We start from the raw sequence: 70,493 nt of genomic DNA on the forward strand, positions 1-70,493 counted from the left end.
TGATGAAGTTAGTTAGTATACTGGAACATTCCTGTAGATTTCTATAAGTTCAGGAAAAACTGTAGAAAATTATACTCCCTAGTAATTTCCAGGGCTAAAGTCTGAGCTCACTTCCAGTAGTGCAGCTGCTGTAAATTTATACTAATTAGCAGTAGTCTGAGTAATTTGGGGAGTAGTTAATGTTTTGGCATTTGTATGCTTATTTGTTTTTCTCTTTGGAGGATTAGGGGGAAATATATCTGTACTGCACATTGGATCTGGTAGCAGGGAGGGCGTGTTTCTGTTGCCAGTTTTGGACCAGATTTCCCAGCTGTGCAGAGTGTGTTTGTAGAAGTGGAGCTCAGGACATGGCCAACGACTTGAGCACACAGACCCCCTTGATCCCAAGCAACCCCTATGGCTTAGTACCAGCAATTCTGTCCATTGGGTATTTAGTGTTTCTGGAGGCGATCTTGAAGCTGTCTGTGCGCCCTTGAGGTGGGGAAGCGTAGGGGTCTAAAGGAGCATGATGTGCTTTAAACAAAATTGTTGCTGTCTAGGAGAGACGGATGAAACATGAGTAGCAGAACAACTCAGATCAGGCAGGTATGGGCTTCAGGATGATGCCTCATCCATAAAGTATTCCTGATCCACAAGCATCATTTTTGCCTAGGCTGAAATTTAGCACTTTAGGACTGAGTTGCTATGCAGGATATCTTTTATTTCTGTTACCTTCCACTCTTGGAAATGACCAGGGCAACAGCGGCATCTGTCTTACTCTGTCTGCATGGAGACATTAATAATATAACCAGGGATCAAACATGTACCCAAACATGTACCCCTGTGTCACAGAGTGGGAGGCATCGTGCTGTACCACTTCTTGCCCTGTTTGGTTTCAAAGGTCTTGTACTTAACACGGATGGAGCTGTCCTGGTCACCTGTTCTGTAGGAGTGCTGGTGAACCAGCCAAGGTCAGACTCACAGCGCTAAGCTCATCACATGTATTCATCAGGGCCAAGAGATCTAAAAAGTAGATAGCTGGTTGTTTAGGCTCTCTTTGTTATGGGTGGATGGGTAGGGGCAAGTCAACACTACCGTTGCAGGGAGATATCTTAGGACTAGATAAAACACCTTTCTTCTGACTTCAGAGAGAGCTTGAGGTACCCAGCGTGGTCTAAATGCCTAATCGAGGTGGTGCGAAGGAGCGAAGGGTCCCACGCAATCAGTTAGTAGCAAGACAGGAGCAGAGCCCAGGTTTCATAATTTCCCAGTCCCAGGACTTCCACCTCGTTTATTATCCTAAAATCCCCTATCACCTTGGTTTATAAGCATCACACTTCAAATAAGAGAAAGGGGAGATGTCACACGTGACTACGCTGGGCGTGTAATTGCCTAGTAGTTGGATGTCAGAGCCCTGCTACTGGAAGATAAGGGAGGGGTGACAGAGCATGAGGAGGGACCACCTGCCTCATCAAGTACAGGCGCTCACAATTACAGGTGACCATGTAATAGCCGCTTAATCCAGAGGGGTCCCCAGAACATCCACCGCATACGCTGCAGGCCATAAAACACTTTCCAACACCCTATAACAAATTTAAGACCGTTAGTACAAAAGACCAAAAGCCACAGAAACTCGAACATGCAGGAGAGATCAAGGGCATTGCCAGTGTCCCGGGTCCCGGCAGTAGCAGGGAAATTGTTAGGTGAAAATGTCCAGATGATCTTAGGAAGTGGACCATGGCCCACCCTACAGAGGAAAGCAAGAAAACCTTACCAGTCCCTGCCAAATCTGACCCGAGGGGAAATTCTTTCCTGAATACAGGCCAAAACCCAAAGTAATTGCACATGTACTCCTTAAAAATGGATTTTATTTAGGAGAAACACATTGTCATCATCATCCCGTAAACTGCGCCAAATGTGTGCTAAGGACTTCCCGTAGAAGGAGAAATGGAAAGGCTATAGTTTGTTGCAGAAATGCTGCAATGAGTGAGGTACCTCCACCCCACCACAACCTGACTGGTGCTAGGTGGAGGACCCTCTCTAGATACCCCAGGTTTCTTGGGGAAAGAGGCATTACTTAGCTGGAGCTGCTTTTTTTTCTTGCCAGAGTCCTCAGGCAGCTCTGGTATATTGGATTTATGGCTTATAATCAATCTCAGTCTTTTGAAAGCAAGACGAAGCTTTTTACTCAAGGTCCTGGCTGGAGGAACCTTGCTCAGGGTTGGTACATCCATCGTGGCTGATTTAGCATAATGCAGCTACTCTCTGCCTCCGATGAAATTCTCCCTGATGCACAGCGCTTGTAAAAGTCCTAAGTACCACTTAAATCCAACTAACGGATACTGAAGGACTTGTTCTCAAGGCAAATTTGCTTCTGTTTCCTGCGGTCCCAACCTAGTTTCTCTCTTTTCCATCTCTGTTCCCTTTGATTTGGCTTTCTGTTCTTGGTTATGGCAGCAATTGCAGTGAGAGCTATCTAGGCTGCAGTTTAACTGTGTCTGCAGAAGCAGATGGATTTTAGAGCGTTTGCCAGTAAGACTTACCCAAATTAGAGGGCTGCTGAGTTTCCAGCCTTACTGATGCAGCCAGCTCTATGCGCTGGATAGAATTAAGAGTAGGACTGGGAGGGAATGAATAGACGCTCACTTGTTCTCTTACATCCTTTTGCAAAGTTGTGTGATGCTGAAGCCCCCCATTTCCATGGTGGACGAGACCACCATGGAATCTCAAAGTACTTGTCCTACCCAAGACCTTAGTACCGACATCATGAAAGACATCAGACTACTCCACCATTTTACAGATAGGTCCGCAATGGTTCAAAAAATGGTTCAAAATTGCACAGAGGTCTTGCACTTTCCATGCTCCTTCCCAGTGTCTGAAATCCAGAGATGTTGGCTTTACGGGGGGGGGGGAGGGGGTCAAGGCTGACATGACCGGTCTCCCCAGGGTGCTGCTCTGGGTCCATCTGCGACCATGGGACGTGCTGCTGGCCCTGAGACCGTACGGTGTAATAAGGACACTCATGCACTAGGGACTGCACAGACACCACCGAACCAGCCCAGAAGCTACCAACCAGGATGAGCAAGAGCTCTTAAGTCCCAGGGTTTCAGAAAGCTGTCAGAAATGTAGGTATTTGCATCCTGCTGAAATTGAGGTGGACACCTAAGTCTCTTGATCTCGTCCCATGATTGTGTCATGACAACGGTGATGCACGCAAGGAACTAATATTTCCAGCTCCATGGGTGCTGCAGAGCACTCCCAGGTGCAGCCATGGGAGAACAAGTTGGGGCAGGGAGGACCCCAGCTGGGGACTTCCTTAGGGTGAGGTCTTAGCCCTGCAGCTGTGGTGTTTGCCATGGGTGGGTCTGTCCTCCCTGCTCCGTCCCCGGTGACCTTGTCTCTGTTCTGGCTGTGCTGAGGAGCCTCTCTGGCCCCAGGAGGGTGGCTCGCAGGCAGCCTGGGCAGTGGCTGTTTGTAATCCAGCAGCGTGCTGTTCCTCTGAAATCTGGTGGCAGAAAACCTTTGGCAGAGGGAGTGCTGTAAGCAGCAGCGGTGTTTCCAGCATGCCTGGCTGACCAGCAGTGATGATCCAAGATAGGGCAGCTGGTTCAAGCAGCTGCAACTTCACGCTTCTTCCTGGCCCTGAATCTGCTCTGGGTGGACATCTCAGGGCCAGCCGCCCTCTGAATTCACTCTCAGGAAGCTCAGGCTGATTTCTGAACATGTTGAGCTTTCTGGCAGCTTGGGTTTGACAGGAGCCTTGCTGCAGGCTCCCTTCTCACGCCTGGAGAAAGCCAGGAGGAGTGTCGTCCATGCTCAGAGCTGGGTGCCAGCCCTCCCACCCACCAGACCCCTGCCCAGCTCCCACTGGCATTTCCCACACAAGCCCTCGCTCATCCAGTTGTCATTACAAAAAATAAAACGAGATTTAATGACAGCTGACCTGTTAAAGTTGAAGAGCCAAGTGTTGCTGAAAGAGCATTGGCATCTATTTTTTTAAATAGGATTTTATTTATATATATTTGGAAGGAGCAGGTTAAAAGCAAAAGTCAATGTTAAGTTAAGGCGTGCATGAAAGAAATAAAAATGGCCCAGGGTGGACTAGGTAGGGAGAAGAGGAGGTTGCACTATTTCCATTAAAAATTACATTTAAATGGAGGGTGAGCTTGAAACTTTGACAGGACTGTGTACATCACCTTTGGAGACTGCTCCTGCAGAGCCAAGGTGGCATGGCTTTCCCTCCCGATGATCACTTGTTAATTCGTGTGTCCCTTTTGGGTGTGCGAAAATTCACTGAAAAGAGGGATCATGGGACATTTTCTGAAATACTCGTATCAAAATCAGCTCCTACAGACAAAATGCTCTCCTGCTGGAGATTTGATTTGGGAACTAACTGACGTGCTCCTCTTTGTTCCTCTCTATGAGGAAAAAAAGTATTAAAGGATGTGCTCAGGTGCCACTCCTGTTTCTGAAGATGCCATGGGGCGTTTGTCTGGACTTTAATAAAGCTCAGTTCCTCCATGCTTCAGCACCTGCTGAGCCTCAAGGCCAGGTCTGGGGCACATGTGCTCGGATGTGGGTCCCAAATCACTGCATGGCAGGGCTGGGACTTCGTCTCTTCCCATGGAGCTTGGCCTTGCCCCGTGCTCCTGACTGCAGAGGGTCCGATGGGATGTGAGCAGCTGCTTCTCGTTCCAAGACCACCCAAGGCATATCATACCAACAAAATCACGGAAAGGCAAAAGACATGAGCACAAGGGAAAAAAAAACCCAAAACAACAAAACCCGAACCCCCCAAAAAACCTCCAAAACCCCACCTCCCTTCTTCTTCTCCATGATTTTGAGTGGATGGTTTAAAGCGGTGAGACCTGTTTTCACTCAACCGAGCAGGAGCATCCTGCTGGTGTTGCCGCAGCGGGGCAGAGCCTGGTCCATCCCCACGGGCCCCACACCCCGGGGCGGCTGAGGTGGCTGTAACCCCAACCTGACAGGCTTGGCTGGGCCGGGCAGAGCCCTCGGCAGGCATTAATAACCTGGGGGAAGGTTCATGCTGCTCTGGCCAGAACAGGCCTCGCTGCGCACCGAGCCCCGAGCCAGTCATAGGGGTCAAGCTAATGCTGACACTGGGGCCTTTGATTGTGTTTGATTCATGTGCGTACACCACTGGTAGGTCAGATGGGCCGTTAATCCCTGAGTCCCTTCCCCCTTCCCCAGGGGAAAAAAAAAAAAGAAAAAAAGGAAAATGAGAAATAAGTTTAGCGGGTGACTTCCCGGCTCACTTCAAGGCTTGCGATGTGAGCTGGCTGCAAGGTCTGGGTCCCCAGAAATGTGTTTCCTCTGTGCTTTGGTGGGGTTTTTTTGGTAGCCTGGTGACTAAAATGCATTGGAGGGAAAAAAATCTCAACTGATGCATGGAGCAGAGCCGGGGCTGGCAGCAAGATGGTCGTAGCGAGTTTCAGGGGGACCCGGGCTCCCTGGGAAGCTGTGGGACAAAGGGGGTGACCCCGCTCTGCTGTTTGTATTTAATCCCGGGGATTAAATTTCCATTTAATCTCAGCACCCGGTGGGCTGGAGGAGGCAGGGTCGGTGCAAAACTGTGTGCATCTCCACCCATTACCCGTCCGTAGCAGAGAGCTTTCGCCCTGCTTGAAGGCGTATTTGTACGTGATAGGGAGGTTTTTTCCAGCTGATAAAACGTATTTGGTGTTGCAAAAAGACCTAATAAGTCTTTAAGTTTATAAGATTTATAATAAGTATATAGGTACATAAGACTTATAAGACTTATAAAGCACCCTAATAAGTTTGTGGGTGCTCTCGGCCAAGACACGGAGGGTGGTCAGCAGGACCGGGCTGCGGGGACAAGCCCTCCTCGGCGGGCAATCCCGAGGGAGTGATTCCTGCGGGGGAGATGGGGCTGGGAAACTCTTCCCGGAGCCCGAGCCACCCGGCAGCTGCCCCGGAGGGTCCCCCCGGGGGGTGCGGGGGCCGTGGCAGGGCCGAGCCGGCAGCTCTGCCCTTGCCCGGGGATGCGGGGCTTCCCCGTCTGCCCCAGCCTCAGCGTGTGCGGGTGGGTGGAATGAGGAGAAGCCATCTCGGAGGATTCGGGAAGGCAACAGCCTGGGGAGCAGCGGTCGAGCGGGGGCCCGGGGGCGCGACACCCCCTTTGGAGGCTGAAAATAGCGTCTGCCGGGCCCCGGGCTGGGGAGGCTGCTGTGGGCAAATGACCAATTAGGGAATCTTTGTCAGATTTGGGAAAGCCGAGATAAGTCTCTTTTATCAGCCTATAAAAATACCACTTTCACTTATCTGGAGCTACCTACGCCGCCCAGCTGCGGGAGCCGGGAGGGGGGAGCGGGGCCGCTCCCCAGACAGAGGAGGAGTTACGGATGTGCTTGACAGCGAGGGGTTTTTGGAAAACCATTTTCTGCTGGAGAACGAGCCCTCTCCCCTCTTCCCCCCGCAGCACAGCCGCTCCCCTTGCCGCAGCCTGCCCGGGCCGGGGGGGGCCTCCGCCCGTAGGGCCCCGCTCCTTCCCCAAATCTTGCCTTTCCCTCTTATTTTCCACCCTTTTCCCTGGCATCGTGCCGAGGGGGACTCGGCCAGGCGGCAGGGAAGCAGATGAGTTATTAGGGTAATGCCGATGGCCTGAGCGGGGAAGGAGCACCCACGGGCACGGGTGGGTGCTGTGTCCACGCGTCTGTTAGCACGAAGCCACGGGGTGCAGACGAACACAGCGATGCGAGTGGGCAGAAGTTGGCTCTATGCCTATTTGTGCACGTATCTTCCCGTGTTTATATCGAAATACTCAGATCCACGCAGCCGTCCTCACCTGTAGCTGCACCCTAAGGCAGTGGGATCCCACGTCCGTGGGTCCGGGTGTTTTCTGAAGACCCAAATGCATTCTGCATCTGTGCAGGATCCGCCCTGAACGCATCTCCGTATGGATACCCACACGCAAACAGAGGATCAAGACGTGGAGAGAGTGCTAACATGCAGTCCTACTGTGGGAAAACATGCTGCACTTTGATTATTTTCTCTGTGGTTTCCAGTCTGTTTGGGCTGTAGGAAAACGATCAGATAGAGCGTGGAGGGGAAAAAAAAAACCCATCAGGCAACCCAAATCAAATCAGTGCTTTCCAGGTTTTTGGGGGGGAGCTGGTGGAGAGAAAAATGCGGGGGAAAAGGCGGTTTTCGTTAAAATATCCCAAGCAGGTTTGCTCAGGTGGGGCCTCGGGGTGGGAGGAGGGCGGAAAGGCGGCGGCTCTCCCTCGCCCCTCGTCCCCCGGGGTCGGGCCCCACAGGACACCCCCCCTGCTATTTATTTTTAAGGCAGAACAAGCAAATCTGGCTGGTGGAGACGAAGTTAGGGCCACTCCACGAAGCCTTAACCCAGGGGGGGGGGGGGAAGGGTAAACCTTGACTATCGTGGGTGGGGGTAGACGGGGGTGAAGTGCCTTTCTTCGGGCTTGGGCACGCAAAGTTTTGCACCAGAGTTTTTCTTGCGTCGTTTCTCTTTCGAGGAATAAACACGCGGGTGGGGAGCAGGATGCTGCCACCGGGGCGGCCCCGGAGCGTGGGGCGGCTCTCGAGGGGGCGGGGGGGGTCAGGGGAAGGGGCAGCCCCCGGGGCAGCCTCTCCCATCGGGCCGGTACCTTTCGCACAGATTTGCTGGAAGGGTTTCCAAATTCTTTTCCAAATATAGCCCCGGGGCGGCCGCCTGCCTCCCGCCTCCCCCGTGTGCCCTTCACGGCTCTGAGCCACAGCCGAGGGACAATCGCGACACCCACCCCCCCCCCGAGCCGTGCCCGGCAGCCGGGAGGAAACCCGGCGGGGGGAGGGGTACTCCCACGCAAAACACGCGTGGAAGCTGCGGGTCGGAGCCCAGGTGCCTCCCGCGGCTGCGCGGGGCCGATCCCCGCCGCCCTCCGCTTTCCCTGGGTTTCAAGCAGGCTTTTTGGGGAGGGAAAGGGATGTTTCGGTCCCTTCTCCTCCGGACCCTTCCCGGAGGAGGGGACCTTCCCCGCTGCTCTGTCACGGAGACGACGGGAAGGGCCGAGGATTTCTGCTCCTACCCACGCGGCCTAACCCAAACCTGGGCATTCCCACCCAAAACACCTTGGAGGAAGGGGGGGGCACTGCTGGCGGGTCGGGAAGTGCCCAAAGGAAAGGCTCAGCTCCCGTGGGGACACACGCACACCCCTTTTGGGACAGACATCCCCCCCAGCATTCCCGTCCCCGAGTGGAACCTGGGCTGCGGGAAGGAGACAGAGGCCGGGGGGCTGGATACCCCGACCGGCATCTGGGGTGGGGGGACCCCTTCCCAACGAGCCCTTACGCTGGGAGCCTGCAAAGATCATTTTAACAGCGATAAATGTGATTCCCCCCCCCTTCCATTATGAAAGGCTCCGCCTGGGATATTTCTCCCCCATCACGTTTTTATAGCGAGATCAAGGACAAACTTGTTGCGTTGCGGTGGCGGGTCCTTGTTTGGTTTTTTTTGTTGTTTTGCTTTTTCTTTCTTTCTTTTTTCTCTTTGTTTAAATTCTTTTTTTTTTCTTTCCAAATGCTCTTCGGGGTAAAGCTCGGGGAAGTTTGCAGTTCTCTCGCTGCAATTAAGAGGGAGAGAGAGCGAGATCTTGATTGCTTGTGCTCGTTCTGATCGCTTCGGAGGTGGGGAAAGGGGGGGGCGACGGGCGGGAATTGATTTTAGATTTCTCTTTTATGTCGGGTCTGGTTTCTGGTGATTAAATTTCTCTCTTATGTGGACTGAACCTAGGGATAACTGATTAATAACATGCCACTTGGCGCCAACACGGGGTCTCGAGGCCTTTAATCGGCAAGATGCACAAGAGAACAGAGAGAAACACAGAGCAGGACAAAACTCCACCGACTATTTCAGCCTGCTGGTCTTTGCCTCGGCGGATTTTTTTTTTTTTTCTTCATCTTTTCAGTATTTCCTGCTAAACTCGTAAACTTTATTTGATTTACAGCTATTTCATGAACCTGCTTAAACTAACATGTGTTCCGTCTTGTCCAACTGAATCATAAAAAACAATCTTGGATTCAAACGAGATTTTTTTCTTTTTTTTTTTTAAAAAGAAACGAGTTATTAATGACAGAAAATAGGCATTGTCTTGAACGGCGGCTGCTCCGGCCCCCGGAGCGGGGAGGTTGGCGGCTCCTGCGCCCGGCAGCCGGGGGGGGAACCGGGCTCGGCCCCGCAGATACCGCCCGGGCTCCGGGCTCCGCCGAGGGAGGGTTTGGCGCGGAGATTTGAGCGCTTTTTTCCCCCCCTAAATAAAATAATTCGTTGGAAATGAACGATTTCCAAGCGTACAGTACCCAAAATATGCTCGCAAAGGCACTAACCCCCCGCCCCTGTGCTGGCAGCCTGCAAACACGCACCCCAGCAGGTAAACCCGGACGGCTGTCTCCAAAAAAAACCCACCAGTCAGCCACGAAATGAGCTCTTAATATTTTCTCAAATGCGTGAAAGCACGGGTTTTTGTACCCACAACCGCTTCTCCACCCAGATCAAACCAGACAAGCACGTATCCAGCACGAACGCTTAATATACGTGGAAGAGGTATAAATCTACAGCGATGTATAGAGATGGAGGCGCACATTGAAAATCGGGGTCACCAAGCCGAGCGCCAACACCAGCATCTATTCGCCCCCAAATACTCAGCCCTGTTCCCCACCCTCTGTTTGCGTGGAAAAACACTCCGGGAAAGCTACCTGCAACCCGCAGAATTAGAGCCCCTACGCTGCGGGCAGCGGGATACGGCCGAGGCCCCACCGCTCGCAAATATCGCTGGTACTTCCCCGCACACTCGTGGGTCTCTGCCCGTCGGAAAGCGATTTCTCATCCGCGGAGCCATCCGCGGTAGCGCACAGGGCCCTGAGGTTTACAGCCTGCGGTCTCATCCAGCCTTGGCACGTCCCTATAGGGGGGAAAATACTCTTTTACTCTTTTTTTTCCCTTTTTTTCTTCCTCCTGTGATATTTTTTGCCCTTAAGAATTTCTGAAGACAACAAAAAAACTTCTCAGGACCTGTTGGGGTGATTCACATAACCTGTATTTCCCCCCCGATGGTTTTTAGGATGCCCGCGACACCCGCACGAACGCGAATTAACGCGGTCCCCATCCGCGGAGCGGGGCTGGGGGGGGCCGCAGCCGCCCCCCCGCCTCCCTGGGAGCGTGTGCGGCTCCCAAAATTTGTGGCTATCCTGTGAATATAAAGGAGAATATGGTCATAACAGATCGGCCGGGCTCGGCTGCCCTTTCGCTCTGCGTTATTTAGGGGAAAGCAAGCGAACGGGGAGGGAATGGGGGAAAACGGAAAAAAGGAAGAAAAAGAGCTAAATGGATTGGGAAGGACGAAGGAGAGAAAGAAAAATGAGTGGGAAAGAAAGGGAGGAAGAAAGCTTACGGGGATGAGGGAGCTGTTTGGGTGCCCCGGCTGCCCCCTCCCCGCTAAGGGCTCGTCTCTCCGGGGGAGCCGGGCCGCAAGCGGGGCCGCGGGCCCGGGGCGGGGGGAGGCTGGGAGAAGTTACAGGTGTCGCTTGTGCGGGCTTTTTTCAGCGACTGATGGCAAGGCTTTCGGTTTGGGCTTCTCTCCCCAGCCCCCCGCCCCATCCCGCCCCCCAGCTCCCCCTTCAAGGTCATTGCAAGATCACTTTCAGGGAAAGGCTGAAGACTTTCCCCCTCTTGCCCCCCATTAGCTTTCTTCCCAGGGCGAGAGCGAAGGCCTTATCTGCTTTTATTTTCTCTTTCGGGCCGAGATAACGCCCTGATTGACACCCTGTTTGGCAAGAGCAGATTAGCCTTTCCATTCTGGCATCGATACGGCGGCCCTCTCCATCGGGAGCATCGGGCATTGATCGGGGCGGGGAGGGGGATCCGATGGGCACCCTGTGCCAAAAAATCACCCGGCCTGGCTCCCTCAGAGAGGGGGACAGAGAAATGCAGCCCAATTCCCTCTTGCCAGCACCGCGCCCGCGGGAAAATCTGGGGAGGGGGCCGAGCCCCAGCTCCCCCGGGCTGCAGTTAATGGTGGGGAGAGGCCTTTTTGGCGGCAGAGAGGGGAGAGAGAATAGATCCCTTTTGCTCCAGGGACGCTCCTAGCTTGACTTTGGGACCCTCTCGCCCCCTCCCCTTGCTATCTGGGAGAAAAAGGGACCTCCGCCCCACGGGCACGCGTGGGAGGCTCCGAAGGACAGCGCTGTGCCCGCACCGCCCGGGGCTCCGCAGCTTAGTTTTCATTTTCGTCACAGTTTTAAAGCCTGGAGCTCGTCTGGGAAATGAATGGGCTGGAGGGAACGGGGAACGGTTTTTAATTGCAAACTTTTTGGGTATGGTGTTTTTTGGTTTTTTTTTTTTTTTTGAAGTAGCCAGAAGGGCGGGAAAAAAATGACCCAAACCCACAAACTTTAAAAGAAAAATGCTGTTCACCTGTAATTACAAAAAAATAAGAAAATAAAAAGCTCGACCTAGGTATCTACCCCCGAAGGCTCGTCTAAGCATACAAATTCTAGACCATTAAATGCAGGGTTTTGTAATGGAAATACTGACAGGAAGAGAACTGTATTTGCGTTACTTTGACACAAACATCTTGCTGATAAACCTCCAAATCAATGCAGCCAGTCACTGCTCCAGCAATTTAGGGGAAAAAAGAAATAAAAAAAGGCAAGTGAATGGACCAGAATGCTTCCAGAGAGGATGATTATTTTAAATACTTGTTTTCTCCCAGGTGCGTATTTCGCCAAAGCGGGTACGCGGCCAACAAAAAGGAGTTAGAAATAAAAGAAGAGAGAACCGGTCGGAGAGGGGAAGTAAATTACCTACAAATGGAAAAGGGGGGCGGAAATATCCGTGCTATGGGGGAGCTAAATCTCTGGGAAAAAGAAAAAAAAAAAAAGAGAGTTAGAAAGCCAAAAATGCCGAGGTATACGTGTGTTAGAAGCTGGGGCGGCCAGCTGCGCGCTGCCCCGTCCGGGCGGGCTGGCTGCCGAGGAGCCGCCGGCCGCGGGCGGAACGCGAAAGGCTTCTCGGTCTGGTTAAGCCGCCCCAAGAAGTGATTTTAAAGGGTGTGCGGGGGGGGGGGGGGGGAGTGAGTTCAGGCTCGGCATTATTTCTTACTGCTGACACCTCGACCCCACTGCAAGCCAGCACTCCGGCCATCCCCCCCCTCCCTCCACCTCTCCGGGGTAAAATCCCGAAAGGAGAAACCTCCAGGGCGAGTGACACCCGCCAAAGGTAGCAAGAGGGCAGAGGGGCTGCGCGGGGCTCCGGCCATGAGGCCCCCAAAAACGGGGGCTCCCCGCGGGCTGAGGTCCCCGGGACGGGCGGTGGGGCCCGGGCTGCGAGGGCCTGATCCTGTGCTCCTGCCTGCGGCGAGGAGCTGAGCAGCAGGGATCGAGCCCGGGGGGGGCTGCAGAGGGCTCGGGGGCCCCCCCCTGCCCAGCCACGCACCCCCACACCTACATAGGTAAGTGCCCGCGGTGTGGGTGTTTGGGTCCGTGGCCGCTGAAGGACGGTCCGGCATTTCTATGCATGCGGGAGCTATTTTATATATATATATATTTATATTTATATTTATATTTATATATATATATATTTATATATATGGAGTACGGTGTATAGGCGCTGTGCACACATTTACCCGCTCGCCCGGGTTTTGGGTGTGCGCAGATTCGCACACACTCGCACTGAGCTGTGCGGAGGGTGGGGGCAGATCGACGCTTGTGCGCACCCAAAACCCGCGTGTAAGCCATAGGTGAAACGTAAATGTTCACCCGTGTGTCTGACGGATGGAGCTCGGGTGGCTTTGCACTTGCACAGATGCGGTTGTGCGGGTGTGCAGAACGACCTCCTTACCCGCAGATCCACGCACGTACGATTTTGTGATGTGTGTGTGTGCCTGTGTATGTATATATATATAAACAGACACGTATATTCCCGCTTATCTATATCTCTCTGCACTCGTGCGTTTATGTTGCACGTTCGGTCTAAAGATTTAAAAGTTTGCTTAAACACTTGAGCAAGGAGAAGGCATCGTGTGTGCGTGTGCAAACTGTGTGTGTGTCCAGACTCGTATACGCGTACACACCTAGACTTATACATATACCTCCATCTGTGCACATACGTGTGCTAGCTTTCCTGCTGCTCCTCTTGCCCCGTACCGGGCGGTGTTCGGGGTCCGGCCGCAGCAGGACCCCGGCGGTTCCGGGCTCGGAGGCAGAGCGAGCGGTTCCCGGGCCGGATCCGGAGCGGGGCCGGCGGGGGGAAGCGCTTCCCGGTGGCCCGGCTGCAGCCGCCTCGGGGGGGGACCTCGGGGGACAATGCGGGGGGTGTCGGGTGCGGGGAGAGGTTTTTATTTCTGATTTGGGGTGAGCCTTCAGCAGGAAGGTCCTATCCTGCTCTGGCAGCGCCAGCACCTCTGGGCAGCCAGCGCCAGCCTGGCTCCCCGCAGGAGAAGGCGTTGCAAAGTGCACGATCATCCTCCGTGGAGTTTTTCCCCCCATCCCGGTTATCTGGGGGGACCCCGAGCTGAGGAGCGCGGCCGGATCCAGCGCTGCACTGGGGCAAATCGGAGCAAGGGGGGGGGGGGGGCTTTTCCTCGCCGACCCCCCTCCCCCTTCTTTTTTTTCCCCCCATCCTTGCTGCTGCTTTTTGCTACGGGCCTGGCTTCCCCTGGGTGTCTGCAGAGCTTGGTGGTGCTGGGGAGAGCTCAGCCTGGGGAAAGCGGGTAAATCCAGGCAGGATTTTGCCGGCCGGGAGGGGAATGCTGCCTGCAGCCCCCTCGGCCGGAGCAGGGCTGGGGGTCCCCGCCTGGGAACACTCACCCTCCGCAGAGTCCAGCTCCTGCAGGAACTCCTCGCTCTTCCTTAGGTGTTCCTCTTTATTTTCTCTCTCCCTATTTCTCCTCCTCCTCTTCCTCCTCCTCTCTTTTTCTGTTGGAGGAAACAACGTTTTAGCATCGTTTTGTTGGGAAATCTTTCTGAGCGGCCGTGAGTGCATCCCCAAATCCCTCCGGGGTCAGGGAGCGCTGGGAGAGAGGGGGGAAAGGCGCTGGGACGCGGGGAAGCGCTTGGAAGGGTTTTGGGGGGGTTTGGGTGTTGGGGTTTTTTTGTTGGTTTTTGCCTTTTTTTTTTCCCCTTGTCAATCTCATTTGGCAAATAATCGCCTCGATTTACTACTTTCTTTTTTTTTTTTTTTTAATCAGAGCAAATAATTGGTTCCCGAAGCACACTTGAATCTGTGCAAATAACCAGGTTATCATTTACTATATATAGCCCGGCGTGCTTGCTTCCAGAGGCGCCGGAACATTCATTTGACAAGTTTCTTGCTCACTCTAATAACATTATTTAAAAAAAAAAAAAGCTGAATAATGCTAATACCGTTGGATTCACTGAGCTGCTCCTGGTGAAGCGGGAGCTTTGCTACTGGTTTCCCCCTTTTCATTTCCAAGAAAGAGTGGGTTTTCCTGGAGTTTCCAGCGACTCGGTGCCTGCTTGGGTGATACCCGCTCATATGATATATACCCCCTCACACCCGCATGTATACGTATGCGTTGTGTGTCTCGGCGTGCGAATGTACATATTTATGTGTATGTATACGCTCAGGCATCTATATGTAGAGGTTGCACACACACAGCCTCGCTGTATTTTGGGTTGCACCGAGTGGATTTCTTTCGGGGGGGGGGGGGGGGGAAGCAGGAATCTCACTGATAGGGCTTTAAAAAGAGGAGAATAATACAAATTAACCTTCCATTACTGCTGCAGTCAACCATGACAGAATAGGCCAGTTGCGTGGTTGGTGACGTCTCCGTGTCCTATAGGAGCAAAGCTCGTGAGATAGCAGCTATCGCCTTGAACTCTCTTTATTTTATTGGAGTATGGCTGGTAATAAACAGTAATATTTAATTTGTCTGAGACCACAAATCGGCTTCTAGCTGGAAGGCTCCTTCGCCTTGACATTACAGTCCTAGAGAGCCTGGACTTGCCGTCCTTTTCCCAGCTGCTTTCCCCCCCCCCCCTCCATCTTCATCCCCCCCCCCAACCTGCAGACGGAAATAAATTCGATTTATTCGCATCGTTTTCAACTTGTCTTCAAGGTGTTTGAGAGCTAGTTTGGCATTGGAGAGGTGAGTGCTTTCCCAGGCAGCGGCCGTGCTCGGGTTCGCTCTTACAAACTTCAGAGATTTTCACTTTTGCCTTTCTTTCCGGCGAGGGGAGGGAAGCTCGTGTTCTCCCTCGCTAGCAGCTGCGAGAAAGCTTTCTCCTCGCTGCTTGCATTTATTTTTTTTGAAGAGAAAACCTCTTCATTCGGGCGAGCTGACGGCCTTGGGGGATGCTCCGCAGCACCCGGGGCGGTGCGGGGCGGCTGCTCCCCACGCACGGCGGTCCTTCCCCGGCTTTCCCGCAGCGCCCAGCACCACGCTGATGGCCTGCTTGATTCCCCCCCCCCGGTTCGCACCTTTCGGAGCAGCCCATGCCACGGGAGGGCTCTGCCGGAGCCGCGGGCTGCCCGCTCGCCCCGGGGCCGGAGCCGGGGCCGCTCCCGCCGCCACCCGCCTTCCCCGCGGGGGAAGAGCCGCCCGGTTCGCTCGCTGGTTTGTTTGTGTTTGGAAAGGCTCCACGGCTCCTTTCCCCTCTAAAAATAATGAAATATGGGACAAGCTTTGTTCTGTTTGTTTAAGTAGCGTTCTCTGGCTTATTCTCTGCGGCTACAAGTGCAGTTATTTTATGATTCTTATTTGCAACCGTTTACTGTTGGCTGTTTCTTCTCAAGCGGCGGTTTGAACTGGCGTGCACATGGAGAGGGTTTGGGAGATGCCAAACTACACCCCCACACGCACCCCCTCCCCAATAGCCGCTCACCCCCAGACTTTTCGCTTCCTCACCTCAAACTTTCAGAGGGCTCCGGTCTTATCGCGCCCTGCGAGAGCTGGGAGCACGGGTGGATTTGCTGAAAACTTCCGCGAAATGCAAAAGAAATGACCGAGAGGCAGAAAGGAGCCTCTCTTTTGCGGGGGGGGACGGACGGACGGACGGGACACCGACGAGAAGAGGGTGGGGGCAGGAGAAGGAGGAGGAGGAGGAGGGTGGGCAGAGCAGATCTAAACCATGCCATTTATTCCGAGTCTTATCAAAAATCCGCCTCGCCAATCTGGTTCTCTTCAGCCTGCAGAATGCGACAGGGAGGCTGTTTACCCTGCGCTGACCTATTCAACTTTACCCTCCAAATAATACATTAAAAAAAAGGGAGCGAGAGGGAGCGAAGGAAGATGCAGATAAACCCACATCCCCGCTCCTCGCTGACGGTTTGATTATTTGAGCACGGCAAAGAGCTCCGGGGGGCTGCGGCCCTCGGCCGCGGCGGCGGGGCCGTGGGGCAGCCGAGCCGCCGGCCGGGCAGCGCTGCGAGGGGTGAGGGAGAGGATGGGGAAGGGCAGGGGAAGGATCCCGGAGGCCTCCAGAAGCGGGGAGAAGGGCCACAACCCCACGCACACACCCCGGGGTCCACCTTCCCTGGGTTTCAGTCCCACTCCGCCGCGTTTCATGGCCTTTTTTTTTTTTTTCCCCAGATTGTACCGTTTAGGCGAGTCCGGGTTATACCCAAATGGACTTGGGGGGGGGATTCCCCCCCACCCCCCCAATAAAAGGCCTCTGTGAGCACTAGCAAATATAGAGCTGGGTTTAAATCCACACCTCTAGGCTGCCTTTGAGGGCAGGGGGGGCCGGGGGTGGTGCGAGGTTAGCGGAGCCAGCGATTTATTTAAAGGGGTGAGCGGGGGGAAGGGGGGGGATATTCCCAGGCGCTGAATTTTCTCTTTGGTTGGGAGAGATGGATGGAGGAGGGAGGGAGGGAGCGGGGAAGGAGGTAAGGGAGAGGGGGAGGGTTGCTGGGGAGTTTGATGATTGTCTTTGTGCCTTGTTCTTGTTTGCCGGCCAGAAAAATAGGCTGGAAAAGGAGGTTTGGGGGGGGAGGGGGCGGGAGGGAGGGCTGGATGAGAGTGAGTCTCTCCGGAGCAGGATCCCAGCTGGTTGGGCAGTGGGTCCCGGCACTTGGCGAACGGAGCTGGACGAGCCCACGTCACCTCCGCGCTCCGCGCCCGGCTCCGCGCAGCCACGGCGGCAGCGCCGCGAACCTGCCCGGAGTAGCGGCGATTGCCAGCCCGCCCGAAACTTTTTTTTTTCTTCTTTTTTTTTCCAAGGGGGTGCTGTTTTCTTTTTCCTCTCTTTCGTCCTCTCCCTCTTTTTTAATTGCTATTTTTATTTTTTAAAATTATTTTTTAGGTGGGGAGTAGAAAGAGTGGGGTGGGGAAAACTGTATCTTCCAGATCAGGCTGAGAAAGGGGTGGGGGCGGGGGCTTTATCTTGGTCTCAGGATCCTTTCTAGTGCGTCTGACAACCTGGAAGTGTTTGGAGAGAGCAGGAGAGAGAGAGAGAGAAAGAGAGAAGCAGGCAAGCAGGCTTGCATTGGATAGATTTTTTTCTTCCAGGCTGGGTTTTCACATGCTGATCCGCAAATAAATAAATAAAAGGAAATATGCACACGAGAAGCCTGATCCCATTGTAATTTCCATTGCAAAGGGGGAAAATATACACATACACTATATATATGGAGATGCATTGATTGCATGGAATTCAACGAGCAAGGTAACAGCTCTTCCATTGCCATGTATGTCCGTCGGTGTCTGTAATCTGTGCGTGTGTGTGACCGAGGGAGAGCGAAAGTGGCTGGCTGGGGGCATTGTTAGACACAAATTGTCTTTGCCGAGGAGCTGCGAGGCCTCGGGAGACGTGGGGTGCAGGGGCGGGGGGGGGCTGCTCTCCCCAGGGCTCCCGCGGCGGCGTGTGGGGCTGGGGGGGCCGGGGCGAAGCTGGAACAAAAGCAGAGGGTGGGTGGTTTGGTTCTTTTTTTTCTTCTTTCCCCCCCTTTTTTTTTTCCCTCCCGCAAACCCACTTGGTGCTACTTTAGCAAGGCAAGATGCATTTTTCATACAGCCACCGCGGCCTGGTTCTGTCAAGCTCCATTTCTTCTCAGAAGCTCTTTAAAGGGGAAAAAAAAATTAGAAGCCACGGATCGCCAGTTGCTCTTAGTTGTTGGCTTATTTTTTTGCCGTCACCCCCCTCCTTTGTTATTATTATTATTTTTATATCTGCTTAATTATGTCTCGACGCGGAGAGCGCCGGGGAGGCTCGCTGGAGCCGGGCTGCCCTGCGCTGCCATAGCTGGCTCCCTCTTTGTTTTAATAAACGTGCTTTATTTAATTTTTTTTTTTTTCCCCTCGCCCTCCCCCCTAACTTTGCCAGCTCAGGGGGAATAATAGCTCCAAGCTGGAGGGAAATCGATTAAAAAATGGATAACCGGCACTTCCCAAGCTGCAGCGAGAAAAAAAAAAAAAACCACAACAGCCCAGGGAAAAAAAAAAAAAAAAAGAGGAGGAGGGGAAGAGAAAAGCCTTAAATGGTCCCTGGAGCTGCGGCTCTGCCCCGCGGGCTGTGCCCGGGCCCGGGCAGCGGCTCCCGCGGAGCCCCTCGGCCCCGCTCCCCTCCGCGCACTTTCCGCGCTCGCAGCGGTTTTGCTTCGCCCTTCAGGCAGCTGCTGCCCGGCTGGTGCGCGGTGGGAAAGGAGCGTCTGGGCAGGGGGGCACGGCCGTTCTGTACAGGACCTTCAGCTCCAGAGGTGCGGACCGGGGGTCCCTTCGCTTTCTGTCCTTTTAAATTATATATATGTAGATGTATATATTACCCACCACTAGCAGGGAAGATAATTTTCTCCCCCCCTCCTTTCCACTCCCAATTTTCCTCTGCGTTTAAAGGAGAATTGCCGTTTTTTCCTCTTTTTTTTTTTTTTTTTTAAAAAAAAGGGCTTTTAAATATTGTTGCAGGGAGAAGGAGAACTCATTTCAAAACATTCTCATGTCCTTAAAAACAATATTGCCTCCATATGGCTGGCCTTTCAAAAATGAATCCCCTTCTTTGAAACATGCAAGAGATGGTTTTTTTAAAGCTACTAAAACTCTAAACTCCTTAAGAACAAAAAACTAACAGATAATTCAATTGCTTTTATCTTTTTTTTTTTTTGTGCTGCTTTGAAACTTTTACCATTCCTGATAGAGCCGTTAATGCTACGCCAAAATACTGCTTTTAAAACTCACTGTGGTTACTCGCATCAGATGTAACCCGTGTATTTTTTTAAGCTCTTTTTCTCATTTAGAGTTTTACTCTAAATGTTACGGCTTAGTTCACTTCAGCCCCAATTCCACCCCCCGTTCACCAGCCCGAGTGCACGTTACCTTGCACAGTGTCTCGACTGATTGATTTATTTGCACTTTTATATTTTAATTACCTCGTCCATCCTTTGCTTTACTTGCAACTGTCTGGGGTGGGGGGGAGAAAAGGCCGCTTCCTTTTTTTTTTTTTTTAATTTTTCTTTCTCCGTAGGGGTGCGAGAAGTTGCATTTTCTTTGAAAATGGGGTTGTATAAGGGGCCTCGCGTGTCGGTGGCGTTTGCCTGGTCGAAACGGGAGTGGGGTGAAAGCTCCCACTTCCCTGGGAGGAAAGCGGGGCCTTTCCGCCCCCTCGGCCTCAATGAGCCCGGGGGAATTGGAGGTGTTCAAGGCTCGGAGGAGGCTCTGCCCCCCCCACCTCGGCCCCCCGACCTCCAGAGTCATTGGTGTGATGAGTTGGCTGGTCCACGGCCCCCTGGTGCCTTGCTCCCCATGTCCTGCCAGGCAGACCTAAAATACGCTGTTTACCTTTTCCAAAAGATGCATTTAATAATACCGCCTCCCCTTTCCCCTCCCTCCCTCCTCCCCCCCCCCCCCCAAATCCTATCATCCCTTGCGGGCTGCGATAATAAATAAAAGTCTTTATTTCTCCCTCTCCCAAAGTTAAAGGGCCTTGTTCCCTCCCCGGGCAGCTGGAAGTGAGTTGCGGGCAGCACGGGTTTGTCGGGCAGCCCTGCCTAGCGCTCCAGCTCCCTCCCCATTGCATATGTGTATATATATATATATTTTATTAAACGTCAGCATTGACTTATGCGTCTCTTATCTCTGCTCTCTCCCCGATGTGTGCCTGCAGTGGGGGATTCAGCGAAGGAAGCTCGTAACATGGCGGATAGCGAGGAAGGCTTTGGGCTCCCGACCACGCCGGCTGACTCGGAGGCCAAAGAGCTCCAGGCTGAAGCCAAGCAGGACACTCAGCTGGGGGCCACCAGCAAGTCCCCCACCTCGCCCCAGGCAGCCTTCACCCAGCAGGTAAGGACCCACACTCCTCTTTCTCTCCCCCTCGCTCTTTTTTTTTTCCCTCCCCACCTTTTCTCTGCCTTTTTCCCCCCAAATATCAGCTCAGCTGGGTGGTTGCTGCTGCTCTGGGCGGTGATGAGTCGTTTTAGGCCCCACAGGAGCGAAAAGTCTCACCTGACTGTGGGCCTCATCCTGCTTTAGTGTTATTTGGGGTCGTGTCCAAGCGCTAAACCTGCGGGGAAGTGCACACGTTAATATTGGCGTGCATGGAGGGGCACGCACGGAAAAGCACCCAAAATACTGGAGAGAGACACCCGCTCGTGCAGCGGCAGGCGCACACCCACAGGCGTCCACGCGTGAGTGTACAAATGCACACGCGAACACACACGTAGACAGCTGCGCGCGCGTGTATATATTTGCTGTGCCCGTGCGTATTTGTGTAAGATATAAACATATATATACGTGCACCCCTTGTACAGCCGGGCGTACGCATGCACACGCGGATACAGCCACGCGTGTGCACACGCAGCTCTGCCTGCACCCACGCAATGGGCCCTGAGGGCAGGCAGGGGGTGTCACGCGTGGGCAGCCCCTTAGCGACCTGGGGGCCAGGCATGCCCTGGGGTCCCCCTCACACCCTCCATCAGCCCTCGCCCCCCGGGCGCCGCGTGTTACTGGGACACGCGTGGGCTCCCACGCGGGACCCGCCGGCCGCAGCTCCCGGCGGACCTCCGCGCTGCCGAGGAGAGCAGGCCGAGGCGGCAGCGGGCCAGGCCACCCCTCGTCTTCCCCTTCCCCGCCGCCGGGGCCTTCCCCGCCCGGGCCGGGCGGTGCTGGAAGCCGGCGCCCAGCGCTCGGCCCCAGCCGGCTCCGGACAGCCCGGGGAGGGGGGGGGAGGCGGGGAGAGGGGCTTTTCCACCGAGATCGCCTGGCCTTCAGCGGCTGCGGAGCCCCTCCGGAGAGCCCCGCTCGTCCCCCGGCAGGTAAATCCTCGGGGGGAAACCTCCGCCCGCTGCGGCTGCCGCCCACGGGGCCGCGGGCAGGAGGCACGGCGGGGCCGGTGCGGGCACGGGTACCGGTACCGGGCTTGTCCTGCCGGTCCTGGGGCTCGGGGCCACCGTGAGCCTTTGGAAACCGCCCCCCGATGCGTTTGGCGGGGTGCTTCGGCTCCATTTTCAGTGGGGGGAATATGTGCTTGGCTTGGGGGGGGGGGGGTCCACCGTGCCTCCCAGCCCACGGTGGGGGGATGTGTTTTCCCCGCGATGGCATCTCGCGGTGCCAAGCGTGGGGCTCGCAGGGCCCCGCTGCCCGCAGCCCTTGTGGGGTGTGAATAAAAGGAGCGGGCGAGGGGAGCAGATATGACTCCCCGGCGGGTGTAAATCACTCATCGGAGGGGTGTAAACCTCCTCCGGCTGGCTCTCGGGAGCAGCCGGGCCGAAGCTCTGGGCTATTGCTCCCAGGGCGGCCGGGCTGAGAGGATGCGGGCCGGAGCCGGCCCCGGGCGCTCCCTGCTCTTCCCTCCCCGCCCCGGGAGCGCCGAGGCCGGCAGGATCCTGCCCCAGGGCCCCCTTGCCCAGCACCACCTGGCTCCGGCCTGAAATCCCATTCTCGCCTCCTTTGCAAACACACAAGCGGCCGGATTTTCCCGGGAATGCCCCGAGCTCCGGCCCCCATCGCCCGGCCTTTTCCCTCCGAGCTTCCCGCCGGGGCCGAGCGGGGCCCCGCCGCCCCCTCCCCGGCTGCCCCCGGCGGGGTCTCCCCCACCCCTCGGGGCTGACGGTTTGTGCCTTCCTCCCTCGCAGGGCATGGAGGGGATCAAAGTGTTTTTGCACGAACGGGAGCTGTGGCTGAAATTTCACGAAGTGGGGACGGAGATGATCATAACAAAGGCCGGGAGGTAAGGGGGTGGGGGGGGGCGCGTCCCCCCGCGTGTCATCCCGCGTGTCCCCCCTCGTTTGTGCGTGTTTGCTGGGGGGAATTGCCTACGGCGGGGGGGGGACACGACACGCGTGTCCGCACAGCCGCGTGGGTGGGGGTGCGTGGCCGCAGCCCTGCTCTCCCTGACATTGGTACGGTCACGTCTCTCGTGTGCGAGACACCCCCCCCCCGTGTGCGTGGGTGTGTGTCACGGCCCCGGGAGCGCCCGCAGAGCCCTGCCCGGCGATGGCCCGGCGGGGCCGGGCGTGCGGAGAGCCCTCCCTGCGAGGATATATTCAGCAGAAATTGTTTCTTCTGGCTTCTTTCTCAACCAGAACAGTTGGATCGTTAATCCCAACTTCAGGCCTTTGGAAGCTTTCCAGGCGAACGCGAGTTGCAACTACTTGGCCAAAAGCTAACCTTGTTTAGAGCAGCTCGCTGGGCGATTTCGTTATTATTATTATTTTTAATTAAAGGAGCAGCTCGGCCCTTCTGCGATTTTGCAATGCCTTACGCCGTTTACAGAAGTTCCTTATTTATTTTGCGCACACTGAGGCGAATATACCCAGAACACCCACGCCACCCTATTTAAAAGTATATATGGTCTTAAGCTACTGTTTATATACTGATAGCAAAGCTGTTTAGATGCACGGATAGACGTGTCCGCAAATAAATAGCATGCGGATCTAACTGCGTCCAGACACACGCTTCTGTACGCGTGTTTGTCTGCGTGGGTGTGTAGAAAAATATACAGCCTTGCAAATCCAGCTTTATTGGGACTGCGCCTAATCGATTCCATGACCGGCTTAGTAAACCTGATCCATAGATATTTCTACGGGTACGCCTGTGTGTTTGAGTGCGTTTGAGGCGATTTAACATTGTCTTTAATATTAATGTGTTGGAGGAGTGTTAAATTGAAGAGCGCGTAAGCCAGCGAGACCCAGTAAAATAGTCTCCCCAGTGGCATCGGCAAACTGGGGGCAGCCCGAGAGAGGCTCTTTTCGTTGTGATTTTAAATTAAAAACCTCGGAGGAAGGGGGGGGAAAAACTCCCTCCACGGGTAGAAATAGGAGTAGCTTTGGATTGCAAGGGCACAATAAACGATGTGGAGTCAAACTTTCAGTTTGCTCTGTTATCTGGCATTTGTTGTGGGCTTCTAAAATGTGCCTGAAGAGGGAGGAAAAAAAAGAATAATATCGAGCTGGTTGTATAAAGTTTTAGCGAATAGATCTGCCTGACGGCTCGCCTTCCCCTTGAAGCTCGCTGCTGCTGGAAAAAGCGGTTTTAAAGAAGGGTCTTGTGTCCAAGGGAACGTGGTATAAAGAAAGGGGGGGACTGTCCGGAGGGAGGGAAGCTGCTGGGGGTCGGGGTCCTGCCGACCCCCGCAGCCCGGGGCTGGGGGAGCGGAGGGACCTCCCGAAAAACCCGAGTTCACAGGGGAAAGGAAAAAAAGAAAAAAAAAAAAAAGAGGCAGCGTACGGAGGGAGACATAAACCACCTTGCAGAAATTTCAAACAAATATCGCAGTGGACAGAAATCTCATCTGGAGAGCAATAAAATAGACATTTCCAGCGCAGGGGCTTTAGGGGGGATAGGGGCTACGTTTCCTTATTTATATAATTCCCCACGTTTCTTGTTGGAGAAGTCCGTGTTCTTGCTGGTCAGGTGTTTTCCATGGAGTTACAGATCGTTCTTCAGGTGGAATTTGGTTTCTTCTCCCTTAAAATGTTGAAGTTAAATCCCCGCTTTCTTCGCTGGTAGGTTTCCCCCTCCCTCCAGCTTTTTACAAGTGAATTAAACCCAGCCTAGATGCCCTATGGCAGAGATAAGAGCCCGAGCCTCGGAGAAGAGCGCCGTATTTTTAGAGGTGTGGGCTTTTTGTTCAGGCTTATTTGAAGTCCAGGGATACATTTTCATCTGCTTTATTTTTAAATATTTGGAAAGCTTAAACTAAAATAACATCGGTGTTTGAAGTCCCTGCCTTGCAGTAATGGAAAATATTTCGAAAAGCCCCTGTCCTCAGTGTGTACCCGAGTGTTTCCAAGGATTTGTCAGGTGCGTTGGCTGGGGTCTCTGTACCCGCAGGTTTGGTGTCACACCTGAGTCCGTGTAGGGCTTCGCCCCCCCCATCTGCACACAGAACCGTTGATACACAGGGGGGTGATTGAAATATATGTATTTAAAATATATATCTTTCGAGAAATATAGATATTTTTACTTTTTTTTTCTTTTTTTTTTGGCAAATCTCCCCTCCTGTTCCAGAGGTTTACGTATAGAGGGAAGTAACTTGCTTCCAAAAGTTCTCACGACCAGATATGTTCAAAGAAGGGAAAGTCGGAGTTTTGGTGAAACAAATAATAATAAAAAGACGAATAGACGAGCAGGCACACGAGTAGGTGAATAAACAACCCCGCCAGCCTCGTAATTACGAGTCTACCTCGATAAATCGCCTGGTTCGGCTCAGCTGGGACCCGGAGGGGCACCCAGCGGCACCCAAACATCGCCCGCACCCCGGGGGAAGGATGCACCCCTCCTCTGCCCGAGCCTTTCGGGAAGGGCCATTGAGAGTGTGGTCTTGCCCTTTTCTTAAATGACCCCCCCGCCCCCTCCTCCTCGCAAACACACGCGAAACCACCTTGGAAAACTTTCCTTTCTCCGCTTTTATATTTATGTACTTATTTTATATATAATTTTTTTTTTATAGGCGTATGTTCCCCAGTTACAAAGTGAAGGTCACTGGACTCAACCCAAAGACTAAGTACATACTGTTGATGGATATTGTACCAGCGGATGACCACAGATACAAATTTGCAGATAATAAATGGTATGCACGCGTGGGAGAAAGGAGAGGGAGGGGAGCTCTGCGTCGGGCTTTCTGGGCTGGCCAAACCTGGGCAGCACACGTTGGGGGATACCCTCGAATCAGCGGCTCACCCTTCTTGTTCCCCTGCAAAGGAGAGATGTTGGACTGCAGGGGCTTCACCTGAGCCTCTCGGGATGCTCCTTGGGAGAAAAACGCACCAAAAAAAGGAGAAAAGTCTGTCGCAGTTAGCTAGCGATAGATAACTGTAATCCTGTTTGACGATGAGATTATTGGCTGTTGTGCAGCCGATGGTTTAATTATATCAAGGAAGGGAATATCTCCGGGCAGGAAAATCTTTAAGGACTGGTACACGGTCCGTCCTTTGCTCGGGTGACGGTAACTGGGGGGGGAGGCGAAGGATGGGGTTACGCGGGGAAACAGCGAGAGCCATCTCCGACGGAAAAGGTGCTTCGGCTCAATTAATTTCGGCTCAATTAATTCTCCGAGCAGTGTTTGTAAATGCCTTTTCTCCCCAAGCACGGCGTGACCGGCCGGCACCGCGCTGCCTCCGCGTACCTGAGTGGGAGTGACCCCACCGGAGGGGATGGATGGGGGAGCAGGAGCCCACGGGGGGGAGCCCACCGGAGGGGATGGATGGGGGAGCAGGAGCCCACGGGAGGGGATGGAAGCGGTGCAGGAGCCCAGGGGAGGGCCCCCCGCCCCCGTCCCGGAGCTCAGTGCCTGTGTCCCCACGCAGGTCAGTGACGGGGAAGGCAGAGCCGGCCATGCCCGGGCGGCTGTACGTGCACCCCGACTCCCCGGCCACCGGCGCCCACTGGATGAGGCAGCTGGTTTCCTTCCAGAAGCTCAAGCTCACCAACAACCACCTCGACCCCTTCGGACATGTAAGTACCGGAGGCGGGAGAAAGGCACCGCGCCCGCGGAGGGCTACCGGGGCCCCCACGCGTGCTCACGGCCCTCTCCCACGGCGTGTCCCTCACCCACGCGTGGCCTCCCCCACCACTGCCAGCACCACCAAGGTCATGGCAGTGTCACCCATCCCCAAATCCGTTGTGTTGGTGGGGTGTTATTTTCTTCTCTGAGACGGTGGGATGAACCCCAATGAAGGAACCCCCCAAAAATGGAAGCATAAACCATTAAAAATGGGCTATTTCGCAGCACTGCGTGGGAATTGACTACAGACCCGCGGGGCCTGGAGTCCGCGAGTGGGTGAAACGCGCCCGGCTTCATTGAATATTTAGCTACCTGGTTTTAACCTTACGGAGTCTTGGAGCGTTAAAAATCTGCTTGTTGCCTCCGTGAATTTGGCTAACAGGTAAAATCAGTCAGGTATAATTATTCGAGGAAATAGGGCCTAAAACCATGTGGATCCCCCGATCAAAAAAAAAGCCACAATAATTAAAGACAATTTAAAAAAAAATTGAAATCCCGCTAGAGCTTCTTGGGTATAAAAAGGTCTTTGCTAGACTCGGGGGGCCGTGAAAGCTTGTGTGAATTCTGCAGCCAGAAACAGCCCTCCTTCGAAGGTCTCCAAGGATGCGTGTTCCTCTGAGCAAATATATATGTGCATGTATGAATAATATATATATCTATAAAAATATATATATAATTACTTAAGCGGGTATGTGAATCCAGATCCCGCCATCCCTTTCCAAGAGTGTATTTTTCTCCAGTCTCATTTCAACACTTCAGTTTCATTTTTTTCCCAAGTTCCTTTTTTCCCCCCCCTTCGCTTTTTAATGATAAGTCTTGTGCTATTAAATCCCTGCCCACGTGGTAGCTAAGGGGGGGGGGGGGGGGCTGCAAGGCAGAGCGGCCAGACGACCCCCCAGCCCACCCCAATGCTGAGCAACTTTTTCCGAGCTCTCCTTTCCCCCTCCAGTTGGGGGGGGTTTGCTTTTTTTTTTTTCTTTTTATAATTTTTATTTTATTTTAATTTTGCCTTGAGCTGGGGGCAAAGCGGTTGGCAAGCGCTGCTTTCTAGGGATCAGGACCTTCCCCACTCCCCCGGGCAAGGGGAGGGGAGAGCGGGGACTCCGCAGCAGCGCAGCCGGGGCACCTCTCCCACCCCCGGGGTGGTTTTGGGGAGCAGTCCCGGGGCGGGGGGGGGAGCCAGGCATCCCCCGCTGCGAACAGGCGGCTCTGGGGAAAAGTCCCTCTAAACAGACCGAAGGCGCTGAGGGGACAATAAGGGACTTCAGAGGAGGAGCTGCACCGGGACTCTCTCAATTAGAGTCGCTGTAATGAAATTAAAAACCATTAGATCGTTCACCGTTGATGTCTACGACTTTCCTGGATGTCAAAGCAATTTGCTTAAACCCCCGGGACGGGGGAGGCGGCGGCGGGGCGCGCTGCGTCTCGCTGTCGCCAGGGTCCGGCAGTCATTATCGTGACCGAGCGGCCCCCCGCCGCCTTTCCCCCCCCCCGCCCCCGCCCCCTTCCCCCGAGATTAACCTGGTACCGAGCAGGGACCGCTTTTTATCTTGAACACAGCGCGTCCCCCCACCCCCGCCACCCTCCTCTCCCATCCCCTGCGGGTGGCTGGCGGGGGGACACACTAAATCCCTCCAGCCCTCTGCTGCCATCCCCCCTTCTTGCCCCTTTGCCGTTCTGGGGGGGGGGGCTTGAGATACCCGGGCCATCGTGGTGGTGAGGTGGGAGGTTTTGGGGGCCCTGAAGGGGCTGGAAAGGCGGAGAGCCCCCTCCAGCAGGTTCAGGATGCCAACGTGTGTTGGGGAGCAGCTCCGGCCCGCCCGGGGGGTGTGGGGGGGAACAGCAGCACAGCCCAGAGCTGGCGGGGGGGGCAGCGGGTAAGCAGCCACCTTTCACAGCATCGCCGTGCCCTGATGGGCTCCTTGGTTGGGGGCGTGGGGGGGTTTCTTGAGAGATATGTCCCCCCAGCCCAGCACCTAAATCAGCCCTTCTGGGGGAGCCCTGAAGGGGGCGAAGGTTTTGGGGAAGGGGATGCGAGGCCCTGCGGGCCCCTCTCTTCCTCCTCTCCCCATCCCCGGGCAGCGGGGGGGTGCGCCGCGCTGTGCCCCCTCCATTCCCACGGGATGTCGTCTCCTTCTCCCCTTGCCCAGATCATCCTGAACTCCATGCACAAATACCAGCCCCGGCTCCACATCGTGAAAGCGGACGAGAACAACGGCTTCGGCTCCAAGAACACCGCCTTCTGCACCCACGTCTTCCCGGAGACCGCCTTCATCGCCGTCACCTCCTACCAAAACCACAAGGTGAGGGGCCGGGCCGGCCCTCGCCCCGGCACACCGCCTCCCTCCTCCCGCTGCTCCCCAGGGCCTCGGCTCCCCTTTCCCCATCTTCCCCCCCTTCGTCTTTTCTTTGCCCCCCTCTTTTCTCCTCTTCTTTTTTCCTCCTCCTCCCCCCTTCTTTTTTTTTTCTACTTTTTTCTCCCCCTTCTTTTTTCTCCCCCTTCTTCTTTTTCTCCTCTTTTCTCCTCTTTGTCTTTTCCCTTCTTCTTTTTCTCCTCTTTTTTCCCCCTTCTTCTTTTCCCTTCTTCTTTCTCCTCTTTTCTTTCCCTTCTCCTTTCCCCCTTCTCCTTTCCCCCTTCTCCTTTCCCCCTTCTCCTTTCCCCCTTCTCCTTTTCCCTTCTCCTTTTCCCTTCTCCTTTTCCCTTCTCCTTTTCCCTTCTCCTTTTCCCTTTCTCCTTTTCCCTTCTCCTTTTCTCTTCTCCTTTTCTCTTCTCCTTTTCCCTTCTCCTTTTCCCTTCTCCTTTTCCCTTTCTCCTTTTCCCTTTCTCCTTTCCCCCTTCTTTCCCCCTTCTTTTCCCTTCTTCTTTTTCTCCTCTTTCCCTTCTTTTCCCTTCTTCTTCCCCCTTTTTCTTTCCCCCTTCTTCTTTTTCTCCTCGTTTCTCCCCTTCTTCTTTCTCCCCCTTCTTCTTTTCCCTTCTTCCCCTTTCCTCTCACCACACACCCGTCCCATGCCCTCTGTTATTCCTGGCGACACAGACAAAGCATCTAAAGACAGGGCTTAGGGCGAGCTGAGGAGGAATTAGCTCAACAGGATGGTTTGCTCAGAGAGGAGACGACCAACCGAGGAAGTTGGCTTTATCTTCTTTCCCCCGCATCGGTCAAAGCCTTGTAATCTGGAGAAGGGAGCCCGGCGCTCCCCTCCGTGGCTGGGGTGCTGATAACCCGGGCTGGCCGCGCTCCGGCCCTTTGTTTGGGGAAGGGCTCCTTCCTCGGGTGGCCCTGCGGGGAGGTCGGCGGGGGGCTGTGGGGTTGGCAGCGAGGAGGCCCTGGAAGGAAAGGGAGGCTCTGCGCCTGAAATCAGCTCCCCGCCTGCCCAAGCAAAACAAAGCAAAAAAAATAATACGGATCAAATAAGGTTTTCTTGGGGTACCGCCGGGCAGACACACGTGGGTTCCTGCTGCAGCCCCCCTCTGCCTGCCCACCCGGGGGGACCCCGCTGCGGGGCTGCTGTCCCCTCTCCTTCCCCTGCTCGGCTTTTGGGCTTCCCCATCCAGCGAGGAAGGAGGCGGAGGAAGGCTCAGGGCTGGGGTAGTTCTCAGCAGATGTATTTAGCAATGCCTTTCACTGACTGCCCCTCACTGCTTGCCCGCAGACCCTGATAGCCCCTCTCTAGGGCAAAACCCCATGAAAAGCTAATTTTCCTTTGGGAAAAAAAGCAAATTCCTCCCCAAATTGCATAGAAAGCGATTACTACAAGCTTTTACTGGTACTTACGGGTGGGTAGGATAGCTCCTTTGCGCTTGACAGAGTGAAAATCATGCGCTTGTTTTTTCAAACGGAGAAAGGTCATTTAACACCCCGGATAAATCCTGGATGCTTTCCTGGAGATGTAAGTAGGAAGCTCCTAAACCCGTGCAAAATGATTGCGTTTCCTCCGTCCATCAGTTGGCAAGGGAGACGCAGAGAGCAGAGGTAGGCTGGAGAAGAAAGAGTGTTTCACCGTAACTAGGGAGAAAAGAAAATACTTCCCTGCCCTTTAAAATAGGAGCTGTTGGCACAACCAGGACAAGCAAACTGAATCCAAATTGAGTCCTCGCCAAATTATGCCTTAAATTATAACTCCGCTGTGGATGCTATAAAATCAAGTTTAACTTCTGCTTGATGGATTCGGGGAAAGAATATAATATTAATAGAACTGGGAGTTAATAAAACAGGACACACTGCTCGCTTTAAAGGCATTTCCCTATGAGAAAACAGACCTGAATTTAACTGCTTTCCTTTGAAGAAAAATAGGACTGTTTTATAGAAAAAAAAATTATCATGCAAATAAAACAAAAGCAAAGCAGAAACATGTAAGTACAGTAGTTTGGGAAAACTGCCATATTAGGAGGAGCAGGAATATTTGATTGTAAATCAACAACATCTGGTTGATAAGAAATGACATCTGCGTATCCGTCTCTGTCAAAACATACGCAGTGACAAACGCATGAATCCCTACAGACACACACGCGCTCGCATCCCAGCAGACGCATGCACACGCACACAGACACCACTACATGTTTTACACACCCCCCTACACATCCTTCCCCCCGACACACGCATTCCTCTCCTTGCTGCACTGAATCGTTGGGGGAACAAATAAAGAGTCACTGTAGCCCCAAGATAAAGACCCGACTGAGAAAGATAGAGCCATAAAAATAAACCAGGGAATGATCTACCCTAAATGGCATCTCCCTTCAGGGAAAGGAATAAAATTTGTAGTTTGCCCCAGTGCAGATGGAGAATAATAGCGGGGCTGAGGCGGCGCGCAGCTGATGCTGTTGCAGATGCTGGCTGTGCGGAAGGGGTAACACCCTTCAGCTGAGTTGAGTGGCAAGTGGGGTCTTTTCCACAGGCAGAAACCCGAGTTCAGCTTTCACAGCTGAGATGTTGCTTGGCAAAACATATTTTCATGTTGCAATGCAGAGTGCGTTTCCCATTGCCAGAAATGATCGCGGTCCCACCGGTCTGTGTCTGTCTGCATCGAGCTCCCCAAGGAGAGTCTGCCTGTCCATCCCCATGTCTGTCTGTTTTGTGCTACCTATTTTTTTCCCATTTACAGCCATCTTTCTCTTCCACCCATCACCTGCAGCACATCCTTCATGCAAAGTTTCCTATCCGCACAATTACGCACAGTTTGCATACACCAACATATTTTACACACAGTTTTTATACACCCATGTATTTTACATACACACACACGTATATACACAAATTTATATGTGCATGTGGTTTAGGTTCCAAGAGCGGTGTTATAGGTGAATTATATTACAGTATTAATTGTATGACTTGCCCATAAATGCATTTTAGTCTATGCTTACACAGCTTACAGAAATACCTGCTTGATTTCAGATCCGTCAATTTATTTCAATAGCACAGCTGCAATCCCAATGTAGGGCTTGTGCTTATTTCCCCTGATATTTTAGACAGCCTGAAAAGATATTTAAGCACACTGGGATCTCCCCCTCCCCAGCCCTACTCCCCAAAAGGAGGCTTAAGCTACGAAGAAAGTTTCGGTAAAGTTTTCAGTGCGGTTGTCAGCAGCTCGGTCGACCACCTCCCCCCTCTCTGCAACCCTGAAAAAATACCCCAGAAATATTGAGGTGTTAAAATAGGTCACATGCACATTTCATTTCCTTGCCATTTACACAATGGGTGCTTGCAATCAGGTTGATTCCCAAATATTAACTTCCCCTGCAGTTAAGTACCATTTTGCTGTAGCTTAAATCATTGTGCTACTAGCTCATATTTATTAGGTACTAGCTCTCTGCTTAGGACCAGGAAATGAACCCTAATAGACAGAAATAATTAAGGTTCTGCCCTCATGAGGGTTCTTTCAAAAGCAAGAATTCACAACAATTATTCTCATTAATTTTTACAACCTGCTTTCCCCGTTAGCTGGACTTGGGCTTTATATTGGTTTTCCCCCCTCAGGATATCCAGTTTTATGCTGATTTTTTTTCTAAGTTATTTAACATTTTGGTAGCCCAAATTCTTTTAAGGAAACATTAGCCCCAGCTGGGATGCTGTAGGCACCCAGAAATGGTACGTGCACCATAGCAATGTGGAGAACCAGGGAAGGGCCTGGCTGAGGACTGATCTGATGCACTCCCAGGTAGCCAGTGGGCATAGAGAAACATGCTGGTGGGCTTTCTGAATATACAGGTTCATCCCACCCCCAGAAAGACCCCTGTACTAAAAGAGCGCTGTTACGTTGGCCAAGTCAACTGGTGCTCCATCCTGCCAAATTTTGGAGAGCTGCCTGTGTAGCCCTTGTCCAAACCCGTGCCCATTTGCTGCTCTGTTGAGGTATCTTGCAGGGCTGTGTAAGTGTAGCTGCTGCCGGAGGTGGGCACGTCCTTGGGCTCGGGATGTTTTGCCCTGAGAGCTCAGTTCTCCTTGTCTTTGGTTGTAGGTAGCCACCTCCATCACTTCAGTAGAGGCCACCAATGTGGTGGCCTGGCTGGCATCCCATGGAGTGCCTCCATGCAGAGGCTGGACCTGGTCCAGCCCCCTGAAGCAGCCCTGCAGGGCTGTGTCCCCCAGACTCTCCCTGCCCAGCCTGGGGCCATTGGCCCCATGTCTTCCCCCCTCCATAGCAAGAAGAGGCAGCCTCTCTCCTTACTCAGGGCTGGCTCCTCTCCGGACGGGGGGTTCCCCAAGCACTGAGAGAGGCAAGGCTCCCTGGGGTTAAGCAAAGTGAGACCATGCATCTCCTCTCCGTTGCCAGGACTGGTGGCTTTTGTGCAGCCCTCGGTTGCTTGGGGACTGCTGTGAGCCTTTCTCCTCTCACTGACCCTCTCTGGGGTTCCTCACATCTCTACTCGCAAATGCTTAGTCCTGTTCCAGGCTTTAGTAGGAGAGTACTTCCTTCAAGAGATCTGGTGTCCTTCACAACCTGTGTCTGAACCAGTTCTGTCTCCTTCTGCCCCTTTGTCCTCAGTCTTGTCCCGGTCTCCCTGCCAGTCCCAGGACAGGGTGCTCAGCCAGCCCCGAGGCCCCGGCCCCTTTCAGTCCTCAATCCAGACCCCCTCCCCAAGCTCTGCAAAGACATCCTATCTCTCTCCAGCCTCACCCCCACCTCCTGACCCACCTCCTTCCCCCCCCGCAACACTGTGCAAGGTCTGTCTCTTCTCATCCTCCGTTCTTGTCTCCCAGTTCAGCCAACAGCCTCCTCAATGAGCCCCTCTGTCTCGCACCAGTACCTCCGACCAGCCACTGGCTCTCGGTTCCTCTCATTTCCTTCACTGGCTTCTGGGTTCAGCATCTTTTCCCCCCTGCCAGCACGCCCCCTTCCCCTGGCCTTTACCTTGGGCTCTGAGTCCCAGCTCCCCATCCAGCTCCTCTGTTTGGCCCAGCCAGATGTACGTAGTCTCAGCAGGCACCTTGTCTTCATCTATTTCTTTCCTTCCCACTGCTCTGTTTTGGCTTCCTCCGCCATGCTGACTTGGTTTCCACCTGGGGTATGTGAGAGTGCAAAAGAAAAAGGCTCTGTGCTGAAAGCCTGAAGCCCAGCCTCCCAGTTGCTCCCAGCACAGCTGGCTGCAGCAGTGGCAGGGATGGTGCTGGCCTGTCTCTGCCAAGCTGAGCAGGACCACGGTCACCTGCAGGGCAGGGACAGCACGTATCCCCACAGCATGGGGAGGTCCACGCGTGCTCAGTTCAAGGGTAATCAACCTGACCTCTTCATCACTAAATGGGGTGACCTGAATGGTGATTTTTTCCCTGCTCAGGCTTTTAAGTTGTCCAAGTGGGGCAGATTTTCACAAGAAGAGAGCTCAGAAACTAAGGATCCCCCCTTGCAGAATGTGAAGTCCCTTTTCCAAAATGCCCAGCCTTTAGGACAGTTTCAGAAAAGCCCAAGAGGGTCAGGGTGGTGTGTTTTCCCTCAGCTGAAGTGCTCAAAAAAAGTGGGACTGGTTGATGGTAAAAATAAATAAATAAAAAGGAGCCCAGGGCATATACCTGGTGTGGAATATTTCAGCCCCAACAAAGTTTTCTAAAGTTAGAAGCAATTGAGAAAAATCTTATTATAGCAAGTGTTTGACAAAAAATAATAGTAAGTGGTAGTTTTGATCCTGGCCGTACAATATTAATGAGCCTGTAGACACACGTACCCATATAAAATACATGGCTGTGCCTGACCCAAAAAAATAAGTGGTAGTTTTGACCCTGGCCATAACAACGTTCATGAGCCTGTAGACACATGTACCCATATAAATACATGGCTGTGCAAAAAAAAAAAGTAAAGCATCTTTCCTCGACCTAACTAGATGCAAAGCTAAATTCTATCATGCTGGAGCTAAAGATGCCATTGGAAATATCTCAGCAGAAGTGCTTTGTGGTCAGTTAGCCCAGAGAAAGGAGTGCAGAGGAGCGGCGCTGAGATTTCTTTGGGAACTGTCGCTTCCCGTTAAAGTAAAGATGAACCCATAGGTCAGACAAGCCCTGAAAAGTGTAAATCTGGGAGGCTTCACCCTGGAAAGCTCTCGTCTCAGAAAGGTCTGCAGCAGCTTTAGAAATCAGTGGTCAGAAGCAAATTTTGCCATCAATTTATTTCAGTAACAAATACATAAACAAAGCCCTACGGTTTTATTGAACCTGTGCTATATAATTTAGCCCTGGGCACTCTGTCTTAATGACCTTGCAGGACGTTGTATTTTTTTATTTTTCATGATGTAATTGTCATTTGACTTTCTGACAGCTTTTTCTTCCCCTCGCCCCCACCCCCCGCCCCCCGCAAAGGGTTACAGTCAATTAAACAGAGTTTTGCTATGGCAAAGTTGATCCAGAAGGAGGTTATTTCCACCCATTTGTTTGCTTTTCCACCTCTGAAATAGTTTGTAAGTCAGACAAAAACTGGCCAAACAAAATATCTTCCACAGGCTGTTTTCTAAAGCAGGGATTCACTAACTTTTTCTCTATTTTCTGTTTTGTTGTGTACAGTTTTGTTAAATCTGGCTTGGACTCTCCTGGCTTAGTGCTAGGGCTGATGCCATGAGTTATCATCTAGTGAAACTTTGTTCCGAAAGCTCCTGCTGAAATCCACCTGAAATACACCAAAGAGCTGAGACCTAATTTAAAACCTTCTGTAGTCCCTGGTTTCTAGATGCCTTCGATCTAGCAGATCTCTAATTTTAAGGAGGCTGAAGTTAGCTGTGCTTCACTTGAGGCTTTCTGCTACCAACACGTATGTTAATACCTTTGCTTGTAAGAGTCTTCCTGATGAGGGTTAAGGGACTTCTCTACTCATAAAGCAATGTATTTGCAAGACCGAGGTTTCATATGATATTTTGTCTGATATTTTGTGGGTGATTAAAGGCTTGATTCATCAAACAGGGCATTCATCTGAGGCCCTTAAATTAGGGGCTAGTGTGTTGATGGCTCCTTCTCTGGTGAAGGGAGAGCGTCGGGGACCTGTGAAGGCAATGCTACCCACCTCAGAGCCCCCGTGCCCTCTGGCAGTCCCCATCTCCCTCCATTGATTCCAGCAGGAACGCCAGGAGACGAGGTTCCCAGTGCAGGCGCCTTGGTTAAAATGCCTTCGGTTATGTTGGGATGAATCTGGCCCTTTGTACATTTGTGTGCCGGTGCCAATACTGTAAATCCTTGCTCAGTGAAGGACTTCGCTTATGCAAGCAAATATTGCCATTGGTTTCGGCAAGTGAGGACAACTCGTACATTTAGTGTGCTTCAGAATGCAAATTGCATAGAAACATTCAAAAAATTGAATAATGCCTATTATGCATTATAGTAGGGCCACCACCTCTCTGGTGGAAACTGGTAGTTTCTTTGCAAAATACACAGCTGGTTGTCTAATTATTCAGGGCTTTTAATTATAAAATGCACCCATGTTTTACTGCTAGAGAAGGGCTCAAATGCCAAATTGGACCAAATAGATTGTTCACTCTTCTCTTGGAAATCTGAAATGTGTGACAAAAAAAGCGCAATGCTCTGTTTATGTACTAAATTAGGTCCTGATTTAATGGGAATGCTCATGGGCACAAGCGTAGGGGTGATGGGGTCTTTGTGTGAGATTTGGGGCTGAATTAGGCAAAAATGGCAAATAAACAAGCGGTCTTTGGAAAAAAAAATGCTATAAGATGAGAAAATAGCAAAATAATGTGGTTGTGCAGACACCTGGCGGGATTTGCTATTGACACTAGCTGAGCCAGATTTTTCTCTTTGAATTTTGGCAAAGAAGTGGGTCCAGTTATGTGTGCTTGACTTGGTGAACATGAACCTCTCTCTGTTCTCCCGCCATTAATCTCAAGCTCTTTCCTTCCCGTTGGCCAACTTTCAATAGGAAGGAAGGACAGTGTTTCCATAAAATGTGGTGAGCGCATGAAGTTCCTCCAATGGCAAACACAGGGTTGTCTCTCCTCCTAGGCAAGTGCAAGTGGCTCTCCCGACTCCTGGCTGAGGGCTCGGACTACCAGGCAGCGATGGAGAAAAAGAAGGGGAACTGTTGCCTCTTCTGCCTGAATATTAGGGCATTGCAGCTAGATCACACGTGATCCAGACTCAGTCCTGCTCTGCAAAGACACCAAAGCGTTTGCACCAGATTTGGTATGGCAGAGTGGGTTTGTACAAGATCAGCAGGGCATTTGAGAGTGTTGCTGGTCCACAGTTAATATTTGCTTAAATGACAACCCCTGGCTTGAGAAAACCTACTCACCTAAGCCCTCAGGAGAGGCGTGTGAAGGAGAGGATTGCACCTCTTTGAGCAACACAGTTGCTTTGGATAAGGGTACATTCTGTACAGCGGCTGCTTTAAATGTTTAACTTAGATGTTGTAAGAGGACCAAAGTTAGGAGTCTGAGGGGGATTCATCCCAGCAAACTTTAGATACTGAAGGTAGCCAACTAAGTGAGCAAACTAGTCCCTCTTAATTCCTTCTAGAATTAATGGGGAGACAAACATTCCTCCAGGGCATGATGGGTAGAGGTGAAGTTGCCCTCCAAGTACCTTAGGTAGTTAGTCCATGCAGTGCTTACAGGTGTGGGGCTGGTTGGGGAAGGATGTCAGATGCAGAGCACCTGGAGTACATTTAGCTGGTCTCAAATACAGAAAGGGTGAGCCTTACCAGTCTGAGTGGGAGGATCCAGGGTCTGAGAGGTCAGGTTTTGGTCATGGCTGCACATTGATGAGAAAATACATTGAATTTTGGTGTCAGTGGGATTTGTTCAGGCAGTATGACTTTCATTCTGGGTCCTCTGGTCGGTGCAGCCCTTTCTGTCTCAACAGCAAAAAGAAAGTAAGTAACTCTAAGAAAGCAGATTTCCTCCAGAGAGAAATTTGTGTGTGTGTGCAGTCCCATGTGTTAGTTATGGGACGAGGCTGAGCGAAGTGAGAGGTTGTTGACAGGAGATATTTTTCCAGTGGAGAGATCTAGAGGAAAGCCCATCTGGAGTGGTCAATGCCTGACCTGAAGGATGACTTGAGTTCCTGAAAGCTGTGTTTTTCCCCCACATCCCTATTGGCTTGGGTTTAATAAACAATATCCCCTCTCTCCCAGGCCATGTCTTGGACTTGCGATGAACCCATTGCATTTCCTCCCTTTCAGATCACCCAGTTAAAGATTGAGAACAACCCCTTTGCGAAAGGTTTCCGCGGCAGCGACGACATGGAGCTCCACAGGATGTCCAGGATGCAGAGGTAACGCGTGCCTCCGTCATGGGGACCCGCTCAGGGCCGTGAGAGCCGCCTGGGCTTTGCTTTGTGTGCCACTTGTGGCTTGAGCTAAGCCAGGGCTTAGGGACAGTCCCTTCTATGGCATCTGCTTGTGCATTTTACATCAAGCTGTTGAAATACCATCAGGACGTGGGCCAAAATCCAGGACTTCCCACTCCGAGGTGAATGCCTTAACTGCTGGGTTATAGAGGCAGGATCTCACTTGTGGGTTGTCCTCTTGGCCGCAGGGACCTTGTATTTCTTTCGGACATGTCCCCATCCACAACAACCTCTATCTTTGTGCTAAACAGGTGTCTCTGTGGCTGCATGTGGGCTTAAATGTGTTTAAAGCAACAAGAGACTTGGACTAGCTCCGAGAAGCTCTGGTCATCAGGCTACTGCAGAAGAGCTGTTGGGTATTTTTTTCCCCAGGTGGCAGTGCTTTAAGGACAAAGCTCTCAGCCCTGTTCTGGGAGCAGGTTTGTTAGGGAAGCTCCAGATGCCTCTGGAGACCTTGGTGTGGAGACCTGCATTGTGCTGGTTTCTGACTTTTGGAGGGTCTTTAGCAGGAGGGGAGTGTTTGCCTGGCTGGTTCTGGATGTGCAGAGCAGGAGCGTAGGTGTGGTGGTTTCAGGTTGAAGAAGGAAGGTATTGGGAAATGTTGGGACCTCCAGGCCCGGGTGGCTGAAGAGGTCTTTCTGAATCTCAGTTTTGGATGTAAGTACTTAGCTGAAAATCAAGCCTAAATTCTGTTTAAAGTCCTTTTCTAAATGTCAGGTCCTGCTGGTAATTAACTTCATGCCTTTCACTTCACTTGGAACTTTGTCTATGTGTCAAGTTGTTTCCTGGTGCAAATGTTTTGCAGGAACCCTGCCGTACCCATGACTATACCTAAGACAGATGTAGATGCTCAATATAGCATTTTCCATCCAGGAGGGCAGGAGTGAGGCAGATCCCTTATTCTCCGGGACCAGCAGAGCTAGCTCTCAGTGGAGGGCTGTAGGGACCTGCGTTGTGACCTTCTGCTGGGAGGGCTCTCCACCGCCCGGCGGCTGGCTGTAGGTGGTCGCTGCAGGCTGGAGCGCAGATGCTGGTACAGATGCAGGAGTCTTTTCGTTGCCGTAGTTGGTGACCTGAGCATGGTCTCCGTAGCTGTGCAAATTGTGCCGGTGGGCAACAAATAATGCCTGTAATCCTGCAAACGCTTACACCCGTAACCCTTCTCAAATGGGCAAATGTACTCCTGTGTACAAACATTTTCAGGCTCAGACCCAGAAAAGCCTATATATATATGTATATAAAAAAAAAGTGTATATATAACACTTACTCAGTCTAAATCATCTCTGTGGTCTTCTGAATGTGCCCTGTGTTCCCTGCCTGCCCTTTCCAACGACAGCACAGATCCTGGCATAATATGTCAATATTTATTTATTTATGGGTGCACTACCATGGGAAATAGCTTCGCCCCCACCCCCTTCCCGTGCCAGCCTCCCAGCCTCTACTGGAACTTGAGTAACGATGTCCCCCGCATATTTTTGCTGCTAAACTACCCTTTCATTACGGTCAGTGGAAAGATTTGAAGGTTTACCTTCATCGTGGGGTGTTTTGGAGCAGGAGGGAGGAGGTAGAACAGTGAAGACTATTAGAAGGGCTTCATGCCATATGAAGAGCATGGCATCTAGCCATGCTGAGCTTGTGCTAAAAATTGCTTGGCATTTTTATGCGGATCTGCGGTCATAGTCGATGATACAGTGAACAGAAACACTTGGAATATATAAATACACCAGCTCAGACTTGGTAGGGTTGAAAGGGTTAAAATCCACAGCATTGGCTTTACAGGATAATTTCTGATGCTCGCTTCCTTAATAACTTATCCTTTGTACCAATAGCATAGAAATGACTGTGTACAGTCATTTACAAAGATGTCATTTTTTTTTAAGGGAGAGCAGGATAAGATTATTATAGTAAAATAAAGACCCATTCAAGGTTGAAAATATTAGACAAATATGTGCCCACCTTTGTGGTTTTTTATGTATATCTGAATACATACAAAATTATATATAAATATATGAAAACATATATAAAATAAATTATATATATAAAAAATAAATTGCATATATAAGATAAAGAACCATTCAGGATTGAGTATGTTAGAGAAGTATGACTTACCTTTGTGGGTTTATATAGGTTTAACATATAAAGATATATTAAAATATAATTAAATATATTAAAAAATATATATTTTAATATGTAACTATATGTGTGTGTGTGCATACGTAGTGAAGTTGTTTCCCAGCGATGGACCCACTCCCTAGCTGGCAGGTATACATAAGTCCATCTTGGCTTTAGCGGAGTGATGTCTAGTTACACCCTTGGAGAACATGGTGGGATGTATTTTTAGTGCTATTCCTTCATTATAGAAAAAAAGTAGCTGGAAAAAATGCACATTTTTTAAAACAGTGCACAGCCTTTTGTACTGGAAACTGGTGACCTGACATTCATCAGGTCACTGATCATCTCATTAAGGGGTATAGCCAAGGAGGGAATGAATTTTTCATGCTGAGGAAAGCCTTGGCACCTCTGTATCTTCTTTATTCAAATCTCAAATGTTTCTTAATTCCCTGCATAGGGCTATTGCAGAGGGGCATCTCCTAGCTGAGAGCAGCCCTGGGAGAAGCAAACCCCAGCAGACGAGGCTGAGAGGCAGCGCTGACCCAGCTGGGTGTGTGAGCTGGCTTGTGGCATCCCATTTTTGGGGAAGGCTGGCCCCAGCTATGGCCAAAGCATGTCCCTCTGCTCACCCCCATATGCTCGCACGCCCTGCAGCAGCCTTGCAGGCCTGAGCCCTGGTGAAGACATGCTTCCAGCGCTAAACCTTCGGGTCCTAATGTGTCGCGTGGGCCTTGGATCAGATGGGAGTAGGTGTGTGGTGGTTGAAGATGCCGTCTGGAAGCAGCATCCCCAGGCTGGGCTGGTGTCTAGGCTCCCTCTGTGCAAAGCAGAGTGTGATGGGCACGTAGGGAGAGCAGAGATGCTTTCCTTTGAGAGCTCACCCCATGGATGGCAGGGTGGGTGAGGAGCCCTCCCTCTGCCTGTCTCACCTGCAGAGTTTGAATGATTTGCTTAGAGGAGTAGATGCCTGCCTTTTAAATAGCTAAAATTACATGAGATAAAGTCCATCCTAATAGAAAGAATCGCCGTCTGGCCAGCTCTGGTGGTTTCCTTGCACCTTTGCTGTCAGAGGATGGGAGGGAGACCAATTTGCTGGGTCCAAAATAATTTCACTCGCCTCGGAGCAGGTCTTGCAGTGGGCTGAAGCAGAAGTAGGTCTGGATGCTGGTGGAGACTTGGCCTGACGATTCATACATTGAACACCTACCCTTGGCAAATGGTAGGGACTGAGAGGAAGGAAGACGAAGCAGGGAAGAAAGACAACCTCCAGTGCCAAGAGTGAGCTCAGAGCGAGGTCTCGGGTGCCTCGTCAAGGACTCTCCCTCCATCTCTGCTTGCGTCCGTGTGCTCTGGCCAAGCAAGAGCGATGCTTTGGCCCGAGTGGTCTCTGGGGACAGGAGCTTTGCAGGGTGGATGGGGATGTCTTTGTGAGTCCATCCCTCTCTGCGGCTTTCTCCTTCACAAGGCTTCCGTGTTGGTTTTTCTCCTCCTGTTTCCCAGAAGAAAAGTTAATAAGTCTGTCCAGGTAGAAAACTTCATTCAGTAGTGATATTAAGCCTTTCAGCAGCAGATGATTTCATTCAAAAAGAATAGCCACGAGCTCCAGAGAGATCCAAATTCCAGTGAACACAGACTTCTAATACACGTTCATTTTCCCCCCGTTGCCTTTCTTTCCTGAGACACACGGGACCCCTTTAGCAGTTTCTTTGGCAGGATGAGTGCTCTGGGAGAACAGGTTTTTTAAAGTTTTCAAGTTTCTGAGCATGAGATCAAGTTTGTTATTTCCTTGACTTTAAAAAAAAAAAAAAAAAAAGGAAAACACACTAGAGGAAAATGTGTAGAGGGATGTGAGTTATATGCATCTGTATCCTGTAGTTATGCTGCAATTGAAAAACATAAATCAGGTAAAAATTATGTAGTTGTGATGCTGGGAATTTTAGGCAAAGTATTCCTTTTGGATCTCTTGCCCCTCTGTACTGTAAAAATTCCTTTTGTCTCTGCTTAGAACTTCTGCCTGTGCCAAGGGAAATCTGGTGTGGAGAGCAAGAGCAAAACACGCAGCAGAAATCCACAGACTGTGAAGCCTATGCAGAGAGACGATGAGATCTGCGTTGCAGATGCCAGTGTAGGGCTTTGCCCTTAAAATTCCCCATGCATGAGAGTCAGTAAGCCATAGCTATTGGGTGATTTGGGGGTTGCATGCAAGTTGTAGCTTTTAGGTTTTTTTTTTTAATCTGTGACTGCCAAAAGACAGCAGGGGAGAAGTATTTGTGGGTCTGGGGCTAGAGCACTGTAAAAAAGCAGTTCTATTAAACCCTTTAACCAATTTTTGTGATCATCTGCAACTCCCATTGTCTTCAGCGATTATTATGGGTGCTGAAGAGCTTCTGGAAGTCTCAGGCCCTAGTTACTGTTCATTCAAATTAATGCAATTTAGTCCTTGAAGCTTCTTATTGGGAAAGCTTTTGAGAGGAAAGATGATTATGTGAAAGGGTGGCTCTTGGCTCCCTTGAGGGGTATCCTGGGCCCTTTCAAAGTGAGAAAAAGTTCCAGAATGATCCACTTGACAAAGAAGAGTGGCAGTGTAGTTCAACGTTATGTGTATGTTTTCTCTGTCAAAGACCATGAGCCACAGTTTGCTGCCTTTGGCATTAATCCACAGTAGTCTTCCTGGCTCCAAAGGAATTATTCCAGAGATTTCCTGGTGCAACTGAGAACAGAAACTGGGCCAGACACAAAGGACATAAAATCAGTACCATGATTCAGAGCTGGCGTAATGGAGAAGACGGTGCATTTTGGGGTGCCAGTAGAATAAATGGATGAGCCTCTAAGCTCCAAAAGGGCTGTCTACCCTGGCATGCTAACATCGTGTTGGACTGATAGGCACTGGTCTGACTAGTGCAAGTAGATCTTGGTGCACTGCAAATTACCTCACTCTCTTTGCATCTTCTCATTGTACCTTTACATCCAGTTTCATTTCCCGTGTTCTGCCACTGAAATCTCCCAAGAGCCGCATGCTGTCTGAAACACTTTCAGTGTGAGACTTAGAGTTACCACATTTGTTGGAGAGACGATGCTTTCCTCCACCAAACATCCCTGAGGAAAGTTTCCTGGTCAAAGCCCCAGTGGAAACCTCTTTTAAAGTGCGAAAGTCAGCTCGAGGAACGCAGGACAGCTGTAATTTCCTCCATGGTCCCCTCTTCAGGGGATCTGTCCAGCAGGGCTTGACCTGCAGAAGCTCAACCCAGCATGAATGAATGCTGATGCTGTCTCAGTTGGCCAACATCCATTCTCCATCTCCTCTCGTGTTCCTCTTACTCCAACATGAACAGTGGTATTTTTCTGTGGGAATGTATCTTTTTATTTGCCTGATAATGATAGCTCTAGATCTCTAGGTGGTTCTTTTCCCTGCTGGTTCTTGGGTTTGTTACAGTCATCTCTCTGGGCTGCACTGCTCAGATGAGTGATGGAAACACTGGCTGTTAACATACCATGCATGCACCCAAACCAGGGTTATTGGACCCCTTCCCATTTTGGCAAGAAGGTCAGGACATTTGATATGTTGGTGGAGCATGCTGCAGTGAACAGCCTCCCATATTTCTCAGTTGACATTTGACATTTTGACTTGTATTGCCAGACATCCAGTCTAGGGTAGTATTTTCTGTGGGGCTGGCCTGCAGTCCCCATGCAGAGAGAGAGCTCATGTTTGATCTGAGGTAAGACTGAAGGAAATACTCAGTAGTTCCTCTCCCATCAAGTCCTTTCCTACTGCAGTTTATCCACTTCAGACTCTCTAGACAGCTTCTTGAGAGTGGTTCAATTTTATTTCCATATGCTGAAAATAAGCTGAAATGAATGCACATTAACAATTGTTTTCTGGTTTATTTTTTTTTCCTGGGAGATGGTATATTTATTCCAGTTACTTTTTTTTTCTCTTCCTCTTTCTATATCTGTTATGGCTGACTTCCATTTCTTTCCCACTCTTGAGTCTCAGGAGGAAGGACAACAATTGGTGGCCTGGGAAATATAAACCCAAATGCCTTTGAGTGATATTTGCGTGTCTGGAATTGGGGCCTGATTTTTTGCACTGCTGTATCCACGGGTGCTGGGTGGGTGGAGGGGACAGGACTGATAGGGTGGCAAACATTTGTCCTTTTGTAGTGACTGACCAAGGAGGAGTTAAAATCTCCTGGCAATTTGGAGTGGAGGGGAATCACTGTGTTTGGCCACTGATATACCGTTGGTCAGATTTTAGACTAGGAGTTGCCATCGTGAACAAGATTTAGACAGTGCCCAGCTCAGGGGCTTCGAAGAGTGCTGTAAGAAAATGGCAGCAGCTAACCACGGGGAAATCCTCTTCTGTATCATGTCTCATCTTGACCTTGAACAGGTATCAGTATGATCCTCGGGGCCTGACATTTAATAGGTCTTTTGAAGTCTTGTTACTGTGAGCTACAGCAGCTCTGTAGAGCCTTGGTATATAAGGCTTTGTTGCAGAAATATAAGAAGTATCTTCTAAAATAATTTGCTTAGGGACAGTAGAGGTTGGATGCTTCAATGCAGAAGCTTACTGGTTATAACCCGGGGATCTTAAAAGAGGTTTTTAACAAGGTTGTCTGGCAGCTGCATTTACTACACATTGGCCGGTACATTAGGAAACTTCAAGTCTGCACATGAAAATACATTGAAATTATTACTCTTATAGCATAGTGATAAGCAAGAAAGTGGACTGCTCTGTGAAAGTCTATATTTATAATTTTTCTACAGTTTTTATTAGTTTGCAGAGGCCAACAAGGTTTTCATCTCTGAAATTACAAAACCTTTTTGAATTTGCTCCTTTGAATCCTTTGCTAGGTATGAATTTGTGGCATAAGTGATCTTATGGAGCTCCTAAGTCTGTCATGGTGAGGGCATCATTTGACCAGGGGAGGGGGAAGATGTCAAGAGATGTGAAACTGGGACTGAGTTTGCTAATTCCACCTGGCAGAGGTCTGATTTTGATGGAAGCACTCGGGAAATGCAGGAAGGATTCTCTTGTAAGGCCTGATCTGTAGGGCTGAGGTTATAGGATGAATTCTAAAGAGGAACGCCTGTGCTATTAGGAAACAGCAATGCAGAGCCGCTGTCTGATCCTATGGGTCTGGGAAGCATGTAGCCAGGTGGGAGTTAAAAACCGAGTCCAGACTTCAGGACCAAGTGCCTTCACTATAGACTTGGACCTCGTCCCCGATTTCTTCCCCCAAGCTCTAATGAAAATCAAAGCAATATTCTTTCCTGGTGGCCCTTCAGCTGGAAGCGCAGTGGTGCAGAGACTGTACAGCACCTTGTGCAATGAGGCTCCCCCCTTCCTCCCAGTGCCCCTCTGCTATTGTAATACACCAACTACGGTAACTGAATATTCATCATTAGCCTCCAACAGACTTTAAATAGACCAATGACAGCTTCCTTCCTTGTAAATTCTTTCCCCAACCAACTTTATTTTTCTTCTAATTTTACAATTTTTAATGCAAAAAAAATGTAGTCCATTAACACTCCCATGTAAAACTGTAACTCACATTCTGGCACAGGCACAAGAGTCTCTTCCTTGCTGTGTGGACAATTTCCTATATTGCCAGTGTAAGTCAGACTTCAACACTTTTTTTCCCTCCCTACTTCACTGCAATTTTTTTTGACAGCAAAAATTTCTGGACACAACAGTCATTTTGTGCCAGCGGTGGACAAAACCTTTCATTCCATTAAACTGTGGCCCAGGATTACAACCGGCTATTTTGGGAATTGTGACTTTTAGGCTGTGAAAAAAACCAAGAATCTGATACATTTTTAAAGACAGAAGGACAAACTAAAATGGTAGCTGTGCACACAGCATATTGAGTGGGCTCAGGAAACAGTATAAATGTTTCAAGATGACTGTTGCTTTACAAGGTACCAAAGATATCTATTTATTAGAGCTCAGCTCCTATAAGGAAGAAAAAGGTAGAAATACAGAGACAACTGCCTTTGTGTATAGGAAAGTGAAAGAGAGAGAATATTTTAGGTATGTAGTTAGAAAATACTTTCCTTTCTCTCCCTCCTCAAATAGTTGATTTTTTGGCAAAAATAGCACCCAACATGTTTTGACTGAAATGGAAATATTTCAGTCTGGAGAGAAGTCATTGTGATACCTCCTGGGAACTGCTGTTTGGAAACTTGGTGTCTCCAACCTGTTCCCTCTCCAGCATGACTCCCCATTCCTGCCGTGTCTCCCGCAGAGCACCACGGTCCTCTCTTATGGCCATGGAGGCTGCCGTGTCCTCTAGGAGATGCAGTCTGAAAGGAATTTGGTCTCCAGTGCACAACTGGAGTGTAGGATCCTGACATCACCTATGCTGGCACTTTGGGGTAAAAATACTGCTGTTTTAGTCACACAGCTCCTTTATGGAAAGAAATATTTTTTTAACAAGAAAAACCAATCATGTTGTTAAATTTTCCCTTCTCAGCTCTCTGTTGAGACAGAGAAAGTGTAGATTTAGGTGAGAAGTATCTGGGATGGGGATAGCTTCTTAGTGTTTGTGTGGTGCCTCGCACAGTGAAGGTCTGATGTTGATGGGGTCTCTGTGAGCTACCCTGAGAATTTGCTGTAAGAAACCCCCATGCAGATCTCATCCCATGGGTGAATGGGGAGAGGATGACGCTCCCGAAGAGACATCCAATACTTCCCCCACCGAAGCAGGGAGAAACTGTGACAGCAGTCATCTCTACATCCTCCAAAAGAGCCACAGAGAACATGATGTGGCACCGTGCCACGTCCCTCCTCCATTGTAGCTCACAGGTACCCCACTGAAGAAAAAAAAAAAAGAGCCTCTGTCATTTTTTGGTGGGGATGGAGGGTGGTGGTGTTGGAGCTGAGGAAGAAAGAACCAGCCAATCCATGCAGCAGCCTCTGGTTAGGAAGGAGAGGTAAGGGCAAGGTCCATGTGTCGCCTCCCTGTGGCTTGTTTTCTTGGAAGGGAAACATGATGGGGATGCAGCTTTGGGGTGTGATGCTGGTACTATTTCCATAAGGATCCCTGTGTGAGGGTGGAGCACAACAGGAGCAGGCAGCTCAAAACCAGGACCTGGCAGGGCTGGGGCACCCCCTAGAACCTAGAATGTTTGAAGGCCATAGCTCTTGACCTTCCTGAAAAGCCACCAAAGCTGCCCTCCAGCATGAGCTCCTGGGGTGGAAATGCTAGTGCTGGGTGTCCACAGGCAGAGAGGTCCTCTGAAGCCCACCACATACCCTGGCATCCATTGCTGTCTTGTGTATGTGAGGGATAAGTCTCTGCTTCCTCCCAGTCCATCTCTCTTTTGTTCCTCATGCACATCCTGGACTTCAGTTCAGGAAAAAGCTGCCTGGTCAGCCAGCCCAAGTGGGTGGAACGCCATGCTCTTGCTGGCCCTGTGGGGAGGAGCTGCTGGGCTTCCAGGGGAAGAAACCCCACCTTTGGAATAGGCTCTGCTTGGCAAGCCACCAGTGCCCGGGGTTTGGAAAGCTTTTATGGCACAATGAGAGACACATTTATTTGGTTTTGAGCTCCTGGGTGAGTTTCCCCTCCATTACAGCTCGGTTGCTGATGTTTCTGGCAGCCACCACAGCAGTGGTTTGGATGAAAGCTCCCTGCTGTGAGTAGGTTTATATAATTGGTATTGTTAAATTTTGTAAATAAGTTCTGAGTTGCTACAGTGATAGGTCCTCTCTAAGGGGCATAATTGGAGATTCAGTGCTCCTCCTCCATGTATAAGTGGCCAGGTGATCTTGTTGATGGGATTTAAGGATGTGTCCTTGCTCCAGCATAATGATTTTGGGCAGGTGAGTAGGATACCTCAAAGCCAGCTTGGTCCAGTGGTTAGAGCTTCAAAGGAGATAGCTTGTGTTGGAATCTGGACTCTGGTTCATGGCTGCTCTGAGCCTGGTGGCACTTTGAGAGGTGTTGCTGTACTACCTGATCTTTACACATTTTAGCAAGTCCTTGGGTTCAGGGAGCATCCAGCTGTCTTGGAGACAGCCCCGGAGGAGGCTTGCACCTTGTCTGAAGTCTCTGAGACCCCCTACTTGGCTTCAGTTCTCCCCCCTGCAGAGCAGGAATAATCTTGTCCAGCCATGTTGCCGATGTGCTTGGAGAAATGTCTCCAAAACACACTGTAGGGTCTCGTAGGAGAGGGGATTTCCAGCCAATGTTGGCAAAGCATCCCTGCTTCAAACCAGATTTCAGACCAAGGGAACAAACCAGACTTTCCATCAGTGCTCACCCTCCCAGCCTGGCTCTGCTGAAGTGTGGGGCTCTGGAGTGCATCAGGTCTTGGTGATTTATTTATTTCTCTTTTCTGAGCACTTTGGAGTGGAGCTTGTTCTCTGGTCCAGGGATGTCCCGTCCAGGATAACCAGGCTGGCAGACCCTGGGGAAAAGGAATGGGGACAGCTACCATAAGGGGAAAAAGCAGACCTAAATATTTAATCCATCTCCAAGTCAGCTTGGCAGAAATGAGATTTTTATTTACACGCATGTGCACATCCACATATACGATATAAATAGTATATAATTTATAAATGCTATCACAATATGTAAATATAAGTCTTGTGTATTTTGCTATAACTGCATATATCTATTTGATGTATGGGTGTGAAATAGCAGTTGTGGTGGAAGAGGCAAGAATCTAAAGGGAAAGATACTAAAAGGAAAGTGAAATAGAAGAGTGCTGCACCAATGAAGTGTGACGGGGCTGCAGTCTCCTGGGAGGGATGTCTCTCTTTCCCTGAAAGCCTAAACAAACACCATGACACTAATGTGCTGCCTTTGTTTATTAATTCACTGATCTATTTATTAATTGATTGCTTTCCTGTCTTGTTTTTTTTGGTTTTTTTTGTTTTTTTTTCTTTTAGTAAAGAGTACCCGGTTGTTCCCAGGAGCACAGTGAGACAAAAAGTGTCCTCGAATCACAGCCCCTTCAGTGGCGAGACCAGGGTCCTTTCTGCCTCCTCCAACCTGGGCTCCCAGTACCAGTGCGAGAACGGGGTGTCGAGCACCTCCCAGGACCTGCTACCGCCTGCCAACCCCTATCCGATCTCCCAGGAGCACAGCCAGATCTACCACTGCACCAAGAGAAAAGGTCAGGCCTTGGCTGCTCCCCGCTCAACGCTTGCTATGTGGCTTTCCCCTTCCTAACATGACTGTCTGTGGTGTTTTCTGATGTTTCCCCTTGCCCACAGGCTGGACAGCCCCAGACTGCTTTTTGGTGACACTGGAGGATGAGCAAGGGATGAGGGTTGTGGGCTGGAGGTGGGCAGTTCCCCCAGGCTGGGCTGGGCAACTCTTCTCAGCGGTGTTAGCCTAAAAACCCATCTCTGCCGCTGGGCTGGGAGTGAGCTGTTTGGAGGGGTGGCAGTGCCTTTTACCCACGTTGAATCCACATTCAGTAAGATAGCTGGTGCCGGAGATAAAGATGACTTATCTGTCCCCATAGCCCCTCAGACAGGGTTAATCTCCAAGTGGAGATACCTTGACAGCTTGGATTTTGCACGGTTTTTGACTAAGAGTCTCACAGTTGGGAGACAGTTGTCTGTATGCAGAAAGCAATTCCACTTAAATGCTCGGTCTAATGAATGGGGCGTGGGATTGAAAATCATGATATCCATGTTTGTTCCCCTCTGGTGCGACTGACCTGCTTTGACAGAGCTGAAGGGATCAAACTGTGAGGGCTTTACACTGACTGCTCAGCTCGTCCTGGCGTGAAGAGCCCCATGATATCGATGGGATAATTATTCTTATGCAGGAGCGAGCGGTTTGCAGTCTCTCCCTTCCTCTCCCAAAGCAATGAGAATGACGAGGTGCAGAAACACTTGCAGGACTTGGATAGCAAAAGCCTCAGATCAGCTCCACCCCAGACACTCAGAAGAAAATAGGGAATTTCCAGGGCTCAATGCAACCCTATGGGGTGGGCAGAAGATGGTTACTGCCCACCCCTGTTCCCTTTTCTCAGGATTTAGTCTGTGTTGCATGGGAAAAGCTAACAGGAGTCAGCATGCACCATGGCATTTGAATGCACCAAGAATTTCTCCAGCCCGGTAGCCTCTCCCCACAGCAGATCCCTTCCTGCTTCCCTGCACGGTCCTATCAGTCAGCCATAGGTCATTATTTTTAGTAACATAACCCCTGGGGCTCTGGGATGTGCAGTGTAGACACGCAGTCTAAGGTAGTGGATGCTGGGAAGTGCTGGCAGATGAGGCAGGAGGGCAGTGGAAATATCTCTTACATCCTTGGTGAATGTCCTGAATGTTGTAACATCACGTGTGTTGTGTACAAGTATATAAGCAAAACAAAAAAAAAGTTGATAAATCTTAATATTTTCCTGATGTGAGATTGAGCCAAACAGTGGAAGACAGAGACATCATTTTCTGACCCCTCCAGCTGACCAGGCAACCCTTGTGCTCGTACAGAGTGTATCAAAGCTGTGATTGGAAATGGTGATGCTAGACTTGACCTAGTTTTAAGGTAGGGAATAAAGAGTTGCAGTGGTCTCCCAGAGTGTCCCCTAAGGTCAGAGGTGGGGTGTGTGGCCCTTGCTACACCCATGCTGGTGTGGGACTGTGGGTGCGAGGGCTTGGGACACAGCTGGGTTGCTGCAAAGCCCCACTGTTGGCGATGGAAAGGCAGGTCCTGTTCGCCCTCGGCGTTCCTCAGCCTGCAGTCCGTCCTCGGTGCTCCTTTGCCTTAGGAGCTGAGCTTTCACCGCTCCTCTTTCCCTTTGCAAAAACTAACTGAAACAAGCTGGCCCAAATGGCAACAAACCCTTTGGACAATCTCTGACTGCTGCGTGTCCCCGCATCGCAGGGCAATTCATCATTCGCCTCCACGTTGTAACGTGATAAGGAATCAACAGAGGTTTCCTTCCAGTTTTGGGATTCCCGCTAAGTGGTGTCTCTGTGGGTGGTTTCCCTCAATCCCCCAATTATCTCACTTCCTCTTATTGTCACAAAAGAGACGACTATCTGCCCTGTAATAAGCTCCCCGGCCCCTTTTGGCCTGCGTGGCCCTTGCGAAAGTGCAGGACACTGGCAAAGCGAGTCCTTGTCTGTATGGCTGATGGCCCCTCATTATCTCTATGGTGGCTTGAGTGGCACAAGCAGTTAAGGGCCTTTTATCAAAGCCGCCAAATGCTTTAATCGAAGAGAAGCAGTGTCCTGTCCGATACAACCGGCTTCTTCCGTGAAGCAGTACGTCTCAGGAGCCTGAGTCTCTGCTTTCCTCCCTGTGCCTTTTCCCCCCTCCCCATGCATCTAGTAAATCGAAAACAGCCACCAGGGCTTAAAGAAAAGAAACACAAAGTTAATGGGAAACAGAGAGCCAACATAAGCTGCCAAGCGGCTCTTTGCAAAGTGAAATTAATTTAAAAAAAAAAGTCACTAGAGATGAGCAATTCTGTTCAGATAAATCAGAACGTGATCCAAGGTTTCGTCTCAAGCTCAGACTGAGCATGGCACTTTCTTCTAGCACTGAGCAAGGATCTTTATTGAACTTGGGAAAATAACCTTACCTATAATATTCCTCTTTTTCTTCCTTTTCCAGCCTCTCCTTTCTAAGTGAAATATTAAGCTTTCCCTCACAGCTCTCCTGCTTTCCTACTTTTCTGCATGACTTTTAACAAGCCTCGCCAACCAAGAAAACATGAAAGCAAGAGCGTGTTCACTCCTAATGCACCTCTGTCTGTTTTCTGGACCGGAGGTATTATTGATTTAGTTGGATCATCAACTCCTCAAACATTGGTTGCTCCTCAGACAGTTTAGGATTTATCTCAAGCGGATTATTTCCTTTTCTCAAGGCTGCAGTTATGGATAAGTGCTCGCAGGGGCAGAGGGCAATTTGACTAGGTTTGAGACCAGCTGGTGGCTGTATCTTCTGTAGCAAATACCACCACTGTTTTCCAAGATAGTCTTTCAGATACAGCTCCTTCCAGCTTTGACATCTCGTGATGTTTCTCTGCATCCTTTTTAATCAGGAGGTCAAGTCTTGGCTTAGGCTCGGCTAAGAATAGGTCTGTATTCGAGCAGCTCAGAGGCACCTTATTCAAATTCTACTTCCTTGGTGACCTAAGACAAAGATTTAGTTCTGTGGTTGACAGTGTTGTTCTTAGCTGTCAAGTCAAGATGGATTCACTCTGGAGATCTGATATGGAGTTACATTAGGGGAGAGCAGCAGGACTGCGAGGTAATGTTATCTCTGAAGGCTCCTCTCTTTCAGGGAGCTGATGCTCTTCTGGGTGAGGAAGGAAGGGAGGACACATCCCAGAGCCCCAAATCTGGCAATGCCTGGTGCTTGGGTGGGAGTGCAGGGTCGCAGCGTTGGGAATGACCCCAGCATGGTGCAACGGGGTTGCTGGTCCAGGCACCTTCTGAACATGCTGAAGGCTGGGGAATGGCAGTCCTCAAGGCACGAATCATCCTGTGTTGTATCCCAGCTCCACACTGAGATTGCTTGTGGTATTTCACAAAGAGTCTGGTCTTGAGAGGACGGATTAACTCCAATCCTGTATCTTACCAAGGAGTGGCCTTGGTTCTTGATGTGGATTTTTAGGTTGCAACAAAGACCAGTTAGAGCTTTGCCTTTTTTCTGGTTGTTCTCCACCTCTCCCTCTCTCATTGTTGTGCTTGGAGAAGCCCAAAAGGACTTACCAGCAGGCAGCTTGCTTTCTGTCTTTCATTTTAGCCCCACGTCCCAATTAGGGCATTGGGGCTTGTTTTCCCTTGTGTTATCCTCCTCCCTCAGACTTCCTGTGAACTAAAAAGCCATCCCTCTAAACCTCTGCTCCCTCCCAGCCTTACACAATCTCAACCACTTGGCAGATTTCTGGGATGCTTGTGATGCTGAACAGGAGGCGACTGGAACAGCCTCTCCCTGGGGAGGTTATAAAAGTTGTCGTGCTGGCACTCTGAGGGAGAAGAGGGACGTGGCAGAATCCACCGGCTCCAACCAGCGAGGACCATATCCTTCAGCCACCTAGCTTGGACATGACCCTGTCTGTGGGGAAGAATATATCTTTCATCTCCTTCCTGCTCTGCCGAGGTCGGTGGAGATACAGCAATGCCTTTCCCCCTTCTCCACAAGAACAGGCACTCTAGGGTGGATGGACATCTTTGATTGAACTGATTTCTCCCTCATCCCACCCGGTTTTTATTTCACTCAAAGAATCTGTAGGACAAAATTCAGGTATGGGATGTCTTCTTGGAGGACATGCTGCTCATCCTGCTGATGTTAGGAGATGCAATGCGTTGGCCAAGGCTTGAGCTATGGTGCAGCTGGAGGTGTTTGCAGCTTGGGTAGATGCAGTGGAGGCCAGAGCAGGGTGGCTGCTGGGGCACCGAGCGTGAAGAAGAGCCTGCCTGCATGGCGGGGAGATACTCAGGGGGCTGGCGTGCACCCATCTCTTGCTGTGCAGCCACATTGCTTGTGGCGCTGTACTTTCAGCAGCTTCATATAAGCATCCCGCTTGCCCATCAGGAGGTGCCTCCCGTGCCTCTGCGGGCAGTGCTGCCAACTCACTGCCTCTAGAAGAGGTTCCAGCTTCCGGTGTTGGATTGTCTCTGCCCCTACCCTTTCTGTCGTGTTCCCCTGCAATGCAACACGGCCATATTGCAAACCGTGTGATTGCTGAAATAACTAATATGTCTTAGGTTTCATGTCCTAGGATGTACGTCTGCTTTGCCCTTTAGGGATGCTCATTTTGATTGAATCTGCCTTTTTCTCTTCTTCTTTGACAACCCTTGTCAGTTTTGCATAGTGTGATTGACTATTCAGGCTCATGCTAGATTCATACTAGAAACCCGACTGGATAAAACAACAGTGTTAGTGATAATCACCCATTGTGTCTCCCTCACAAAGTCAGGATGAACCTACTGTAATGCCCTAGAAGTGTGGGTGAGCTTTAAAAACTAGAACAGTTGGGTCCCATTCTTCATTGTCTTCTGTCCTGGGGAGCTGATTGTCATGAATTGGAAAGGAGCTCTCCTGATTTACAGTAGGGGAAAGGGTGGGCCCAGTGCACCCTGAAGTCCAGAGATTTTACATGTTTGCATTTCATTCTGGACGTCCCTAATCTTGGAATTGGGAAAATTCCATTTAAAAAGCCATTTGTGTGGTATTTACAACCCAGCTGGAAGTAGTAAATACCGGAAATCTTGGAACTACTTACGCTCTCACTCAAGCTCCTTCATTAGATAGATCATCAAATTCCTTGTGAGGGAGCCAGTTTCCAACCCATTCTGCAGGCTTCGTTTTCCTTGGATCCACTTGGAGCAGCTTCTCCCAAGCGCTGGCAGCTTCCCCTGCTTGGCAGAACCTTTTGCTTCTTGAGGTTTGCGCAGTATCGAGGGGCTGGTCACAAGAGCTAATCACCGCTCTTGGCTTCCAAGAATAGCAAAAGCCATGGAGGATAGTCAGCATCTCCCAGGATGGTCAGCATCTCCCAAAGGTGCCCAGCACCTCCTAGGACTCGGTGACAACAGGAAAAGGACAATGAAGTGCTATCAGGGAACCAACATCAAGAATCAAACCCAGAGCAGACCAGACAGTTATCTCCTATGTCCTGCCTACATTGATGCTGAGGAGGTAAGAGGACCTTCAGAATGAGGATTGTGGCCTTGGGACATGCTGTCCGGGCTCCAGAACAGGTGGGGATGACTTCAAACTGCAGCCTTCAGCACTGTGTGAGAGCTCTGTTTAACTTGTCCTCCTTTTGCCATTCTCTTACTTGAAGATGTCCCCTTCCCACCCCCAGATCTGCTCTGCATACCATGGGGATGCACCTCACCTGCTCTGTGCTGGCTCCGGTCTCCTCTCCAAGGAGTGGTGGGACAATGCCAGATCAGACCAGAGAGCCTGGAGCAGTGTAAAGTGATCAGCTGGCACCAGCTGAGGATCTCTGGACTGCATCATCCCATCTGATGATGAAGATGGACTCTTCTCTTCCCCTCCAGCACTTTGAGGTTACATAGATGGGAAAATGATCAGGAAGAGGGGCCAGAGGGCAGGTAGAAGCCATTAGGGTAGGCTGTAATCCTTCGTTAGCAACTATATCCTCTTTGGAGATGGGTACGGTGTCCTTACACATCTTAAAATCTGGAGTGATGGTGCCCTTTCCAGTTACGACATCAGTGAGCCCGGCTCTAGAGGGCCCAGCAGAGGGATCGCAAGAGCTTACAGAAGAGATGGCACCTCTAGGGTTTCCACTGAAATGCTGGTTGGTTTTGTTTTTCTCTTTTCACCTGCGATGAATTCTGGAAGCGGATCTGTGACGGCGGCTCTGCCTGGCTGGGCTGTGGCAGGCAGCGAAACGTCTGGGCTAAATGGAAAAATCAGCAACCTCAGGTTGTAAGTCAGGAGCATTTTTACACAACGGAAAAACAGAGTTTGACTGTTTTGTGTTGTATATTGAAAAAAATAAAAATAAAGTAAACAGTCAAACCCCAAGCCAATGGTTCTAATGCCAGCAGAGTAATGCGGTTTAATGCTGAAAACTTTATTAGCAGAACAATGCTTCATTTTACAAGACATTGTTTTCCCACCCTAGTGTTCTTATTACTCAGTGGTGGGTTAGGGATCCAAAACTTTTAGGCTGTCTGTAAAAGCTAGAGCTCAGGCTGTTCTTCCAGATGTACCTCCTGTGGTAGACCTGCGCTGAGGAGGGAGCTTAGACCTGTGCTTCCAGCTTTTGTCTTTCAGGGGACTACAACCTCTCCACCGCTCCTCTACAAAATGAACCTGATCAAGATTAAGGAGAGTGATACACTTTTGCATCTATCTGCTTACTGTTTCAGCTGTTTTAAAGATGTGATTGCATTGCTCGCTTATCCCATCCTACTTTCTGTCCCGATTTAAGAGAAGGCAGAGGAGGAAGATAACTTGATTATCGGGGCTCTGCATTGCTGTGACTGAGGAGCCAGGTTTTGCTCTTGTCAGGAAGAAAGCACGAAATGGGACTGTGCCTCTCCAGCTGAATTTACGGGCAGCTGCTATTACGAAGTCAAAGGACACCAAGGGGAAAGTCCCCATGGTGTGTACCTCAGTACCTGATGTTTTCTGGGGTTGTCAGGCTGAGAAGACTAACAGCAGTTGTTCCAGCTGGACTTGCTAGGCACCTGAGTGGGAGTAATGGGTTATTTTACAAGCAGGGTGGGTGCAGGTTCCGGGAGAAAGAACATGGCTGTTTATAGTAATAAGAGTATGCACGTGTGTATGTTTACAAGAAACAAAAGGTGCCTGCACTGCCCATCTGCACCTCCTGAAGGGGAGACCTTGGAGCAGCCCAGCAGCAGCACCTGTGTTTTTGCAACTGCTTCTTGGGGGGAAGATGCTTTTAGTCCTCTTTTTTGTGGAAGTAGGTTTTTTTTTTTTCTTTGTATTTTGGGGGTGAAAAAAATTGCAGCTCAAAACATGTTGGCTGAGGAAAATTTGAAAAGGACCATTTCTTGCAGTATTCTTTCAAATTTTACCCCTGTTAAAGGGTGCAGCCAAGAGGGCTTTAAGCGAAGCGGGATGTTTTTCTGCCTGCACCAGGAATCTTGTTGTTGAAGCAGCAGCAAAGTTAATCTGGGTCAGAACAAGCTCCCCTTCCCTTGCCTCGCTGTCCTTAAAATCTCTTGGTGAAGCGTTCATCCCTGGGAACTTTGCCATCCATTTCAGCAGAGCTGGATTTCATTTGATGACCCTGCGAATGAATAAATAAGTGCATATTCATTTATTCATTTTGCTTCACCCTAGAGATTTCACCTAAATTGTTTATCTCCTTCCCTCTGTTGGCCCGGGATGCTGCAGGAAACAAAGGGCTCTGCAAGCTGTGCCTTGTTGTTTCTAGCTGTGAAATTTACTTTTCTTTTTTGTTACACTTGGCTCCAGCACACAGCCCTGCGTGGATTTATGTGCCCGGCTCCCTTGGCACAGCTGAAGACTGGGGCTGTAAAACTCCAAATCTGATCGTCTCAACTGTGCCATCACTGATGCTCTCCTGGGGGGATTTTTATTGTGATCTCCATTTTTGTCTCATTTATCGTGAAAGTATATCACTGTTCACAGCATCAGCTCTGAGCCTCTCAGCGGGGAGTGGGGACCTCTGTTAGGTGCACTGTATCTGCAGGCAGATGTTACTCCTGTGCTCAAAGTGCTGGCAGCAGAAAGGAGACAAGGAGCTTGGTGGTGTGGGGGTGTGCATGGGGTATCACCACGCAAGCTAAGCCTCGGAGTCCCTCCAGCATCTTACAGCCTTGATTTTCCTCGCACAGGTCCTAGCTAATCCCTTCCCCAGCCCAGCAGACAGGGCCAAGTGCAAGACTTGGTTTCAGCTGGATCGATTCAGGGTGATTCCAAGGAAGGGATCTGGATTTACACTGACATAACTGAGAGAAGTGTCTGGATCAGCTCTGTGCAAACTGTGTCCTTGGTAAAATGAGGACTGTGGAGAGGGAGGTTCAGCCGAGGGCATAGTATTGTTGTTCGCTACCAGGAGTTTTCTCTCCCAACAGATGAGGAATGTTCCACCACCGAGCATCCCTACAAGAAGCCCTACATGGAAACTTCTCCAGCAGAAGAGGATCCTTTCTACAGGTCCAGTTACCCCCAGCAGCAGGGACTGAACACTTCATACAGGACTGAATCAGCCCAGCGCCAAGCATGTATGTATGCCAGCTCTGCTCCCCCCACGGACCCCGTGCCCAGCCTAGAAGATATCAGCTGTAACACGTGGCCGAGCGTGCCATCCTACAGCAGTTGCACAGTGTCTGCCATGCAGCCGATGGACAGGTTACCCTACCAGCATTTCTCTGCCCACTTCACCTCGGGGCCGCTGATGCCCCGGCTCAGCAGCGTGGCCAACCATACCTCTCCCCAAATAGGAGATACCCATAGCATGTTTCAGCACCAAACCTCGGTTTCTCACCAACCCATCGTCCGGCAGTGTGGACCTCAAACTGGCATCCAGTCCCCCCCCAGCAGCTTACAGCCCGCAGAGTTCCTGTATTCCCACGGCGTGCCTCGAACCCTTTCGCCCCACCAGTACCACTCGGTCCACGGCGTGGGCATGGTGCCAGAGTGGAGCGAGAACAGCTAACAAGGCAGTCAGAAAAGTGCAAGAGCATTAGCCATGGAAAAAAAAAAAAAGGGAAAAGGAAAAAACACCCTGTCAATAATAAAAGCGAGAGTATTTTGCAAGACTCCTTTAACTGAATGTTCACCGATAGCACTCGAGAGGGATGGACACTGATTGAAACCACAGATGAAATAGTCATCGGCCTCGGTGTGACTTGTCCCCCTTTTTTCTTTTGTTTCAAAAGAAAAATCAACAGATCGGCACACTTCTCCCCCGCCACGTCCCCACCCAGTTTGTGTTGCTGCCACCGCCAGCCCCGTGCCCTCGTCCCCCCGCTGCCCTCCTGCTCTTTTTGTTCTCCAGGGGACACGAAACTCCTGCTGCCTTTCTCAACACAGTCGGAGTGCTTGAACGAAAACAACTAGGATGTTACTTTTTTTTGTGGTGTTGATGTTGACGATGTTATATAATAAATAATAATATATATATTTTTTTTCTTTCAATTTTCTCAAAAAAAAAAAAAAAAGACACCGACCCTTTTTACCAAGGGTGGATTTTGGAGTGGTGTTTCTTTTTTTTTTTTTATTAGTATTATTGTTGTTACTTTTCAACACAAAGAGGTATTATGAACCCACAAATAAGAAAAGAAGGTACCTACCTTGCCCAGAATGAAACCGCTCCCCGCAGCGTGCCGTGTTGGCCGTGCCCCAAAACACATCTCTGCAGGAACAAGCCCTGTAAACTCATCTCCTTTACCACTTGCGTGTAATTCTCTCGCTCTTCTTTCCTTCCCATCTCCTGGTCTTTCCCGGTCCATCAGCTGTCTCTGACGGAAGCGCGGGGTACCTTTCAAACTTGAAAACATCCACAGCTTGTCTCCTGCTGAATTTTTACTGGCATGCGGAAAGTGAGGCTCTGAGCCAGCTGCGAGGGGGAAGAAAGGGGGGGGAGAGAGGATGCAGACAGTGAAAGGAAAAACTTTGCTCATAAAAATGATGATGACGCTTGTTTGCAATCCCGGACTTTCATTTTATCATGCGTTCTTTTTCTTCCTCTCAAAAAAAAAAAAAAAAAAAAAAGAAAAAGGGATACTGGTCTGGGTATGTTAAGTGAGATATTAAGTAAATGTGTTTAAAAGGAGCAGAAAATGATCATGAGAGGCTGGGAGCAGGGGAGGCAAGAAGAGAAGAAAAAGCAAATGTGTGTAAGCAAAAATGTCTACTGCAGAATTTTTCAGGTGTAAAATTTCCTGGTACTATTTATTTATACATGGGAGTTCAAATAACTCATAGTATGTCACAAAGCCAGCAAAGCAGCTGATTCAAAGGGGTGAAAATTTTTATTGAAACGGAAGTTTGCTTTCTTTTCTTCTTTTTTTTTTCTCTCCAAGCTGTGCACACTCTATATAATTTACATATATTTTTAATTAAAAGTAATTCTAATTAACAAAAGATGTATACCTGTGTGTCAGCAACTGAGAACGTGGGTGTGAATGCGTGGGAATGCCGGTATGTGCGTGAGAAGGATTATAGACAGGTATCCAAAGCCATGTAGCTAAGAAGAAAAAAATAATCCCTACCTAGCTACGCTTTCCTATTTTTGTGTGCCAATTTATGTCTAATAAATAACACATGCTCTCAATGGCAAGGCACCTGCCCACCTTTTTTAAATTTTTTTTTTTGTTTTGGGGTGGGTTTTTTTGGTTCTTTCTGCTTGATGTCCATAAGTTTGATTTTTATTTATTTATGGTGTAACACAGGAGGTACAGCATCCCAACGGGGAAGGCTGTTAGGCAGTGATGGGCTGAGCTTGAGACTGCTGTGTCTGGGGCTGCGTGTTTCTCTGCTACAAAATGTCTGGGTCCCCCAGGTCCTTCCCACCCAACCTGTCCCCAAGGGAGATACTCTCTTGGGGTCACTTTCCCAGCAAGGCAGATTTAGGAGTCACCTTGAGAATCCAGGTGGGTGTTCAGGTGGCACAGGGAAGCCCTCTTGGAGGTGGAGCTGCCCCCCCTTTCCCACACAGATGGGGTCGGTGGGGGATGTCTGGCCCAGGGGAGGTGTGGGGCTGTGTCCCAGCCTCAGCGAAGGAAGGGAGGATGCTGGATGCTTTGTGGATTGGAAACCAGATGGGAAAATCAGCTCCAGAGAAATAGATTGCATCTGAGAAGCCCAGCAGAAAGGTCTCCTCCGTGAGGCCGGTGAGCCACGGCCACCCCAGGAAGCAGCATGGCCAGGTCCTGGGAACGAACCGAGGAGGTGTCCCCAGACCGCCCCACCAGCAGCAGCTTACCTGGCTGCAGCAGCGGCACTGCCAATGCATGGCTGGCACCCTGGTCTCCTGTGCACCAGAGATCTAGGGACACCTTGCAAAGGGGCAGAAAGTGAGTAGGATTACTAGAGCCCCTTCACAGGTGATGCTCCCACCTAGCTGTCCCATGGCAGGTGGGACCTGGGGGATGGTGTCTGCTGGGGTTATCCCGGCGCTGGCTACAACGCAGCTTCCTTCCTTTGGCTGTCTCTGTTTTTACTGTCTTCTGCTTGCAAGAACTGAGTTCCATAAATGTTGGGTTACACACAGTCAAAATGCGATGCTGTGCTACCCTGGGAGCTCGCTCTGGGTATTGGCCACATTTGCAGGCAGAAGGAGGTGTAGGCATCATGTAACCCTTCTGCAAGCATGGCTGGGACCTCAAGTTATACAGAAAGCTGTTTGTCTTCATGGGGCCACCCCCAGGGAGTTACTCAAACGTTGCGTTGCTCAGTAAATCACATGCTGTTCCTCCAGAATATGCAGTTGTCCAAGATTAATGACTGAGTAAATTGCATTTTGAGTTAAGGAATAAAAAATTACACTGTATTTAGCTGTCAATTACATTGTACTTTCCAGGCTTCGTTATCCCACTGCTAATCATGTAATCATCTTATCACTATATGGTAATTTACATGTAATTAAATGGCCAGTGGTTACTCTGTAAGTAAAGAGGTCTTACCAGAAATGTGTGCCATGCATCTCAAAGAGTATTAAGAAAACTAAACCCACATGGTAAATTATTTCTCAAGCTTTGGAAGGAAAACCTCAAGCTTTCATAGAATCATAGAATCGTTTAGGACGGAAAAGACCTTTAAGATCATCAAGTCCAACCGTTAATCCAGCACTGCCATGTCCACCACTAAACCACGTCCCTAAGCACCACATCTACACCCCATCTTTTAAACAGCTCCAGGGATGGGACTCAACCACTTCCCTGGGCAGCCTGTTCCAGTGCTTGACAACCCTTTCGGTAAATAAATTTGTCCTAATATCCAATCTAAACCTCCCCTGGTGCAACTTGAGGCCATTTCCTCTCATCCTATCACTTGTTACCTGGGAGAAGAGACCGACCCCCACCTCTCTACAACCTCCTCTCAGGTAGTTGTAGAGAGCGATAAGGTCTCCCCTCAGCCTCCTTTTCTCCAGGCTGAACAACCCCAGTTCCCTCAGCCGCTCCCCATCAGCCTTGTGCTCCAGACCCTTCACCAGCTCCGTTGCCCTTCTCTGGACACGCTCCAGCACCTCAATGTCTCTCTTGTAGTGAGGGGCCCAAAACTGAACACAGTATTCGAGGTGCGGCCTCACCAGTGCCGAGTACAGGGGGACGATCACTGCCCTAGTCCTGCTGGCCACGCTATTTCTGATACAAGCCAGGATGCCATTGGCTTTCTTGGCCACCTGGGCACACTGCTGGCTCATTTTCAGCTGGCTGTCGACCAACACCTCCAGGTCCTTCTCTGCTGGGCAGCTTTCCAGCCACTCTTCCCCAAGCCTGTAGCGTTGCATGGGGTTGTTGTGGCCCAAGTGCAAGACCTTGCACTGAGCCTTGTTGAACCTCGTACAGTTGGCCTCGGACCATCGATCCAGCCTGTCCAGGTCCCTCTGCAGAGCCTTCCTCCCCTCCAGCAGATCAACGCTCCCGCACAGCTTGGTGTTGTCTGCAAACTTACTGAGGGTGCACTCGATCCCCTCCTCCTGATCATTGATGAAGATATTAAACAGAACTGGCCCCAGTCCTGATCCCTGGGGAACACCACCTGTGACCCGCCACCAACTGGAGTAAACTCCATTCACCACCACTCTTTGGGCCCGGCCATCCAGCCAGTTCTTTACCCAGCGAAGCGTACACCCGTCCAAGCCATGAGCAGCCAGTTTCTCCAGGAGAATGCTGTGGGAAACCGTGTCAAAGGCTTTACCAAAGTCTAGGTAGACAACATCCACAGCCTTTCCCTCATCCACTAGGTGGGTCACCTTGTCATAGAAGGAGATCAGGTTGGTCAAGCAGGTCCTGCCTTTCATAAACCCATGCTGACTGGGCCTGGTGACCTGGTTGTCCTGTACGTGCCATGTGATGGCACTCAAGATGATCTGCTCCATAACCTTCCCTGGCACCAAGGTCAGGCTGACAGGCCTGTAGTTCCCCGGATCCTCCTTCCAGCCCTTCTTGTAGATGGGCATCACGTTTGCTAACCTCCAGTCAACTGGGACCTCCCCAGTTAGCCAGGACTGCTGGTAAATGATGGAAAGGGGCTTGGTGAGCACTTCTGCCAGCTCCCTCAGTACCCTTGGGTGGATCCCATCCGGTCCCATAGACTTGTGTGTGTCTAAGTGGTGTAGCAGGTCACTAACCATCTCCCCTTGGATTATGGGGGCTTCATTCTGCTCCCCATCCCTGTCCAGCTCAGGGGGCTGGGTACCCAGAGAACAACTGGTCTTACTATTAAAGACTGAGGCAAAGAAGGCATTAACTACCTCAGGCTTTTCCTCATCCTTTGTCACTATGTTTCCCCCCTGCAAAAGGACAGAGATTCTCCTTAGCCCTCCTTTTGTTGCTAATGTATTTGTAGAAACCTTTTTTTAATTGTCTTTAGACTTTCAACTTGACTAATTTCCTTTGAGCTCCTCGCTTTTTTTTTTTGGCTCTTCAGAGAAATACCAAGGTTCTTTGGTGGAGTCTGTGATGCCACAATGAGCTCTGATTGCTGGGTTTTGGCTGCTGAAAAGTCAGGTAGCTCCCTGAAGATGCAGCCTTGTGGAGCCACGTTGGCATGAGGAGGAAGGAGGCCATCAGTGGCAGGAGGATGGACCCATCACACCAGCAAAATCTGGGATGAAGGTGAAGGTGGGTGGGAAGATGCAATATAGCCTGCTCCTCCTCTTCTTGAAGAGTTTGTTACTGGCTACTTCTTCAATATGGCATTTCTGGGCTTTAGTCTTGATGGAGCCCAGTTGTGCCGTATGAGCATAGCCTGCTCTTCCATTTGAATGAGTAGAACTGTGAGGAGTCAGATAGGATGTGAAAGAAACAGTGACTTGTTCAAAGGCCTGTGGTGACTCCCAGCCTGGATGTGAACATGCCTGGTCTATGTTGAGCCTTGAGGAACAGCTTGTACTTCCCAACTGGTCCAAAACAATACTGGGAGCTGTCAAGGAGGAGGGTGTTCTCTCCCTTTGGCTGTGATTTTATGTTACAAAGAGTCTGAAGTAATTGCCTTAATTTCTCTTCTTACAGACTTACTCCTTAGAGGAGCATGATAATGACAACAATAACAATAAAGAAACAAACAAACAAAAATTATGGAAAAAATTATATAGGAGTTACTGTCACTGAAAGAATTGGTCAAAAGAGGTTGCAAAATTCACCCTATTCAGAGCTAAACTGGCAATTCATCTGTAAGAGGCCTTGAAACTTGAGGAAGACCATTCCAGTATGGTACAAGGGACTGAGCACGGCCACCACTAGCCTTTCCCTTCTTGCCTACAAGTCCCAGGAGCCATAAAACAATCCTCAGCATTGCCTGGTGGCTTCCCAGCACCATAGGCACCACTGAGGGTGCTGGGGGGTGGGCTGGACCTGGGGTGCTTCTGCCATGGGCCTGGGGACATGAATGGTGGAAGAGTCCTGGAGAGCTAGACTCGCCAGTCCCACTTCCCGGGAATTGACCTGGAGGGTGAACCATGTCCCCAGGCTCGGAGGGAGCTTGGGCACCGAGGGGAGCCCTGCAGAGCTCGTGGAGGAGGAGAGCTGGTGTGGCAGATGGAGAAGGCAATGGTGGCCCGCCATCCTCCTCGTGGGCAGGGGACCTTCCTCACCACAAACCTCTTCCTTTTGATGACAGCCTTGGAGCAAGCTCACTGCTCTGGCGACGTGGAAAGTAGCCGTGAAACATCACCAGGCAGGAGAAAAGCAGGGCTTTATATATGAACCATAATAAATAAGTGCAGGCTGCGCAATTCCTTCAAGCAGAGGAGAGAAAGAAACCCAACCTCTGCTAAAAACATCTTTTAAAGAGTGAATGCGAATTCCCTGGCTGTGGTCGCAATGCTGTTTTTTCAGCTGCCTTCCTGGGCTAAAATACTCCCTGCAGTTACCATGGCTCGTACCTGGGGAGGCTGCAGATGCCCTGAGCAGGCACACAGAGAGCTCTTTGTTTGCCCCTATCAGCTTGCCTCCACGTTTCTACGTTTCTAGTTTCAGCAGCCGGGATGCTGGGTGTTTCTGGGAGGTGACTTTTCCCCGCCGTGGTACCTGCTGGGATCGGCAGCTCCCAAACCAGCATTTGTGAGGTTTTTCCTAGAGACAAGGATGCTTGAGAGGAGCAGAGTCACCTCTCTCCTTCTCAGTCCTGCTCCAGGCTGCGGTCCCAGGGCAGAGCCGTCCTCCCTCCCTGCTTCCCAGGGCCGAAAACTGCCTTTGTGCCTCGAGGGCTGAGGGAAAAAAATATCCCAAAGCCTCAGGATTCTTGCTCATAAATCCAGCCCACAATATCATAGATTTTACGGTGCTGCCAACTCTGACAATTTTATGATAGGTCTCATGCAATTTGCAAAAGTGTTGGGTTTTTTTTGTTTTCTGTTTTTTTTTTTTTTTTTTCTCTCCTCTTAAAGTTTCCAGTTCCTGGAGTCCTGTGATTATATGAGACTCTCAAGGGATTCTGAGTCTTCCCCCCCACCCCATTTTTTCTTTGTTGGGTTTTAGGATATATAATAAAGCTGGAAATTTTACCAGCGAGAAAAGTGAGGCAGAGAAAAGAAATTACTTGTTTGGAGGTGGGACTAGAACTCATCACCAGACAAAAAGTATTTTGCTTTTTTTTTTTTTGAGTTCTCACTGGAAAAGTGAATGTCATTGCTGCATTTTTTTGAGTAATAAAAATTTCCAAGTTTTAAGTGAATAGAAAATGTTCAGAAAGTGGCTTGAATAAATTCCCAAATAAGGAGAAATATTTTATTTACATTTAGAAGATTTTACTCTCTTTAAATTTCAAAGGAAATTTTTCAACCTGAAGTAATTTCAGAGTGAAATACTGACTTGGTTTCACTTGGAACCCACCTCACCTGGTGGCTCTGATGTCTTCTGCTTCCTTTGTTCGGTTGAAACAAATCCTACAGCCTCAGGAGCTGGTTCTGACTGTGCTTTGCTGTGAGTTTTGCAGGCTTTACCCTGCACCTGGGAGGACTCAGCTACAGTAAAATACAGTTAAAAGTCAGCAAGTGTCTCCTATGGCTCCCCTATGAGATAAATAAATGCATGTAGGTGCGACGGCTCCTGCTGTCAATCAGAAGGGCTGGTGGCAGGGCAACGTTGCTTGTTCGAGCATCCTGGCCAGCTGTGCTGTTAGCATTGCCGCTCTCCTGGGAATACCTGGGCAATGCCCATTGCTGCCCATCAGCAGGAGGAGAGTCCTGTGGGGTGTGCAGCTGCCCTGAATTAGGCAGCAGCAGCTGGAGACACTCCTCAAGGCTTCCCACCAGCACCATTTCCACCTAGGTGAGCCCTCCCACCACAGGGATTAAAGGCAGGGACAAGACCAGGGCTGGGTTTTGCTGTGGAGGTTTTGCATCCCCAGCTCCTAGTGATACTGTCAGCTCAGCAGCACTGCTGCTGTTGGGAGCACGTTTAAGCATGAGTAAGTAAAAAACGGCGATGTGATGCGGAGATGGAAATTGGTCCCTGTGAATGGGTTTCTATGTAACATGTGCAGTGCTCTCACTCAGTGGTGCATAATGTGCTACAAGTCAGAGGGGGTTTGGCCTCTACTTAAGACCTAACAAATGACTTGTAATCTGCCTCAAGGCAAAAAAATGTTGCTTGAATTATGAACAGAAAGTACAGGCCTAAATTGGAGGGGGGAAGGGGCAGAAACCTGCTGCAGTGCGTAGTGAGCCCTTTAATGGCAAGGGACTGAGGGCTCCGGTAGTACTTATGTTCATAAATGCTGGTGTTGAGATGTTTTTGTTGCATAAGGCCAAACAAGTATATTATTATTTTTATTGTCACGATGATAATAATATACTGGTGCTTTTCCTCTAGTTTGTGTGATCTGGCACATGGAGAACGCAATTATTAATGCGTGTCTGTATCACTGCGGGGATTTGTGCTGTTGTGATATCCCCATTGCGAGCTCCAGGGATCCCAGAGTCATCAATATTTCACTTCAGCTTTTACTTAGACCTGGGCTGTGATGAATCAGAAATTTGTTGGTTGTCCCTGGGGTTTTCAGGGGAATGTTCTCATCAAAAGGTAATGAGGTGGTCACGATGGAGTACTATTTCCTCTTTTCCTGCTCTTGGTGTCTGGACTTCTAATGCATCCTTTATGATCACATCCCTGGACCTGCTGGCTATGTTTCTGCTCATACAGCTTAGGGTGCAGCTGATCTTTGCTGCAAGGATGCATGGTTGGCTCCTGTTCAACTTGTTGCTCACCAGGACCCTCAGGTCTTTTTCTACAAAGCTGCTTTCTAGCCCTAGCCTATCCTGTTGTATGGGGTTGTCCATGCCAGAGGCAGTTTGCCTTTCAGCCTTTGAACTTCATGAGGTTCCTGCCACTCCACTTCTCCAGCTTGTTGGGATCCCTCTAAGTCATAGCCCTGCCTTCTAGTGTATTGGCTGCTCTCCCAGTTTGGTATCATCTGTGAGCTTGATGGGTGTGCTCTGTCCCATCGTCGTTCTCGTTAATATATTAAGACACTGAAGAGCATTGGTGCCAATACTGACCCTTGAGGGATGCTGCTAGTAGCCAACCACCAGTTGGACTTTTTGCTGCTAATGACTACCTTTTGTGCTTGATGGTCCAGCCAATTTTCCACCCTCCTTGTTGTCTGCTTATCTAGTCCATACCTTGTCAATTTGGACCTGGATAATACTATGGGAGACTGTCAAAGGCAGTTGCAGGTCCTGATGTTCATCAGAAACTTAGGCTGGGGAGTCCCCCAACATTTTCCATCTGAAGGTCACTGTAAACCTGAGGATGTCTGCATGCACCTTCTTCATCACAGCTTTTCATTAGAAAGTCTGTGGCCTGCTAAAACACAGGATGATTTTTGTGGGGCACGTATGTGGGGAAAGCAAGCCTAGCTGAAGCTTGGTTGAAAAGCTAGGTCAGCATGATGTATTTGCTGCTGTTCAAGTAGTGTTGGCTGCCCTGCCTGAGCTTGGCGTTTGGCGTGCCCAGGCAGGGAAGGAGAGGTAATTCCAGACTTGGAGAGCTTTTAATTTAAGGCAGAGGGTCAATGGACCACGGATGGTCCATGATGCTGTAAGCTGTCTCGAGCTGGTCAGTGAGTTATGAGAGCGTGTGCCTGTACACGGACGCTTTAACAGCCTCACTGAGTGACAGGCACCAATATTACTATTGGGTCGATGCCAGTCAAGGTGGCAATGACAAACCCAGCTTGGCAGTGACTGCAGAACTTGCCTGCGTGGGGAGCAAATAATAAAACTCTGTTTTGGTTCATTTCCAAGTGTCCTGCACTGAGATTGTGTAGCAAGGGAAGGAGGCAGCACTGCATAGCCAGGGTCATGGGCCACAGATGAGGCAACCTTGCACTGCTGGGTGACCTTCAAAGCCTCCAAAAACACTTTGCAAAGGAAATTAAATACCAATATTGGACCAGTGTGGATAACTGCTTTTTTTGGGTGTATTTAACCAGCACCAAAATACTGCTTAGGCTAGAATGACATCATTTGCTTAGCTTACAAAGAAATAATTGTACTTTTCCCTCCATTTTTAAACAAATCACCTGAAACAATAAATTATGTTTCTATGTAGAGCATCTCCTAGAATAGGAAACATCAAAGCTTCTTAAGCTTTGACATAAAACATTGCTGCTGGGGTGGGAGGTGAGGGTAGTTTTTGTAGTGTTGCTGAGTCCTTTTGTTAAGACAATACGATCTAATCTGCCTTTTTTTTTTTAAATGGAAAAAAGGCAATTCTCATGTCATGCCACCCCACCATCCCAAAATGTTGCTCAGCTCTAATCAGTATTCAAAAGAAAAATGAAACATGACAAAGTCAGGACTAGGAACCAAAAGAGCCACCTCATTCCTAGCTGTGCTATAGCATTAAAAAAAAAATAATTCTGAAGTCTTAAATATTTTCCTAATGTCTGTCTTCCAGACATTGTGGTTCAGTTTATGCCAACATTTGAAGACTCTTGCCCGTAAGGAAGTGAGCTCTTGGTCTGAGCAGGATTATCACTGTCATAGGGTATTGCTGATCCTTATATGGGATTATTTTAATACTGGTTTGCTTGGATTTTACTCGTATTTACACAGCTGTTAATAAAGTACAGGAAAGCTGTGTGTGATATCTCCTTTCTCATCTGATTGGGGCAGCTTTTAGGACAACTTTAACAACTTGATCAGTTATTGATGGATGGGGCAAGAACCCCCTCGGTTCATTAGCTGGGTCCTGTAACACTGTCTCCTGTTCCTGCCGGTTGGCAGACAGCTGCTGCTCTTTCCAGGAGGACTGGCTTCCAAGAGCAGGAGAGGTGGCCCTATGTCTGAGAGGTGCAGCTAGCTGAGATGTAACGGTAGCTATATATAACCTAAATTAGGACTTAATCTGAAGCCAAATCTGGAGGCTCTGTGAGCCAGGAAAAGTTTAACAGGTACTATTTAAAGAGTGAACTAGCTTGAAATACTCTTTAAGCTCAATGTCTTCTTACTGAGGACTCTCAACAATATTCAGCCTGAAATTAAGTCTGTCTTTTTCTTGAAGGTGGTTGAGTTTGGCTCATGAAGGTGAAAAGCCCCCAAGAGACACCTGCAGTGATTTGATCAGGCTCATTTCTTTAGGAAATTAAGCTACCACATACTCTCTGGAGCATCTAGCCCTTAACCAAAAGGCTTTATCTATCAGTCTTGTCTGCAGCGGGACTGCTATTGGCATTCCAGTAGGAATATTCCTGTAGACAGGTTACGTATGTGCCCATGCAGAGTTAGGCTGGTAAAAAGGTCTTGTGGTTTTTTTGAGCTTGAGCCACCCTGATAAAGTTCAATGTAGTGGAACTGTATTAAATGAATCCTGTGCTGTTGGGAGTCTGTCCTCCTGCAGGACGGATGAGTGGGATAACTGGGGAGATAAGGTTTTTTTGTACACTAATGATAATAGAAAGTGCAGCCATAGTCCAGACCTGGCTTGGGCAGCTCACTAACTGCACTGCTTGGGATTCAATCAAGGACATGATACTTGCCTGGAGAAGAGGGATTCAATGACAGGATAAAAAGAGTAAAGTGGCAAAACCAGGAAACTACCCCTCGCTCCAGACTCTGGTGGAAGACGAGCAAACACTGCTTTATTCTCACCCTTTGGAGTGACCCCAGCAGCCGGCAGTGCTGGCAGGGAAATGCTCCCTTGTATCTCAACCCTTCCAAAGTGCTCAGTGCTGCTGTTTGTGGCAAGCAAGCAGCTTCTTGGTGACACAACCCTGAGCTGTCCTCTGCTCCCATTGCTCATACTAGTGCTGAAGGGCCTCTTTATTAGTGTCATTGATGACCATGACCTTTCTGTTCAGTCTCTGCTAGAGTTCACGGTGCTCCCCCATGCTGGGGAGGAATCAGGCTGGGAGACCTGGCAGTGCTTCCTCCCAATGTGCCTCCTGGCTTTAGGTGGGATGGAAAAATCTTCAGGCTACCTGCTTCCATTTCTTGAAGCAAAGGAGATGAGGGGAAATGGAGGAAAACCCCTTACATTGCTGTAATTTTTGAGACATAAAAGCTTTTCTTTGAGAGCAAGTCCTTTTTTTTTTTTTTACTCCTTGTGGCATTAGGGCTCAAGAAATTCCTCGGAAAATAATTTGTCAAGGCCCTGACTGATCAAAGACGTATATAAAAGGACCCTTTTTTTTAAAGGGGAAAAAATCCCCCTCCGAGCTCAGAATGAATTGGCAATTCATTTACCAACTGTCAGATAAAGTAGCTCAATCCCTATCACGTCTTTAGCTGGAGCTGTGGCCAGAAGGAAGCAATTCTCAGCCCACTGTGCGTACATGTTTGGGGTATGTTAGTGATTAGGGTATTCCTGCCTGGGGGATGCAGAAAGATATGACTCAGATTCGCAAAAGAGCCATAAATCTCCCTCCTTTTATTCAAAATGTGTGTTTTATAGCCATTTCCTGGCCAATTTCTGCCTTGAATAAATATGTAACATATCTGTGTGTGTATAGGTTTTTTTAGGTCCAAGTGCTGGGCTCCCTCTCAAGAGTAAACCGTCTGCTCAGGAAAAGTTTGAACATGGTTCTCTGCTGCTCTTTCATTCCCAGAAAAATTCCCCATTGAGCCTTA

The 70,493-nt window shown here is 50.1% G+C and overlaps 1 protein-coding gene across 1 annotated transcript; it reads left to right on the forward strand.

Moving 5' to 3' along the window:
- The first annotated feature begins 20,090 nt into the window (after nucleotides 1-20,090).
- TBX5 (T-box transcription factor 5) lies at nucleotides 20,091-57,908 on the forward strand. The gene is made up of 8 exons (XM_072880237.1): nucleotides 20,091-20,252; nucleotides 22,043-22,137; nucleotides 24,862-24,981; nucleotides 25,718-25,865; nucleotides 28,065-28,217; nucleotides 37,519-37,610; nucleotides 48,697-48,923; nucleotides 57,325-57,908. The coding sequence occupies exons 1-8, from the start codon at nucleotides 20,106-20,108 to the stop codon at nucleotides 57,906-57,908; spliced, it is 1,566 nt and encodes a 521-aa protein (XP_072736338.1). The 5' UTR covers nucleotides 20,091-20,105.
- Nucleotides 57,909-70,493: the final 12,585 nt, after the last annotated feature.

The sequence above is a fragment of the Ciconia boyciana genome, chromosome 15 (genome assembly GCF_034638445.1).
Source record: "Ciconia boyciana chromosome 15, ASM3463844v1, whole genome shotgun sequence".
Classification (NCBI taxonomy): domain Eukaryota; kingdom Metazoa; phylum Chordata; class Aves; order Ciconiiformes; family Ciconiidae; genus Ciconia; species Ciconia boyciana.

What these genes read in the sequence shown, in the direction of transcription:
- TBX5 (XM_072880237.1), top strand. Translation starts at nt 20,106, where the DNA reads ATGGCGGATAGCGAGGAAGGCTTTGGGCTCCCGACCACGCCGGCTGAC. An exon ending in AGGCAGCCTTCACCCAGCAG is followed by an intron (nt 20,253 to 22,042) that starts GTAAGGACCCAC and finishes CCTCCCTCGCAG; the next exon opens with GGCATGGAGGGGATCAAAGT. An exon ending in ACCTCGACCCCTTCGGACAT is followed by an intron (nt 25,866 to 28,064) that starts GTAAGTACCGGA and finishes CCCCTTGCCCAG; the next exon opens with ATCATCCTGAACTCCATGCA.